The 72,089-nt window shown below is 33.3% G+C and overlaps 5 protein-coding genes across 11 annotated transcripts in view; 2 read left to right on the top strand and 3 right to left on the bottom strand.

The window, feature by feature from the left end:
* Positions 1-16,030: 16,030 nt before the first annotated feature.
* On the top strand, positions 16,031-16,801 carry LOC131618199 (uncharacterized). The gene is made up of 3 exons (XM_058889495.1): positions 16,031-16,213; positions 16,318-16,485; positions 16,619-16,801. The coding sequence occupies exons 1-3, from the start codon at positions 16,031-16,033 to the stop codon at positions 16,799-16,801; spliced, it is 534 nt and encodes a 177-aa protein (XP_058745478.1).
* Positions 16,802-40,426: 23,625 nt separating this feature from the next.
* LOC131634950 (UDP-glucose 6-dehydrogenase 1-like) lies at positions 40,427-42,730 on the bottom strand. The gene is made up of 2 exons (XM_058905579.1): positions 42,475-42,730; positions 40,427-42,037 (listed from the first exon to the last, which is right to left on the bottom strand). The coding sequence occupies exon 2, from the start codon at positions 42,010-42,012 to the stop codon at positions 40,582-40,584; it is 1,431 nt and encodes a 476-aa protein (XP_058761562.1). The 5' UTR covers positions 42,013-42,037; positions 42,475-42,730; the 3' UTR covers positions 40,427-40,581.
* Positions 42,731-51,703: 8,973 nt separating this feature from the next.
* On the bottom strand, positions 51,704-58,380 carry LOC131634939 (diacylglycerol kinase 1). Of its 2 annotated transcripts, XM_058905573.1 has the most exons (9): positions 58,185-58,380; positions 57,817-57,955; positions 56,475-57,713; positions 55,780-56,149; positions 54,952-55,028; positions 53,655-53,774; positions 52,961-53,125; positions 52,382-52,519; positions 51,704-52,035 (listed from the first exon to the last, which is right to left on the bottom strand). In XM_058905573.1, the coding sequence occupies exons 3-9, from the start codon at positions 57,642-57,644 to the stop codon at positions 51,886-51,888; spliced, it is 2,190 nt and encodes a 729-aa protein (XP_058761556.1). In that variant the 5' UTR covers positions 57,645-57,713; positions 57,817-57,955; positions 58,185-58,380; the 3' UTR covers positions 51,704-51,885. The 2 variants fall into 2 exon arrangements, with proteins under 2 accessions (XP_058761556.1, XP_058761550.1); XM_058905567.1 differs by having other exon boundaries at positions 56,475-57,955.
* A 381-nt stretch (positions 58,381-58,761) lies between these two features.
* On the top strand, positions 58,762-62,772 carry LOC131634924 (uncharacterized). Of its 2 annotated transcripts, none has more exons than XM_058905558.1 (9): positions 58,762-58,941; positions 59,035-59,274; positions 59,464-59,548; positions 59,932-59,973; positions 60,243-60,420; positions 61,348-61,400; positions 61,623-61,844; positions 62,252-62,298; positions 62,386-62,772. In XM_058905558.1, exons 2-9 carry the CDS (start codon positions 59,045-59,047, stop codon positions 62,438-62,440), a joined length of 912 nt encoding a protein of 303 aa, XP_058761541.1. In that variant the 5' UTR covers positions 58,762-58,941; positions 59,035-59,044; the 3' UTR covers positions 62,441-62,772. The 2 variants fall into 2 exon arrangements, with proteins under 2 accessions (XP_058761541.1, XP_058761537.1); XM_058905554.1 differs by having other exon boundaries at positions 58,763-58,941; positions 59,005-59,274.
* A 6,896-nt stretch (positions 62,773-69,668) lies between these two features.
* LOC131634897 (uncharacterized) overlaps positions 69,669-72,089 on the bottom strand; it is an 11,967-nt gene continuing 9,546 nt past the window's right edge. For all 5 annotated transcript variants that reach the window (XM_058905530.1, XM_058905537.1, XM_058905522.1 and 2 more), the window contains one exon: positions 69,669-70,213. In XM_058905530.1, coding sequence (XP_058761513.1) covers positions 69,979-70,213 — 235 coding nt within the window. In that variant the 3' untranslated portion in view covers positions 69,669-69,978. The remainder of the gene's footprint in view (positions 70,214-72,089) is intronic.

The raw sequence follows: 72,089 nt of genomic DNA, 5'->3' as shown, positions 1-72,089 counted from the left end.
TAATCAATGTAACTTAGTTGGATTAAATTTTGTGTCTGTCATGAGTTTATTGATGTAATTTAGTTGGGTTAAATTTTGGATCTGTCATGAGTTTATCTATGTAACACTTTTGTTGGTTTAATGCATAATGTTATGATAAATAATGTGTGTTCATTATACTCTACCAATTTGTGTTTATTATATTAGTGTAACATTTCAATAAGCTGTAATAGAATTACAATAAGCAGATAGTGATATTATAAATACAAAATGACATTATAAGTTATATCATTTCAATGAATAGTAACAGAATCACACATCAGCTCAAAATGGCATTATAAACCATATAATTCAAAATGGCGTTATGATTCATAATGCAAAATTACATAGGATTCCCATAATATGGTTATATCCCAAAATAACATAACAAAAGTATCAAACAGAAATCAGAAATCACGGTTGACTTGAAACAACCTCCCCTTTTGAAGCGTTCATTTCTTTTTTTGGGGGTGATTGAGTTGAAGGTGCTTCTACTGTCTGACTGGGAGGTGTTGTTGCTACCTAACTTAGAGTGGCTTATGGTTCCTGACTTTGTGGTGCTTGTGGTGGTGGCATATTACATGTGGCCTTATTGTGACCTTCCTTATGGAAACAATTACACTTTATTTCATATCTTTCTTATTTCAAATGTGACTCATCTCTCACCATTTCTCCAGCTTCTTTGTTCCTTTTTTTTGGACTACTAGATTGTCTATTTTTGGCTGGTGATTGTAGAATAATAACATTAATTCTTATCCACAGAGTTTCCCCATTAACTAGATAAAGAAATGATGCATAACAAGTTTCATAACATTCCTTTTTAAAACAGTCAGGCATAAAATTATCAAGTTCCGAGTGATGATCTATCATGCATGACAATATGGCAGCCCTGTCAGCATCCACATTCTACATGAGCATTCTTTTTTGGAAAGATTAACAACGTATTTTCCCCATTGGATGATATATGCCTAACCTTATAGTCATATTTATCTGCGTGTCTGTAACACATGTAGAGATCATAATATAATCATAAGCCAATTTAATTATCGAGATATTACATGTAGAAAGCACAATATAATCATATTACCTCACAATCCAATAGTTTATTTTTGTGATTCCATTGCCATCCTCTTTTTGATATTTGGTAGAACTGTACCTTCATATTTGACAATCTTTTTTCTATTTGACTCTCATCTCTACATAAGATAAACTCTTAATTCATCAAGCATAGTGACAATTTGCTTGGATCTTCCAGTTACAAATACAGAGTTGAAAGCCTCAGACATATTATTCACCAAAGTGTCACATCCTATACTAGTCCTAAACCTTGATTTACTCCAGAACCTTTGTGAAATTCTGATAAGGTGCTTGAATGTCTCATTATTAACACCCTTGATTTCAATAATTTTTCCCATGCATTGGCATGACTTACAGTTGCAGCCTTCCACATCAGTTTCTTCAGTTTAAGACATGGGAGCTTCATCTTGAAGTTTCTTCTTAGGATGTAGCTTTCCACATTAGTGCCTCTCAGGATGTTCACTCCTTTCCCCTTCACCTTGAAATGGTTGACTTATAATTTTAACAATTGATCTAGGGTATTCCCTTAACATTTCATGCCCATAATCATGAATTCTTCTATATTTCTCCCTAAATGAACTATCCACAATATCAATAACAAGTATCTTTGATCTATATGCAAGTGTCTTGTTGATCCCTACATTCCACTTTTCACGTGTCTTCTCCATAATATCACTCAACTTCAAATTTGAATTCTCTCTAACATTTCTTTGAATCTTTTTGCCTACACATTTGGAATTAAGGAACCTAACCTTATAGTCCCTACAACATGTATGCTTGTCACTTAATTTCATCAATTGTCAAGTCTCTTCATTTTGGATGCTTGCACAGTATGCCTCCCATGGATAACCTTTCTTGCATATCACTCTCATCCTTTTTTTTAATCATTTTTTTGTTAAATTTTAGGTTTCTTCTAGAATGTATAACATAGGTTCTTTTTCCCTCTTTAAATTCATCCCTCGTTACAAAATAAGTACCCATTTTCCACTTGTAGTCTTCCATTTTTTTAGGAAGCTCGAAGGTTACAAAATCATCCTTTAAATTCTCATCATCTTCGCTATCATACTCATTAGGTAACTCGTTAATATCATACTCCTCAATGTCACTTAATCCTCTAAAGTTTTCCTTTAAGAACTCACCTTCATTCAGATCACCAAGTGAACCACTCCCTTCACATGATCCTTCCACTTCCCTTTGTTTATTTGGTCTCCCAACATTGGCTTTCTCCTTCCCTTTGCCTTTTCCTTTCCCCCTTGCCTTTTCCATTTCTTTTCACCGGGTTTTCACATGCTACTTCTTCATCATCAACTTCTATTTGTCCATTAATTCCTATATCATTTTTTATGTCTTCAAAGTTGACTTTCAAAGCACAGTCTTCACTACCCTTATTGACCCCCTCCACTTTCACATCTCCTTGGTTATAGTTAACTCCTTCAACTTCTTCCTAGTTACAGTTTAGTCCCTCATTGTTCCCCTCCATTTCCACATTTCCTTGGTTACAGTTAACTTCCTCAACGTCTTCCTGGTTACAGTTTAGTACCCCAATGGTCCCCTCATCACCCACATTCTATTCCATCACAATGGTCCCCTCATCATCCACATTCACTTCAACCATAATTTTCCCCCCATCACTTGTATTTTCTTCCATCACATTGATCCTCTCATCACCCACATTCACTTCATTTTCACACAAAGTGCCCCCTCATCACCCAGACTCTCTTCCACCAAAATTGTCCCCTTATCCAAGTTGTATCCTTCATCCACAACATTTTAAAACATGGTGGGGGACCTCATTTAAGTTGACTCCTTCATCCACAACACCTTCAAACACAGTGGAAATCAGGTATTCTAGTGAAAGTATAAGTTCCTCAATAATGTCAGGTTGTGAAGGAGGATGAGTAACATATAAATGACATGTCTAATTCATCAGTGCAATAGTTTTCATACTCTTAGTTTCCTTGTCATCTTCCAACGAAACAATGTCATTAACATTCATTTCATTATAATACCAAAGCTTATCTGCAGTTGGATAACCTAACTCTTTTAAATAGCCAAAAAATTCAAAATAACTCCAATAATCAGGATCAACATTCCAAATTTTCTTTAACCCTTTGTAGTCTAACTTGATAAAATTAGAAAACTCACTAGAATGATGCACAATGCATTCAAATCTTTTTTCCATGACCTATTCAAGCTACAAAAGATAGAATAAGTATTAAGGAAGGTGGCTAAAGGATTTTTTTACTTTTTTAGTAACTTACTATTGAGTATTTGTACCTTAGGGTTTCTTCTTCAAATGCTATTTGAATGTAGATCATCTTAGTTTCTTCTTCAACAGAGCTAGGGCCTCAACTTTCATTTTCGTCACACTTCGTTTCGTCTTCAACGAAGCTAGGATTAACTATCGTTTGCATCTTTAGAATGCAAATGATATTTCTCTCATTGAAACTTTTCCCTAATACGTTTCAACTTTGTTTCCTTTTTTATTTCAAAATTTTATTCTAATATAAAATAAACAAATTCTAGGTCAGATTATAAATGTCCAGCAAGGCAAGACTTAACTTTTTTTGATAAAAACTAATTGAATGAACCATTTAAGGTAATGGAATGTTACTTAAAGGACTACTTTGTAAGGTTTTGTTAGTTAAGAGATTAAAGAGAAACGTTAAATTAAGTTAAGGGGCCAAAAGACGCATTAGGCCTAATAATAATAATAATCATTTTGATGTAGAGTATCCACACAAACAATCAAATAAAGACGCATTAAACCCTAATGATGTAACTCTGTATAGTGTTTAGGGTGTTTTTGTGCTTTTGGGGCTGGATCGTGAGCGATCGCCTTGTGTACATAGCTTTTTTGAATTAATATATCTTTTGATTTGATTCAAAAAAGAAATGTACTAATATTAGTTTATCTAGTTAATTATATCCAAATTGAAAAGAAAAAAAACTCTCTAATTTAAAAGTTATTATATTTTCAAAGAAAATTAAAAAACAACTTCTTACGTTCTTCAAGAATAATTTTTAATTTTTGTCTAGTTGAGTTGTAAAATTTAACATCACTAATAGTTGTGATTGCAGTTAATCACTTGGGTTTAATGATTGAAATTTCAAACACTTGGGTTAGTATTTTAGAGAAAGTGAGATGGGTTCTCATATTTAGGGGGAGACCTAAATAGAAAGTTATTGAGTAGTGTTAGGAAAAGGCATAAGATAACATATGGTTTGTTGTTGCTTGTAAGACTGGTTGTACTAAGCTACTAAGAGTGAATTTCCTTTCTTGGGTTGAAAGTCAACCCTCTAGATGTAGGTGCATGTTGCATCGAAATGGGTTACCAATTTATTGTGATATTAATTATTTTTCTTCTCTATCATCTTGTACCAGTTAATTGTGGTTGCTCTAGTTTAACTTGTCGAACCAGGTGCTAACATATCTCGTGCAACATCTGTCCCCCGAGGAAAATAATTTCAATTGTCATTAAAGCAGACACCCTAGCCTGTTGGGTGAGCTCTAGGGGAGATAAAATTTTCTCAAATGGAGACAATGACAAATGGTGGATAAGTCAACAAACTACTAGTTTTGGATGACACCAACTATGATTATTGGAAGTCAATGATGAATGTCTTTCTCAACTCCATGGACAACAAAACATGGAATTTTATGATGAAAGGATGGAAATGTCCATGGTTACTTCCGAAGATGGTACAACAAAATTGAAACCAAAAGCTGATTGAATTGATGTTGAAGATGATCAAGCTCTTGGAAACTCCAAGGCTTTGAATGCTATTTTCAGTGGTGTGGACAATAACATGTTCAGGTTGATCAATACATGTTTAGAGGCTAAATACACATGATAGATTCTTAAGACTACTAATGAAGGCACTTCCAGAGTCCGTATGTCAAGGCTGCAGCTCCTTACCACCAAGTTTGAGAATATGAGGATGAAAGAAGATAAGTCTATCAATGAATTTCACATCAGGTTACATTATATTTCCAACACCTCTTTTTCATTAGGATAAAAGATGTCTAAAGAAAAGTTTGCAAGAAAAATTCTCAGATTATTTCCTAAGAGGTTTGATATGAAAGTAACTGTAATTAAGGAAGCTCGAGACTTTAGCAACATCAAGGCTGATGAATTAATGGTTCCTTACAAACCTTTAAGATATATTTCAATGATTGGGATGAAAAGTAAAACAAAGGAATAGCCTTTGTTTCCAACACTAAGGAGGAAGAAAGTCACGATGATAAAGAGAAGAACGTTTCAGATGTTATAGCTCTTCTTGGGAAATTTTTTGACGATTTCTTGAAGTATCTGGACAGAGAGTGGAGGATAAATGTCCAAGACAAGAGGTCAAACATCAGTCCCCAGAATAAAGGCAGGTGGAAAGACAAATTAAATGATGGCAAGGGTACTTAATGCTTTGAATGTGAAGGTTATGGACACATTAAAGGAGAATGTGCTATCTTTCTGGAGAGACAAAAAAAGGGACTATCCATCACTTGGTCGGATTCTGAGGATGAAAGTGAGGGAGAAACTGCCAACAATGTGATGGCTTATTCTGGTTGACTTGAGTCTAAAGGTGAGTCCAATAATGAAGATCGGACTAAAGTAGAGCTTGGTGCATTCAGGCTAGTGTTCACTAAGTGAGAAGAAGCTCACTTAACTATATACAGTTAGAAGAAAACCATATGTGTACTTCATAAGGAAATAGAAGAGCTTGCCTCAACCTTCACAGGTGCAGAAAAAGAAGTTTCTTCACTAAAATCCAAACTAGAAAACTTGATACGAATTGAAAGTAATTTGAAAAATAGTTTAAATTTACTTGATGGAATAATTGAGTTTGGAACTCTGTTCTTCTAGGGACAAATGTTGGACACAATGTCTGGGTTACCAATTCTCTTATGTTCTTTATTACTTTTATTGTATTTCATAGTTGTTGTTAATATGTCATCACCAAGTTATGCACAAGGGGTGCCTAACACAAAATTTCAATAGATAAGCTTTGTGATGCTTTCCAAATGGGAAAGCAAACACGGTTTTTTTTAAACCTAAAAATGTTGTTTCAACTTCAAAACCTCTCAAGTTTTTCCATTTAAATAATTTTGGCACCTCAAGAACAAGGAGTCTAGGATCTAACCATTACAAATTTGTTATCGTAGATGACATCTAAATTTGCTTGGAAGCTATTTCTAGACAATAAGAAATAAATTGTTAAAGATTTAGTTAAGTTTGCTAAGCTTATTTAGAATCTTTTTAATTTGAAAATCTTCACTCTCCAAAGTGATCATGGTGGTGAGTTTGTAAACCATCAGTTTGAAAACTTTTGCAACAAAAAATGGATAACTCATAACCTTTTCTTGTCTTGTTCTCCATGATAAAATGGTGTTATTGAGTGCAAAAATTGTGTTTTAGAAGAATTGGCCCGGACAATGACAAGTGAAATGAGTTTTTCTAAGTACTTTTGGAATAATGGAATTAACAACTGTATGCCACATCTTAAAGAGAGGTTTCATTTGATCCATCATTTGGAATGATCCCTATGATTGACTTAAAGGTAGGAAACCTAATATTTCATAATTTTACATTTCCGAATGTAAATGCTCTATTTTAAATAATGGTAAGGACATAACTCATAAATTTGATGCAAAGTCTGATGAAGAAATTTTTCTAGGGTACTCATCATCGAGTAAGGCATATAGATTTTTCAGCAATATAATGTTTGTTGTCGAAGAGTCGTTTTATATTGCTTTTGATGAGACAAAATCCCAAAAGACGGGAAAATGTCGTCTTTTTAGTTTTGATGTTTTAGGTATAATAACAGAAGAATTAGTCAAAGACGACACTCCCAAAGAGGAACCTCTAAAATATTAGGATATTAAGAAAGATAAAGAGGATAGTGATCATGAGGAATAAAAACAAGAGACTCTAACTCAACTGCCTCAATAATGGATTGTTGCAAAGGACCACTTGTTAGATCACATACTTGGAGATATCAAAAAGGCGTAAGTACTAGATCTCAGGTTAACAAAATATGCAAGTATTCTACTTTAATTTCTCCAACTGAACGAAAAACAATATTTGATGCTTTACTTGACGAGGGATGGATCCTTTCTATGTAAGAAGAGCACATTCAATTTAAGCGCGCGACATTTGGCACCTTGTTCCACGTTTTAAAGAAAAAATTGTCATTGGCACTAGATGGGTGTTTATTTAGGAATAAGTTGAATGAAAACGACATAATGACAATAAACAAAGCTAGGATAGTGGCAAAAGGTTATCGTCAAGTTGAAGGGATTGTCTATGAGGAGACTTATGCTCCCGTAGTCCATCTTGAGGTGATTCGACTCCTTTGGACATTTTCATGTTGCTTGGATTTTAAGTTATATCATATGAATGTAAAATCCTCTTTCCTTAACGAGTTTATAAACGAAGAAGTCTACGTCTCTCAACCTCATGGTTTTGAGGACCATGAAAATCCTATTTTTGTTTTTAAACTTAAACGAGCACTCTATAACCTCAAACAAGCTCCTTGAGCATGGTATGAGCGCCAAGTGGATTTTTGATTAAGAAAGCATTTAATCGTGGTAAGGTATATATTATTTTTTATAAAGCGTAAAGAAAATCATATCTTATTAGTTCAAATTTATGTTGATGATATTATAATTGGATCCACTAATGAGTTTTTGAGAAAATAACTTGCTACTATTATGCAAGGGGAGTTCGAAATACAATTTATGAGAGAGATAAATTACTTCTTAAGATTGTAGATAAAGCAAACATAAGCTAGCATGTTCATCAGCCAGACAGAACATTGATTAGAGCTCTTAAAGAAATATAATATTAAAGATTCAAAAAGCATCTCTACTCCCATGACTTCAAATTTGCTTATAGATAAAGATGAGCAAGACGTTGAGATCGACAATAACAAAGATGTAGGTATCATAGGATCTTTACTATATTTAATTGTGGGCCCAATATTATGTTTAGTGTGTGCATGTGAACTCAATTTCAAAAGTCACATAAGAAATCTCATATTAAGATCATTAATAGAATTTTGAGGCATCTTAACGGGACCTCGCATCAAGCTCTTTGGTTTCTCAAAGGAAGACAAAGTAGTTTGGTATGATTCTGACTTTGCTAGTTGTAAATCGGATAGGATAGTAGTACTTATAATTTGTTTAGAAATTATTTAGTTTCTTGACATAGTAAGAAGCACCATAGCTTTGCTCTTTCTATCACTCAGGCTAAGAATATGTAGCCGCTGTTAACTTTTGTGCACAAGTCTTATGGATAAAACAAAAATGATTAGATTACAATTTAAAATTCAATTGCTTCTATATTCAAGTGTACATTCAAGTATTTATGATTATTTATCTTTTTCTTGGATTTGTCTTAATCCTTTAAAGTTTGTTTTAGTCAATATTTTAATATTCGTTTTAATTTATATTTTATAGTAAACATTTATATTTTTATTAAAGACAAACAATTATTGAGTAAAAGATGAAGAATAAAACCGTGTCTGTTTTTTATAGATGAATCTTAAATGTGCGCACTGTCAATATGTCCACCACAATATGCATGTTTTAAGTTTATTATACATGTAGTACTTGTCCCTGCGCTAATCATTCACAATGCACACAAAACCAGGTGCAGCCATATGATTAATTAAGAGCTAATCAACTACTTTAAATCTAAAGTATCGTCTTAGATATAGGGCTAGATACACACTAATACAAGCTGTCTAGCGTCGTGACTTGTGTAACTTGCTTCAATGATGTAATCGAAATACTTTTTTCTAAACTTTATTTCTCTCATTTTTACTTAACTTCATATTATCATAACACCTTTAAAAATTTATTATTTAACCTAATTTGCCGGGTTTTTTTTTTTTTTCCTTCTTTTGGTTTGTTGGAAGCCGGCCACGTTCATAGCAGTAATCGTAAACATGAATGTCTTATTAGAAGAAGCTATTGCTATGTGTTTATGTTAATATGTTATCACTCCATTCAGCAACTTCACTAAATCTGTGTCCCTTTTTGCCGGCATTTAGTACATTGCTTACCTGTACCATACATAATACACTATCATTTTTTGTTTTTGTTTCTAGAGAAATAACTAAGTTTCATGTACATATGGATTAGACTTTTTATCATCCGCATTAATTTTTTTATATAAAGAGAATCATGTGCAGGCGCGTAATGTGTGTATGCAGCTACCTACTACCCTTACACTCGATGTGCATTCCACATTTTTTAGCCCATATCTATATTTATTTATCAATTTCAACTAACTAACATCAATTATGTACCTCTATCACACAGCTGGATTTATCGACAAATAAATACATTCTCAACATGCTGGGAGAAACTCTATACACTAGCTAGGTTACTCACAAAATTTACTAATAATTTAAATTTATATGTAAAATTGAATTTTGAGCAATAACACTAGTAGATTTGTTCAGGGGCAAGCTAAATTAGTCTCACATTTGTTTAAAATTGAAATTAAGAATAATTTATATATAACTCTAAAATACAGGTGTTTTTTTAAAGAAAATAGTTGTGATGATACTTGCATTAAAAAAATTCAATACCTTGTATCAGTTTGTGGCGTGGACTGTTGAAGTGTAATATAAATTTAGCAAATTTAATTTCAACATTTACATTTTAATTTAATTTGAGTTTTATTTAATTGTTTCTGGTAGTCAAAATATTTAACTCAAGTTTCAGTTTGAACAAGAAGAATTCACTTTGTAACCGTTTTTAGTTTGAAAGAGAAAGTTGGTGAGAATTCTCTCTCTTCTTCATCTTCATCTTCAATCTTGTGCACCAACAATTAGTATGTAAAGCTCTTGTTAGATTCACATGGAAACACGAATGTACGTGAGGCGTGTGTGATTGATTCCTACTCATTCAATTCACAGTGAGTTAAAGATCAGAATCGGAACATAATCACATTTCTTGATTATGAGGGATTGGGAAACATGAGTGTTGGAGAGATGTGAATTTGCACCATAACGAGATATTGATGATGATGAAGCAAATATAGCCAGAGAAGATTCTGATGATGAACCTGTGATATTGGTTGCTTCTAAATCTGATGATGGATATTTGGTAGGCTGGTGGTATATGAACGCTGACTGCTCAAATTACCTAACTGGAAACAAACAATGGCTAATTGATTTTGACTCTTGAAGAGGGCAAAAATCATATGTGATGATGATAAGTACCTTAATGCTGAAGGAATGAGAAACATCAAAGTCAGAGTGAAGAATGGAAAAACTGTTCTGATCAAGGATGTTTAATATGCTCCCGGTATGAAGAGAAATTTGATGAGTGTAGCTCAGCTAATTGCGAAAGGTTTCTTAGTAACTATGAAGAACAATCTTTTGAAGTTGTATGATTTTGACTAGAAGTTGATTATGCAATCTCAGCAGGGAAGCAACACAATATTCAAGGTGAATGTGAAGAAAGCTGAAACTGAATGCCTTACTGCAGAAGGTGTTGAAGGTGAAAGTGAGTTATGGCACAAGAGATTTGGGCATCTGAACTTCAAAAGATTAGGGAATCTGAGTTCTAAGAAGCTGATACATGGCATTCATAAGATTGTGAAGCCTGAGAAGTTATGTGAGATATGAATGAAAGGCAAGCAACCTAGATTTCCATTTGCATCAAAAGTGGCTCCAAGAGTAAAGCATGCTTTGGGAGTAATGCATTCTCATGTATGTAGGCCATTTGAAGTACCTTCACTTGGAGGAAACAAGTACTTTGTGTCTTTTGGGGACGAGTTCACAAAAATGACAAGGGTAGTTCTCATCAAGTTTAAGCATGAGGTATTTTTTGAGTTTCAAAAGTTCAAAGTGAAACGTGAAAAATAGAGTGGTCAGAAGCTGAAAGTTCTCAGAAGTGATGGGGGAGGTGAGTATAACTCAATATAATTAAAGAAGTATTATGAGTAGAATGAAATTAAGCATGAGGTTATTGCTCTGTATAATCCACAACACGATAGTCTTGCAAAAAGAAGAAATCAGACTTTGCTTGATATGACAAGTAGCATGCTGAAAGAGAAGAAGCTCCCTCATACCTTATGGGGGTGAAATTGTTGCCGCTGCAGCATATATGCTCAACAGGTGTCCAACCAAAAAGCTGAAAGAAATTGTTCCTTTTTGAGAAATAGACTGGAGAAAGAAAAGTGTAAATCATTTCAGAGTATATGGTTCTGTTTGTAACAAACTTGTTCGAGGTGCTACTACAAATAAGCTGGATGGTAAAAGCAAAGTAATGTTGCTGATTGGATACCATAATACATGTGCTTATAAGCTTTATTGTCCAGTCAGTAACAAAGTTAAAGTCAATAGAGATGTCATTATGAAGGAAGCAGAAGTGTGGCATTGGAGAAAGTTTCAATCCAACTCTGGTGCAGTGTTGACACCTGATTTAACTTCTGAAGGAGTATTTGCATCTGAAGAGGATTCTACCTAAAAAGATGAGTCAGAGTCTGAAGGTAACTCTGAAGCTGAAGGAGTCTCTAAAGGCGAGTTTGACACTGATTTTGATCCAGATTCTGACGTTGATCCTAACTCAGGTGGTAATTGTTGCACCCCAATTTTTGACCTCTGAGATCCCATCATTTTTCTAAGTATCATGATCATTATCATTATCATTTATCATCATGCATATTTTTATTTACTTACAAAAAAATAAAAAGAAAAAAAGAGTTTGTTGCTTGTGTGTTAAAAACAGGAGAATGATCAAGAGAAAGCTGAAGAAATTAGGGTTTTGAGGCCCACAAGAGGTTCAACATTATCTCAAGACTCAAAGGTTCCTCCAATCAATATTCAAGTCCAAGGATGGCTCAGTTTAAGGCAGACAACTCTCCAGATCGCCTGAAGCACCAAATTAGGGTTTTGACCTAATTTCACCAGAGGATTGACTTTTAATCAGGAGATGATTCCAAGACTCAAATTATGATTCAAAGGCCTTCAAATCAACATTATAGTCCATTCATGTCACTCAATTGAAGAGAAGACCTTGATTCATTGAAAGATCGCAAAAGTGCGGTTCATTTGAAAAAAGTCAACTGCAGTCAAAAATCAAGATTTTTGGTCAACATCAATTATTTGAAGTAATATTCATCATTTGATCAAGGATTGATCATAATTCATCAAGAAAAGTTCAGAAATCAACAAAACTCAAAATTGCAAAATTAAGGTTTTTGACATAAAAGTCAACTGAACTTTGACCAGCCATAACTCTCTACTCGTTCATCAGAAAAATTACAACCAAAGCTCATTCTCAAGGAAATTCAATTCTCTACAACTTTGATGTTGGTTCCGAGGTCAAGAAATGCTTCCGCCTAAGAGATATAAGCCAAAACATTACAAGTCATTTTCAAAGTCAACAAAAAGCAATTTTTTGTCAAAGCCCATATCATCAAGATAACTTCTCCAAATGCAAAAACGCTTCCAAAGTGGCTTGTAGAGGACATCTTGGGCTTTCCAAAAAGTACAAGAACACTTTCATAGGATCAAAATTGAGGGAGATATGTCTTGATGAAGTTGACCTTTTTTGGAAGAATGCATGAAACAAGTAATGACCAAAATTTGATTTTTTTTCAAAAAGGCCAATTCTTTTGTGATTCAATCTTGATTCTCATATGTTTAAAGATATTCACAACCTATCCATGGTTCATGACATTTTTTATTGAATTTTATTTATTTAAAATTCAATTAAAGTGAGATAATTCAAAGATATTATCAAAGATGCTTATGGTTGCCAATCAAGACTAATTCAAAGATGCTTCAAGATAATATTTGAGATTGGAAAGAATAACACTTGAGTGTTTTAACCATGGTTAAGCAAATGCACTTATTGAAAAAATATTCCATTTTATATTCTTTTCCAAAATCAATCATGAAAATTCCAACTTGCAAGAGTTCAAGATCAAATCATTTGCCTATAAATAGAGATTCATTTTTCTTCATTCAAAGGGAGGAACAAGAGGAGAGCACAACAACAAACACCAAAGCCATAGCATAAGTTTTATATTTTCCAAAAGTTTCAAGAAACTTGTAAAAATCAAGGCTCATTCAAATAGCCACTTTCAATCAATTTCAATCACTCTATTCCACTCTTGGGACATCATAGAGTAAGTACAGTGTAATTTTTAATATGTAGTAGTGTTAGGAGTTCATGAATTAAAAACTCCATATTTATGCATATTTTCAATTTCTCAAAAAAATATTTTAATTTTAGTTTTAAGTTGATAAAATGTTTATTTAATTTTTAACATAAAAATATTTTATTTCTTTTCATAATTAATTTATTTTGCTTAATTAATTAGTAATTATGTAAATATTGCTTTTTTTTAATTATTTTCAACCAATCAAAAAACTCCAAAAATATTTTCCTTTTAGATTTAGGTTTATATTTTTATAATCTAATATTTGACATAAAAATATTTTATTTTTATTCATAGTTAATTTATTTTGCTTAATTAATTAGTAATTATGTATATATTTGCTTTTTTTTTTAATTATTTCTAACCAATCAAAAAATTCGAAAAAAAATATTTTATTTTGTTAAATTAGGTTTATATATCATATACTAATTTTATACATAACTAGATTTATTTTTCTTGTTAATTTTAATCATTTGTATAATTATTTGTTTAATTAGCTTGCTAATTAACTTAAAATCAATTCCAAAAAAAAAATCACAAAAAGAATGAGTTAAATTTAATTTGTTTTATATTTATTTTTGTATATTATTTGATATTATTTCTTATCTTTTTCCTTTGTCCCGAATCAGAATAAAAGATCAAATATGGCAGAGATTGTATGCAGTTGATTTAAGACTTTCGGAAATTTATCGTGTAGTCGCTATGATTCTATCAAGCTTCTGATAAATTTTCATTAACTTTAAATCCGAGATCATCATTCACTCACCATCGATCTTCACTAACATCGTGAATATACTTGACTAGCTTCAAGATGATTCACGTGCTAACATACTAACAATTAACTTTAAATTCCGCATTTTATTATATTGTTCTTTATATTTCTTGCTTTATACTTTATTTTATCATTCATCATATTTGTGTTTATGTTATTTTCTCTTTGTCCATTTGGACATATTATTTATATTTCTGCTATTTTTTCTTTGTCCATTTGGACATATTATTTATATTTCTGCTATTTTTTCTTCCATTCGGACATATTATTTATATTTCTGCTATTTTTTCTTTGTCCATTCGGACATATTATTTATATTTCTGCTATTTTTTCTTTGTCCATTTGGACATATTATTTATATTTCTGCTATTTTTTCTTTGTCCATTTGGACATATTATTTATGTTTCCGCTATTTTTTCTTTGTCCATTTGGACATATTATTTATGTTTCCGCTATTTTCTCTTTGTCCATTTGGACATATTATTTATGCTTCCGCTATTTTTTCTTTGTCCATTTGGACGCATTGTTTATGTTTCCGTCATCTTCCTTTTGTCCACTAGGACCATATTTTTACCTTTGAGCTAAAACATTAATAATCAAGATAAAACTTAAAAAAAAAAACACTTTGCACACTTGCACCTCTATGGTTTTCCCTCTTATTACTTTTTTTTAATCATACCATCATTTAAGAAAAGTATTAAATGCATAGGAAAGATCTTATAAATTGAGAGTAGATAACTCCTAATTGCTTGCTCAAACACTTTCATTTTCAAACAACGTATTTTCAAAACTTGTCATCTATTTTCAAAACTTTCATCTGGTATTTGAAGGGCATTATTCCCGGTGAAACTCTTCAGAGACCTATGTGACTTATTGTCCATCTTCACTTCTTCTATTTTCAAATCAATAAAGCATTTAAAAAAGTGAGCTAAGCAATTAAGAGCCCATGGATAACCATGAATACAAAGGGTGCTTAAAACCTTCCCTTTGTATAACCAACCCCCCGAACCCAAAATATGTCAAAAGGTCTTTCCTGTTCTTTTATGCCTTTCCTAAATGTTGGATAAAATAAAAGTCGGTGACGACTCTTGCAAAAATATAAAATAAAAAAAAAGAGAGCAAGGAGTCAGTTCGCCTCAAAAAAACCGAGTTTACAGTAATCCAACCTCTGATGGTGGTCATACCTCTGAAGCTGGAACTTCTGAAGGTAGTCCAACACTTGATACTGTTCTAGGATCTGAAGAAGAACTTGAAAAACTTCAGAGGTCACAAAGAATTAAACAAATACCAAGAATATTTATAGGGTTTGACATGTTGCAAGATACTGAGATAGACTGTAAAGGAGAATCCAAACAATGTTCCATGTTAGTAGACTATGAACTAGTTAGTACTGAAAAAGCTTACAAGAAAAAGTATGGCTGAAGGCTATGAAAGAATTACTTGATGCTATATAAAGAAACATGACTTGGAAGTTGATGAGCTTCCAAATAACAAGAAAGCATCAGGGTCAGATGGGTTTACAAATTGAAACTAAGCCAGATGGATCAATTGGAAAACACAAAGCAAGGTTAGTAGCTAGAGGATTTTTATAGTAATATGGTTTCGACTACTTTGAAGTGTTTGCTCCTGTAGCTAGATATGAAAAAAACCATATTGGTGATTTCTATAGCTACAAATAGGAATTGGCCTCCAATGCATTTAGATCTGAAATCTTCATTTCAGGATGGTCCTTTACTAAAGGAAGTTTATGTGTCATAACCTCCTGGATTTCTGAAAAAGAATCAGGAAGGGATGGTGTATAGGTTGCATAAAGCCTTGTATGGACTAAAACGAGCTCCTAGAGCTTAAAATCTAAAAATTGATTCATTTTTCAAGCTTCAAGGATTGAGAAAATGTGAGATGAAGTATGAGGTTTATGTTTAACATACCTCTGAAAGAAATATGATTTTGGTGTGTCTATGTTGATGACATATTGCTAACAATGAGTTGTTCAGATGAGATAGTCAAGTTCAAGAAGGCGTCAATGAATGAGTTTGAGATGAATGATCTAGGAAACATGATATACTTTCTATGCATGGAGAATTTTTACTCCGAGAAGGGTATAATTTTGCATCAACTAAAGTATGAACTTGAAATAAATCCCAAGTTAGATTATGATGTTAAGGTTGGTGATGTATATGCTATAATTTGTAAATAGTTGGTTGGCTCATTGAGATATCTTTGTAACACCAGACCTGATATTTTATATGCAGTTGGAATAATGAGTAGGTTTATGAACAAACAAAAGTGGTCACATTACAAGTTGCTATCAAGATACTAAGGTATATTAAGGGAACTCTGAGGTATGGAGTTTTATTCCCTTTTGGTGTTATATCTGATTTAGAGTTGATATACTATTCAAGCTCTGATGGTATGAAGATAGATTTGGCAGAAGAAGTACTTCTAGATATTTCTTCAAGTATCTAGGAAGTCTCATTTCTTGGTGTCCCAAGAAGCAACTTGTGAAGTTGAGTACATTATAGGTGCTTTGTCTACGTGTCAAGTTGTTTGGATTATGAACTTTTTGTAGGATATAAAGATCAAGGTTAGCAATCCTGTGAGGTTGATGATTGACAAAAAATCAGCTATAAGCCTTGCCAAGAATCCAATGTTGCATGGAACGAGCAACCACATTGACACGAAGTTCCATTTTATGCACAATCAAGTTCAGAATGGAGTGCTAGAAGTTGTTCACTTTAACACTCAAAAGTAAGTTGCAGATGTTCTGACTAAATCTATTAAGACTGAACACTTTATCCACTTGAGGGATGAAATTGGTGTTGCTGATTTTAGTCTTGAATATTGATTAAGAGATCGTGTTGAAGTGTAATCTAAATTAACACATTTAGTTTCAACATTTGCATTTCAATTTAATTTGAGTTTCATTTAGTTGTTTCTAGTGGTATAAATACTGAACTTATGTTTCAGTTTGAACAAGAATAATTCACTTTGTAACCGTTTTCGGTTTGAATTCTCTCTTATTCATCTTCATCTTCAACCTTGTGCACCAGCACAGACTTGAGATCGACAGAAACATTGACGCTAAAAGGAGAGGTTAAGTCCACATTCTTGTACATTATCCCTTATTCTCTCGACTGGGGGACAATTATTTTGAGATATCCAAAATAAACCCACATTGCTTGGGAATCGAGGATAAAAGTAGTTTTGAGCTATCCACTCCTCTCACTGTTGTTCTCAAGAATTTGGGCGAAGAGCTCTTTGAGGGAGGCTTGGAGAATTTGATGATAAGGATTATGACTTTTCAAGAGACTTGGTTCTAAGTACCAAGGTTAAATTACTTTCCACGCTAGAATTGTCATCTTTTCTTCTTGCTTGCGGTTTATCAAACTCAAAGTGAAAGGTTTCTTGTTGTTTCTACGGGTTTTTGGCTTGAGGAAGCCATCATGATACTTATAGCAAGAAAAAGAACTTACACAAGAGAAGATGCAAGAAGGAATGAGATGTAAGAAATAGTGAAGAAAGGCATACCTATTTATAGCATGTCATCAGAAGACTTAATCGCATCCTCCTAGAAAGTATTTAATGTATATTGTGTTGATAGAAAATTAGATCAAAATATTTCCAGATTAATTATGCTAATCGATTAGCTAGGGATCTAATCAATTAGTTAGCCAAATTTTTCAAGATTTTATGCAATCTTCATTAATGTTGGGATTTGTTTTGCTTGAGGCATAAGTTTGATCTGAAAATTTGCTCGCCGGGATTTTCTAATTGGTTGTCGTGACGTGCTAACCGATTGGGCTAACGTAATTCATCCTCCTTGGTGCATGTTGGGCCCTGTGCTGAATTTTTCACTTTTCTGCACCACCATTTATCATGATTTCTTTGCTATAAAACACTAAAATACTCATCTTATGGGTTAGAAAAATAATTTATAGAGATGAACAAAACTAAATGCATTATTTTAAGGGTTTAATCAGAGTTTTCCGATTATTTTCACCTTAAAATAATGTATGCATCTTTTATTAAGAACTCTTGATAAATATGTCCCTAAAGAGGGAAACACCAAATATACTATGGTGTGTCATTCTCTATACATTGTTGGATGTGATAGTTGGTATGAACAAAATGAACAAGTCCACGACAGACATGTCCATTTAACTGTTCACTAAGGATCATAAACTTTGAGATATTCTCAAATACTTTTCTTTAATCACGATGGTTGTTGTTTTCCATTATCATTCATCCTCGGATTCGAGACTTCACAAATGTTGTATACTTAAGAAGTATACTATTGATTTGCATAATTTCATCAATAATTGTTCAAATCTCCAAGCACAACTTCATTAATAACTGTTCAAATCTCCAAGTTGCAAAGCATACCTGCAAAACACTAAGGTTTCACCCTTGATTCCCACATCTTCTTGGGCCTAAGTGCATTAGTTCTAGAAAATATAAGGTTGTTACCTTTAGATCTTTTCAATTTATCAAAACAAAAGGTTCTAAATGTCCTATTCTTTTACAATGTGTGCACTTGTACATTGGACGCTTCTTTTCCTTATGATTTATATCTTTCCTAGGTTTTCTGTCTTTTTATATCCTAGACCATTTTTATTTATGGAAAACCTTTGACTTGATAAAATTAGGCCAAGCTTCTCTTTTCCTTGGGTAAAATTTCTTAGGGTTTCACGTAAATCAATTACTTCTTCTATAAAAGAGTCACACTTCTTACATTCTTCTTTAGATTTTTTAAGCTTAGTTATTTCCATCTTGAATGAAACATTGATTTCCTTAAGACCTAAGGTACGTTCTCTCAGTTTATCATTTTCTTCCACTAATTGATCTCTCACTCTAAATAGTTGTGCATAATATGGTTTGATACTTGGAATACTATCTGCCAAGTAGAATGCCTTTAAGCTTACTTTATCTTTTTCATTGGAATATGATTCTTTCATATTTATCCTTGAGGTTAATGTCTATCCTCCTCTTCTCCGTTCGAGTATCAAAGAATCTTCATCTTCTTCTTTGTCATTCTTTGAATAAGAGGGTCCTTTATTTTATGTTAAATCTTCCGAGGAACGTTCAACTACTGGGTATGTATTAGTTCGTTAAACTTCTCTCCAATTTCCTTATTTCTTGATGTTTCATGAAATCCATGAAGACTCCCATATTTTGATTTAAGAGTTGGATTAAACTTCCAATTCTGAATTCTTAGATATTCGTTAGTGATACAATTTCCAACATAATTTCCAATATTTATAAACTTTGAAAGACATCCATGATTGATATATTCACCTTTTTTCCTCGTGTGTTCATCTTCTCTTGTTCGATACTTGGAGAAACTCAATATGTCATTTCGAAAGTATCCCACATTTCCTTGGTTGTATTAAATTGATAAACATAGTAAAATTTACTATCATCTAAAGACATTATTATAAAGTTCTTAGTCTTAAAATCTATCTCAAACTTTCTTTATTCCTCTTAGATCCAAAGGGAATCATGTTTATCTACTACTTCGTCATTTACTTGATGAGTAGGGATGAATGCAGCATTGAATCTTGTTTCCCACAATTCACCATTTATTATTTGAAAATATATCTTGTCAGAAGTCATCTTCCATAATTCACATACAATAAGGGAGCGGGTGAATTGTGTGGTTCAGAAAAGTGATTTTGAAAAACTTTGCGGATAGAAATCATAGTTTAAAAATATTTTGAATATTAAGCAGTGGAAAAAAATTTGCGAAATATAAATTGCAGAAACTAAAGAGTATAAGGAAGAGAAAGAACACCGAGAATTATATAGGTTCGGTCAAAAACAAAAGGACGTATTCCTCTCCCCAATAATTAATTTTGAGAGTATCCAGTAAATGTTGAGAGATTTTAGTAGGAAATAATCACGAACCCCCTAAAACAAGGAAACTGGTTGACTTCCAACCAAACAATAAGATAATGAATATAACAATTGAGTCTTCTCCTTCAAATGGTAAATCGAAGCGATTAGTCCTGTAACGCCCCGAATTTAATTAATTATTTAATTAAATTATTAAAGGAATTAATTATTGGATTTAGAAGAAGTTGAGAATTTATCAGAGTAGTTGGATTTGTCGGTATTATTTTTAAGAGGCGTGTTTGGTTTATTAAGTTAAGTTCAGATTTTAGTCGATAGTCAGAAGATTAATAAGATTGGTTATGTTGAAGAAATAATATTGAGAATAATATTATTTAGTTATGGGACTATTTTATTTAAGTGAATTGGATTGAATTGAATTGTTGTGTGGTGAATAGCAATTTGGTGGTGTGGATTAATTGGCCCGTTAAGGAGTTATGAGAATTAGTATTATTTGATTTATTAGAATATAAACAAATATTAGATTATTGGTTTAAGTAATATTTGGAAAATATCAGGAGAGCAAACATAAGCATACGTAGCCGTCAAGAGAAATAGGGTTTTGGAGAAAGAGGCAAGAGCAAAGAGAAGCAGTTCCGGAATTTGACAGACGAGGAAAAAGTTAGAAGCTGCGGAGAAACTTGGAATTCGACCGGAAAGATTATAGAGAGACCATAAATCCAGGTAAGGGGTGGGGTTCTAACTCTATAACCAGACTCATGATGAATGATATGTGGGATTAAATTCGTAGAAAATTATCTCTGTTTGTTGTGTGTGATTTATGTTGCAAAACGGTTAATTTCTATGCGTTGATGTGTTATTGACGATATTTGATAAATAAATCAAAAATTGAAACGGAATACGTAAAATTAAGTGTGCCGATCAGCACCACTGTGAGGATGAAAAGGTGTTACGATCGTAACACCATGGTGACGGCGTTCACCCACTGTTTCTTTTTATATTTTTTTTTCTTGTTGTTTGCTGTAGCATTGTTTTCTTTGACTTCTAAAGTATTAAGTAGGCATTAGTTTAGTTAATATACTATATGTGTTATATTAGTAAAATAACATTAGGACTATTAGAATTAAAAATAGTTTTATTTATTTATATAAGATAGTGTGTTATAGAATTAGCAGACTGGAAAAAGATCAGTAGAGTTGTACAATTGGTAAACTGACAGTATATTAATTATGAGATCTTGGTTAGAAATATATTATTATAATTGGATCAATTAGTTTGATTGGATTTGATATATATATATATATATATGCAGGTTAGTAGAAACAAAATACTCTCTTAGTGTCAAATTAGTTCTAATTAATTTAATTGATTTGATGAACTTATATATGTAGCAGGATTAAAAGTTGTAGCATGTTTAGTTAATTGACGGCGTGGCTCCTATGACAGTGTAAAATAGCAAGAAGCAGTCTTAGTAAAATAAAATAGCAGGAATTAGTAAATGAATATATAAGGGACTAATATATAGTAATTTTAATAGCCAGAGTTGTAATAATTAATAATTATGTCATTTCATTGTGAAGTATTTGCGAAGTTGTGATTATGTTGTTGCTATTTTATGTCGACTATCGTGAAGTTGTAGGAAGTTTTGTGACGAGAAATACCCCTATCTAATGGTATAGTAACGATATAGGCTTGTGCCTAGTGACGATGATTTTGTTTGTTGTATGTAATTGTTGCATTCATATACATATGCATTTTTTGGCGACGGCCTGGATTGGCAAAGTAGCGACGAAGGCTTATGCCTTGATGCCTCAGTTTAACTGGCAATTGGCGATGGGGGCTGAAGCCCCGGGTACCACATGCATATGCACCGTTGTGTCTCATTTGAAGTGGCATGAGGTGGTTTTGTGAAGTGAAGTGATTCATAATTTTTTGTGACTGTGAACTGATAATTTTGTATGATTTAATTCTAATATATTGTTTATCATGCGTTTGTTTATATTGGTAGATATCTCACCCTTTCTGAATGATGTTTCCCTACCATGGGAAATGGACAGGTACTCAAGTGTAGCTGTGGATGCGAAGTATCTTTATGAAGTTTTAGTTGCTGTTATTCGAGTCGGTTGTCGCTCTGATACGTAGCACTCGGGGGGATAAACGATTGCTTTATTATTTGTTATGTTTGCTGAATTTTAGTGATGTTTTACTTTGGTTGTGACTCAAAGTTATTTGTGAAGATGCTATGATGATTAAACTGAAAATAGAGAAGTTTTGTGAATTCCGCTGCGAGTTAAAAATGTTTAATTTGATAAAATGATTTCGAAGATTAATTAAATTATCATTTTAAATTCCTGTGCTATGTATCTATACGAAGGTAAATAAGTCGTAATTGTTTTTGAATGACGAATATGTGATACCTCAAATGAATTTGTTTGAAATTTATACTCTGATTTTTCGTATAATTTATCGGGTAGATTTGGGGTGTTACATTAGTGGTATCAGAGCAGGTCGGTCCGTCCGACCAGAGTCGTCTAATTGTTGTTTATCCCTTAGTATGCGACTAGTGTGTACAACACTGTCGGTACTTGTTGTTTTCAGATTTCTTGTTGCAGGAGTTGGTTTGAAACTAAGTGGGGGAGAAGCCGCTTCTTGGTTATGTTACGGTTGTTGATGTTTACTTCTTAAAGGATGAGGAGTAGTGTAGCAGTTGTTGATCTGTAAGTCTGGTGCAAATACCTGATGTTTCTGAAAGTAACCGTTAAGGATAATTGTCATAAGATGGAGTTTAGAAAGTTATTATGATCAGTGTTATTGATGGACTAAGAAGTTGCTGTTTGAGTAGCTATGGTGTAAGCTGTTGACGCAGGAACAATGAGTGAGTGACGAATTGTTGTAGATCTTGTTTTGGATTATTAGTAAGTAATTATAAGAGTTGTTGAAGTTGTTGGAAATGCGAAGAATAGGATTTCAAGGATAAGAAGTGTTGATGAAAGCATAAAGGAATTTTGATTAGATATTATTACAAGATGTGTAGTAGTATGTAGCTGCAAAACGTTGGTGTTACCGTGTTCGGATGATTTTGGAAATTGTTGAAGTATGGTACTTTTAGTAAGTACAAGTTTAGAGGAACACTGTTGTAGTTAATAATGATGTTATACTCCATTATGATTGTCGGATATCTATTGGCAAATTAAGGACTTGATCACCCTTAATCTCTTGTTAATATTAGACGGAATTGTATTGAATGTTATGTACGTATCTTGCTATCTTAATGATGTTCAAAGTGATGGATGCTAAAGAAAATCTGAAACTTGGTTGAAGCTTGAGAACCGTATAAATTGATAGGAACTTTGATAAGGACGGTGAATTAAGATGGGTGATCAGAGGGGCGCAGCTGAAGCGGGATGTGACGTTGAGAGTGGTTGTGTTGCATAGATTTTCGAGGACGAAAATATTCTAAGTGGGGGAGAGTTGTAACGCCCCGAATTTAATTAATTATTTAATTAAATTATTAAAGGAATTAATTATTGGATTTAGAAGAAGTTGAGAATTTATCAGAGTAGTTGGATTTGTCGGTATTATTTTTAAGAGGCGTGTTTGGTTTATTAAGTTAAGTTCAGATTTTAGTCGATAGTCAGAAGATTAATAAGATTGGTTATGTTGAAGAAATAATATTGAGAATAATATTATTTAGTTATGGGACTATTTTATTTAAGTGAATTGGATTGAATTGAATTGTTGTGTGGTGAATAGCAATTTGGTGGTGTGGATTAATTGGCCCGTTAAGGAGTTATGAGAATTAGTATTATTTGATTTATTAGAATATAAACAAATATTAGATTATTGGTTTAAGTAATATTTGGAAAATATCAGGAGAGCAAACATAAGCATACGTAGCCGTCAAGAGAAATAGGGTTTTGGAGAAAGAGGCAAGAGCAAAGAGAAGCAGTTCCGGAATTTGACAGACGAGGAAAAAGTTAGAAGCTGCGGAGAAACTTGGAATTCGACCGGAAAGATTATAGAGAGACCATAAATCCAGGTAAGGGGTGGGGTTCTAACTCTATAACCAGACTCATGATGAATGATATGTGGGATTAAATTCGTAGAAAATTATCTCTGTTTGTTGTGTGTGATTTATGTTGCAAAACGGTTAATTTCTATGCGTTGATGTGTTATTGACGATATTTGATAAATAAATCAAAAATTGAAACGGAATACGTAAAATTAAGTGTGCCGATCAGCACCACTGTGAGGATGAAAAGGTGTTACGATCGTAACACCATGGTGACGGCGTTCACCCACTGTTTCTTTTTATATTTTTTTTTCTTGTTGTTTGCTGTAGCATTGTTTTCTTTGACTTCTAAAGTATTAAGTAGGCATTAGTTTAGTTAATATACTATATGTGTTATATTAGTAAAATAACATTAGGACTATTAGAATTAAAAATAGTTTTATTTATTTATATAAGATAGTGTGTTATAGAATTAGCAGACTGGAAAAAGATCAGTAGAGTTGTACAATTGGTAAACTGACAGTATATTAATTATGAGATCTTGGTTAGAAATATATTATTATAATTGGATCAATTAGTTTGATTGGATTTGATATATATATATATATATATGCAGGTTAGTAGAAACAAAATACTCTCTTAGTGTCAAATTAGTTCTAATTAATTTAATTGATTTGATGAACTTATATATGTAGCAGGATTAAAAGTTGTAGCATGTTTAGTTAATTGACGGCGTGGCTCCTATGACAGTGTAAAATAGCAAGAAGCAGTCTTAGTAAAATAAAATAGCAGGAATTAGTAAATGAATATATAAGGGACTAATATATAGTAATTTTAATAGCCAGAGTTGTAATAATTAATAATTATGTCATTTCATTGTGAAGTATTTGCGAAGTTGTGATTATGTTGTTGCTATTTTATGTCGACTATCGTGAAGTTGTAGGAAGTTTTGTGACGAGAAATACCCCTATCTAATGGTATAGTAACGATATAGGCTTGTGCCTAGTGACGATGATTTTGTTTGTTGTATGTAATTGTTGCATTCATATACATATGCATTTTTTGGCGACGGCCTGGATTGGCAAAGTAGCGACGAAGGCTTATGCCTTGATGCCTCAGTTTAACTGGCAATTGGCGATGGGGGCTGAAGCCCCGGGTACCACATGCATATGCACCGTTGTGTCTCATTTGAAGTGGCATGAGGTGGTTTTGTGAAGTGAAGTGATTCATAATTTTTTGTGACTGTGAACTGATAATTTTGTATGATTTAATTCTAATATATTGTTTATCATGCGTTTGTTTATATTGGTAGATATCTCACCCTTTCTGAATGATGTTTCCCTACCATGGGAAATGGACAGGTACTCAAGTGTAGCTGTGGATGCGAAGTATCTTTATGAAGTTTTAGTTGCTGTTATTCGAGTCGGTTGTCGCTCTGATACGTAGCACTCGGGGGGATAAACGATTGCTTTATTATTTGTTATGTTTGCTGAATTTTAGTGATGTTTTACTTTGGTTGTGACTCAAAGTTATTTGTGAAGATGCTATGATGATTAAACTGAAAATAGAGAAGTTTTGTGAATTCCGCTGCGAGTTAAAAATGTTTAATTTGATAAAATGATTTCGAAGATTAATTAAATTATCATTTTAAATTCCTGTGCTATGTATCTATACGAAGGTAAATAAGTCGTAATTGTTTTTGAATGACGAATATGTGATACCTCAAATGAATTTGTTTGAAATTTATACTCTGATTTTTCGTATAATTTATCGGGTAGATTTGGGGTGTTACAAGTCCTATTTCCACAAACAGGTGATCGAATCAGTTAGTCTTTTTTCCATAAGAATCGTGTGTAGTTAGTCTTAAGCTTCTAAATAACCTTAGCAAGCTCTTACCCCGGGCTGAACTCACGAACGTCAAACCTTAGTTTTACACAAGCTAACCAATAACCTAGGAGATTTTAATATCGGGCTAATACCAAACCTTATCCAAACTATTACTTTGAAATAAGCTTTAACCTAATCTTGGTTTTACCATGGGCTTAGCAAGAACCTAAAGAATTTTTACCATGGGTTGATCTTAAACCTAAACTAGGGCTTGATCACACAATCCCCAAACCAAAGATTTTTACGGATTTAGCTTCTAACCCAAAAATAATCCCTAGATAGATAATATTCAACTAAGGTGTATACAAAAGATTCCCTTGGTGAAATTTTCAATTCTACCATCCTAGAGTTACAACTTATCTTCACTCACAAAATAACTTTTTTGCATAAGCACTTCAAATATAATATCAGTGAGAGAAAGTAAAAGAAAAAGTTTAGAGAGAGTGAGAAGTGTCAAAACACGTTTCAGGATAATTTATAATGAGGGAAGGGACCTCTACTTAACAGCTAGAGGTTGGATCAAAAAGGAATTTAAAATTAATGCTTTTTAAGAGCTTCTAATCGATTAGCACCTGATGACAATCGATTAGATATTAAAAATATAGTCGATTTTACGTTTAAAATAGGAAAGAAAATATATCTAGTTGTTGCACATCATTAAGGTGATGTCTTAATTTTGAACTGAGTTAATCAATTAGGTCAATATGCTAATCAATTAGAAAAGTCAAAAGTTTGCCCACAACAATTGTGACAGCTCCCAATTCATCTGGCACAACTTTAAGAAAATTTACAAGATATTTTTTTTGATAAAAATCAGTTCAAAAAGATATTTTAGTGTGTGTGTGTGTGTATGCTTTAACCATGTACTTTTGCGAGAACTCCATTATGCTTTACAAAATAGTCACTCATATTAATTAGGGTAGGGCTTTTTAGTACTTCAAGACTTTGTCAAATACTTCCTTTTATGGACACTTGCTTGAGTTTACTTGAAATGAAGCTTGAGTTATATTTCATTTTGTTGCCATCATCGAATAGTCAAGTCCATCGAACCCTAATACTTAGGTTTGCATCTTTATCTGCTTAACCGCTTATGCTTGACTTTTCTGAAGATATTTGTCATCTTTAATTTGTTGTCATCATCAAAAGTTATAGACCCTATTAAAAGCATATCACCTGCAAAATAAGGTTCCTCATCTATTACATTGCTTAATTACATATTTTTTGTTTCCTTACGGAACAAGATTGAATATACGAATCTACTCATTTATATGTTGTTCATATGAATGAAATAAATGTGTCATTCCATTGTTTGAGTACTTCATGATGGAATAAAACATTTTGTAATTTCGTCCAAATTGGAGGTAAAAAATGACAAAAAGTGATGGAATGCATTTCTTTCTATTACGTGCTATTCCGTCCTTTTTAATCAATCCAAACGATGAAACATAACTTTTTCTATTTCATTCTGCTCCATTCCATCAATTCAAACATAATCTAAGACATTAATTATAAAAGTTACTTCACTTAAAAACTCAATTTTTTACGCATTCATTATTGATTTAAGATTTAATCATTCACAATAAAACTTAGTAAGAGCTCAAGATTCATTTTAATAAACTCATTTTGTAACTTTTATTCACATCCCATACTGACAAAAAAATTGTATTGCTGATAAAAAGTTGACTTATAAGTCGCAAGGATGTTGATTCAACTTTAATTGTCGGATTGGTGATAACTTTTCATATTCTTACTTTAATAAGATTCAAATTCTATAACACCTACACTTTTTATCGAAAATATGTCTAACATCTAATATTGTCGGTGTCTAACACTGATACATATAATTATATTTAATTTATTTATTTTTGTATCGATATCGATGTTTTCATACCAATATCTAATATCTGTATGGGTGCTTCATAGAGTTTTAAGTGACTTCGACTTTTTTATAGTAAAAACATGCACTAAATGAATGGTACTAGTAGCTGTTTATACTATATGTGCAATAATTTTAAGCATACAAATACATATGTAACAAAACTAATAGGTGCAAATTAAAAATTTGGGGTCTACCAAATAGTTCCAAATCCAAAATAAAAGAGAATAAAGGTGAGCATATAATTTACATAGTAGTGAGTGGTTGAGCTATACTAAGTGGTACATACTAGAGTACCCTATACAGAACAAAAGCTTCACTTGAGAGGTAAGATTGTCACCTATCCAAATTTAACACAAATATACACAACCATAAAAACAAGAAAAATAAATAAAAATAATATGAACACTCATTATTAGTATTGTGTTCTACTCTATAATGTATTAAGCATAAGATACTTTCCTTAAGGTTTATGCTTTGCTTAATTATCATTTCAAATGCTACCAATCTAATCCGTGATTAAGTTCCCTAACCCTGTCGGTGGCAGATAATAGAGATTAATTACCCTTACACGTGCTTTAAGTGTTTACACATTATAATTTATATTCATCTCTTTAACAAGCTCTATCTAGCTTTTAATTATTATTATTTTTAATCATATCATATATCTAGATTCATAGTATAATTGCTGTCATGCACCCTCTCTTTACCATAAATTTTTCCCATTATTATCAACATTTATTAAGGGTTTTAAATTTAATTAGCTTCTTTTTTGAGATACCTTTTGATGTAATTATCATAAGGGACCAAAATAAAAAACTATAACTAAACGTTAGGTTAAGATGTAATAGATATGTTAGCCACTCTACTAAGGTTTCAAGTTTCTATTAGTCATAGTTTAGATGTAGCTGAAATATCAGTGGTTGAAGTTCTTAAAATGGTTAGAAAGTAACACTTTCCTTTTCTTTGGTGGGTGATTAGATAGATGCAAATACTATAATTTGTTATAATTTGCATGACAATTACTTTAATCAAATCACAAGCTAGTGTTTTCTAGCAGTTGGAACTTATACCTTTACTTTTTTTAAAAAGTTCAATTAATTAAAAAATAATTATATAATTGATGGTGGAAAATGTGATCCCATATACTTGTAAAACAGAACCTTTTTTTTTTTTTTTGGTAACAACATATAAAGAATGTGTTGCTAAAAGGTGCATGAGTTGCTTGATACAAGTAATAATGGTCCATGTGTTAGGAGGGAAGTTCTCACCAGAAATGCTTTAGAGATACTCAAAAAGAATTACTAAAATTTTCATGTTAGAAAAAGGGAATTTAGTTTGAGAAATAAAATAAATTTTGTATGAAAAGTGTTGTTTGGTATAGAAATTAGAAACCTTCCATTATGGTGTTTTACCTTTGTATTTTGGTGCATTTGGTTTAACTACTAAGTGCTAAAAAAACCTAATTTAAATAATTAATTTTACCTAATTGATGGGTATTTTGGTCATTTTATGTGAAATAACTTCTTCACACAAGTTTTATGTCCTTGGAGTGGGCTACCACTTCAGACATGGCCCCTACCAAGATCTTCCATTTACTTTTTTTCTTCCTTTTTTTGGTATAATTGATCTTTAATTTTATGGTACAGAGTAGTATAAAAATTGAATTTACTTATGTCAGATATGAACAAATATTATTATTGATGTGAAACTGAAAATAGTTAATTCGCTTTCAGACCTCAATTTTGATAAAAATTACTATCAATATGAACTTCCAGTAATTTATGAGCATGTTTTTAAATTTTTATAAGGATATTGAGACTAAAATAAATATGATCAATGAATGCAGTTCAAGTCATTGATGGAGAGATTCTACCGAATAAAAAATGGGTTGGGCTCCTTTAAGGCAGTAAACTACTAGTATGAGTTATGAGTTATTGATATATCAACTTTTAAGAGCTAGTTGGATCAACGACAAAGGCGGCAGGAGCGACGCCAACGGTTCAGGCAGTGGCGGCTACTACCATTCCGGTGGGGGAGGTCATGGATAACAATGGCATCATGTCCCGTCCAACCGACATAAAAACAACTCTTCATCTATGAAGCACAGACACTTCTAAAACTACCCCGACACTGACACGGCGACACCGTTAATAATTTGAAAAAATGAATAAATTAAATGTAATTGCAAGTGTCGGTGCAGGTGTCCGGCATCGATACGGACACGGACACGCCTGATTTCAGAGGTGTCGGTGCTTCATAGCTCTTCATACTCTCAACCTCGCTCAGTCCAAACCTTCGTGGTACATGAACAACGGAGCAATATCTCATATGACTTCCACGCAAGATAACCTCTCATCTTATTTTAATTGGAGCAAACAAAACTGATAATTGTTGGAAATGATCATTCTATTTCAATTCAAGGTTTTGATAGTACTAAATTAAATTTCTCTCATTCTCCATTGGTGTTAAAAAGTGTTTGCATGCCCCAAACCTAATTAAATATTTTGATTGTGTTTCTAAATTTACTACAGATAACTAAGTTACTATAATTGGATCCATTTGATTTTCTATGAAGAATTTTTAAACGGGGTCACACTAAATAGATATGAGCTCACACCACCAGCAATAACAAGTTTATCTTGACGAAATGGGCAGAATGGCTATCTGATAAGTGCCAAAATGTTGTTATTTTGAGTATATAATTGTGGCACTTATCGATTCTATTCATTCCGTTTTTGTAATAAAATCCCCACTTTTGTGTATATATTCACATTATTTAGTTTTCATATGTTTTATATACCGTTTAATAGTTTTTCCTTTGTTTTTATAGGTATTCATGCTTATTGGAGCCTCGAGGAATAAAGTGTCGAAGGCACGGCTCCGATTGCGCGATTTTGGATCAAATAAGCAAGTTTTGTGCAGAGAGCGCCGCTGAGCGGCGTGTAAGCGCGCTTCCCAGGGGAGAACCAAATTTTTCTGGCCGCTAAGCGGCAGCTCTGGCCGCTAAGCGGAGCCCTGTTTACTGTTCTTGATATTTTTGTAATACGTGTAGTCCGCTAAGCGAGATTTGGCCGCTAAGCGGCCGTAGCAGAAATTATGTTTATATTCTTTCATTTGAACCATTTTAGGGTTATGGTTTTGGGAAAGTTTTAGTTCCAACTCCATCATTTTCCTTCTTAGAGTAGGATTAGCTTAGAAAACAACACCGGGTCATGCACTTGGAAGATCGGAGGTGGATTTCTCATCAACCGGAGCTGACAACCCGCGAGATGTTTGGTTTATCTTCTCTATTCTCTGTGTATTTCTTTTGTGTTGGGTTTGTTTGTATAGTTACTCGAATCTTATGTATATTTACCGATTATAATGTTATGTTTAACTTGCTTTACAAATCTGTGTTGATATTATCCTGGATTTTTGCTCTATGCTGGGGATTTAGGGTGCTTTAGAGATAAACTTCTTAAATCCTTATCTAGGATGATAATCTGTTGGTTCTGAACTCTAGAGATAGATTTAGAGCTAGCATTCACCGTTTGTATCTGTACGTAATGCTTTCGTGTTTGAGCGGCGCGCGAGAGATCGCCGACGCGAGAATACGGATGTTCTCGCGACTTCGCGTTAGAGATAACCTTAGTTGTGAGATGATCTCGTTTGTGCTCCAGAGATGGACGCTTATGTGAGAGATACGTGATGACATAGATGAGTATCGTAGGTTGAGTATAACGGGTTGGTAAGTGTATGTTTGTGAAGAGTGAATATATTTACATTCCTGATAAGTTATTTCTCTTCTAAGAATGTGTTTATTCTTTTCCTGTCTATATTTTTGTTTACTTTTTGCTCATTCAAACCCAAGCTCGAAACCATAGAAACTATTGAATGGCATCTCTCCATCTCTGTGGACGATAATTCCCGGATCAATATTTCCAAATCTTTCTTTTGTTGCTTGCCCTATACTGCATTCAACACTATCCCCATGCCAAAAATATTCACTATTTTCACTATCTTATCAATGGCTTCTCTTGCATTGCCTGGCATGACCTCTTGCCAATTGATTTTGCGTAGCTTTTGCAGCTTTGTCGTCTTTCCTTTGGCATGACAGTTTAGGTAACTCGGGAGCATCCGTTTTAGACATCCTCGTTAAAAATAAATTGATTGAATGTTCTAGAACTAAACCTATCAATTCATATTGTTCACTCTTGTCCTCTTGGTAGACATGTAAAATTGTCATGTATTGATTCTCATGACGGTACTTATATGTCATTTGATATTTTACATAGTGATGATGTATGAACGTCTTCCTTAGACCGCAAGTATTAAGTGCTTTTTTATATGACTATTCAAATTATTTGTGTACTTTTCCAATCTCAAACAAATAAGTTTATTCCTCTTTTCAAAAATTAAAAGCATGTATCAATACTTAATTTTAAGAAAAAGTTAAAAACATTCGATGTGACATTAATAGAGAATTTGTCAATGGTTAAATTCAAAAATATTGTGAAGCAAACAAAATTTTATTTCGCCTCCCTTGTCCTTACACGTCCTCTAAAATAGTATCACAAGAAGAAAAAACTATTCCATTAATAATATCATCAGGACCGGCCCTAGGCCAGAGCAAGCAGACCCATAGCCTAAGGCCTCACAAAAAATAGGGCTTCAAAATTGTTTATGGGCTTTGAGAATTTAACGGTAATATATTAATTGTAATATATTGCAAAGTTATTAACTTGCTATAGCAGATGGCAGTATCATTTAAGGTAACGAATTACTACTAATAAGTAGTGGGTTCGATACCAGTTCTACCATGATCAATCAGGTTAATCAAATTATTTGCTCGTATGTGCTTTTATATTTATAAATAATCTTTAACATTTAATTTAAAAATAGAATTCAAAAAATGAAAATAAAAATTGAAGAGTAGTTGCTCAGTTTTTTATCAAGGGTCCATTTTTTTTATTTGCTCGGGCCTCTAAAAAGTCAGGACAGGCCCTGAATATCATATGCACCTTATCAATTCATGTTTCACTACCATCGTTTTGTTGGCACCATACTTTACATATGACAACATATTTCTTAAATAATTTACCAAACAAATTTAGAATTTTTCAATCACATATTCAAATATTATATCAGAAAAATCTATCATACTTTTACCTATGAGTCTTTGGTTATCCTTTATACTCCCCCTCCCCCCAAATTACGATACATAAGCGCCAACATCACTCCACGTCTAGTGTCTTGTTATATTTTTCATCATGTCGTCGTGATTACAAATGTTATATTTATCATCCAATAGAACCATTATTTATCTCCATGTAATCTTTGATGAAATCTAATTTCCCTTCTCCAAACTACATACTCCAAATTCACAATATAAAATTGTTTAGATAATAGTTTCTCACCTTACTAGATGACTTCGACTCACAAAATTACCTACCACCACAAACATGATCTCATAGGCCTCTCTCTCTCTCTCCATTATAAAAAGTGAATCTCTCACCATCTAAATCAACGTAGAACCATTTTTTACATGTCACTTAAAGAAATAATAAAAGGAGCTCTTGATAACGTGTTTTTTATTATGACAGCAAAAAATGAGCTTTTGATGATGCAACATGTATGATAACTTGCATAACAATTTTTAAAACCTATGAGAATTCAGGTATGAAAAGCAATTAAAGATGCAAGCAGAAAAATCGGGGTTTGGTGATCACTATAAACATCCTCAAATGATGGCACCTAACTTAAATAAATCTCAAGCCTCATTTGCAAAAATATTTAAGCAAGTGTCTATATGATTGGTTTACTTGACAAGTCTTGAAGTTTTAAAGTGTGAAAGAGAGGAAATCTGAAAGTTCGCCCTGTCGCGTTTGAGTGAACATTGTTCTATAAAAAAAATAAGGGTTTGTTTGTAAAGGTATATGACTTAATCACACAGTCACTTGAATAAGTTATTAATGCTTTATTTCTTAAGAAAATATCCCTAAAATATTTTTGGCGTCGTACCAGTTGAATCGGAAACTGTCATAATAGTTTTAGGATGCGTTTGATTTGTAAAAGAGTAAGTATTGGACAGAACTGTACAGTACAACCTTTAAAAGTACAGGACAATTATTTGTCTTGTACGATGTTTGATGAACAATGGACAGGACAAATAAAATTTACTACAATACCCTTTATATATATATATATATAATGTAAATATATATATATATATATATATATATATATATATAATGTTATATAATTATATATATATATATATATATATAATTATATAACATTATATATATATATATATATATATATATATATATATATATATATATATATATATATATTAATAGAAAATAAAAGAATATTGATATCATTTAATAAATTGTACTAGGGATAAAAGAGTATTTTCACATTGTAATTATTGTTAGAGGAGAATGTTAGAGAGAATATATATTTTTAGTGTAAAATAAAATGGTATTTTTGTATTTAAATAACTTGTCCTAATAGAAGATAAAAAGGGCATTTTTGTCTTTTAAATAACTTATACTAAGGACAAAAGAGTATTTTCATATTATAAATATTAATAGAGGATAATGAGAGAGAATATTTATTTTTTAGTAGAAAATAAAAGGATAGTGTTGTATTTTAAATTATTTGTACCAGGGACAAAAAGTTGTCCCATGGTTTAGTGAGGGACAAAAATTTGCGTTTTTGTTCAGTCCCTAATTCTGATTTTTGTCCTGTTCCATAAATAAGTTTTAAATCAAGCGCAGGACAACTAGAGTTGTACTGTCCAGTTCCTTGTTTTTTAGCAAATCAAACGCAACCTTAGACAAAATATTGTATTGTCCAATAGAATAGCACTCATACCCAAATGACTGAGTTAGAACAAAATTTGTCCTAAAACGTCTATGACAACGTCTTAATAAAGGGAAACGACTTTGTATCTTTTTTTTCCTTTTTAAACATTAATAATTTATTTTTTGGGCTCTCAATCGATTGGGACAAGATGTCAATGAATTAACTCATTAATTTTGGCTTACGGGTCTTTCCTTTTTTTGTGTCAATCTCTAACCTATAAATAAAGGCCTCTCCCTTCATACTTTCATATCTAGAAATGTGAGATTTATATCTCAATCCTCACACTCTCTCTAAAATATTTTCAACTTTCGCTCACATAAATTTAGCTGTAGCACTTCGAGAAAGTCTTTTTGTTAAGTGAGAAATTTTGTATTATGTAAAGACATTGTTGTAAATTTATTAAGGAGTGTTTTATCTTAGTTAAATAATTTATCCTTAAGGGAGTGTTTTTTTGGGTTAAAAGCTTTGGAATCTCAACTCGAGATCAGCTCGGTTCGATTCGAGATCAGCCCAGTTCAAAATCTCAATTCAATTCGAGATCATCCTAGTTTAAAATCTCAATTCAGGTTGTGAGTTAATTCCATTTAAAAAGCTCACATTGGTTTGAGATAATCTTGGTTTAAAATCTCATCTTGGATCATGATTATCCTAATTAAAACCCTAGTTTGGTTCATGAGTTTAGCTCGATTAAAAGTTCACCTTGGTTCAAGATAAGTCCGTAGAAAATCTTGTTTTACCTTGAGGAATAACAACTTTAAGTTTGAGTTTGCAAGGAAGACTAATTGACTTTCTCCACAAGTTCATGATTGGAAGGAATAACAAGTTCAAGTTTGCAAGGAAGACTAATAACAATTTATCATCGTTGTTCGTTGTTTGGCTAGAAGTTAGCCTAAAACTTCATTTTTCAATATATAAGAGGGTTCGAGAGTTTAACATACTAAAAAATCTTAAATATTACTGGATACTCTTGAGGTTAAATCTTGGGGACAAAATTTAATCTTTTTGACCAACATGTATAAATTTTTAGTTTTATTTCTCTTACCTTTAACTCTTTACTTTCTGCATATTTAAATTTCGCTGATATTAATTTTAAAAAAATTAAAAATAGTTTTAAACTTTGGGAAAATTAATGAAATATTTTCAAACTAAAATTATGTTTCTCAGGGGACGGATGTCGAATGCGATGTCCTGGACAACTAGTACAACTTGTTAAACTAGAATTCACACAATTATACCAGTTTAACTTATGCAATATGATGGAGTAGAAAAGTATTAAAGAACACAATAATTGGTAACCCAGATCGATATAACAACACCTACGTCTGAAGGATTGACTTCCAACCCAAGAAAGAAAATTCACTATTAGTAGTTTAGTACACTTGGTCTTTTAATAACAACAAGCTCATGTTATTTAATGTATCTTCCTAACACTACCTAACAAACTTCTATTTAAGACTCTTATTAAATATCAGAACTCCTATTAGTTTCTCTCAATCACTAAACCCTAGTGATCAACCTCAATCAATGTGAATGAACATTAAACTACAACTCAACTAGGCAACAAACACAATATGCCAAGTTAATGAAACATAGTGTGGTAGCATAAAACACTTATAAGGACTGAAATAAACCCTAAAACCCCAAAGATCGTCAATGTATTGCTTTCTTTCTAATGTATTTTTGAGCTCCTTATATAACAAAGTATTTTGGGCCTTTTCTCCTAAGATATTTGATTTGATTTCGTGTAAAATAATTTCATAATTAGTTGGATATGATTTGTTCCATAAATCTCTCCAACAAAATAATATGATTTGTTACAATTCAAATTAAAATTTAAATATCTATTTAAATATGATTTGATCTCCACAACTGTCAAACAAATTACCTAATCATATTGCTCAATAAAATAAATAAAATCTGATCAAGTCTTCATTAGAAAATCTTTACAAAATGCGGCACTTTGGCCTGTTGAGTAAGACCCAGATATCATACCCACAAGCTGGGACATCGTGTCCAACATGTGTCCCTTTTATACCTGAAACACAACTTGACCAAGCTAGAGAAATCCTAAACACTTAAATACTTCTTCATGTTGTTGTTTTGCATAATGAAGCCAATCAAAAAAAGGAGCAATAATCTCCCCCCTTTGAAAATATTTGGCAAAACAACTCTTCAAGATAAATAGCACTCATTCAATCAGAATAAGTAACATACAACAAAAGACTACCAGATCATACAATTCATTAGCAGAAGCATTCGTCATAGTTGTAGCATAACAGCAGAAAGTCAGTAGCATCGGAACAGATGCCACACAATAACAATGCTCCAACACCAATTAGTCATTAAATTGATAAGTCATCATGCAATCATTCACAATCTTAGTCATGCATTGAACTCATTAAGCACATAGTTAGTAGCATACAATCCTACCAAAAAACAGTTATCAGCATGCAATCACTCACACTCTTAGTCATGCATAACAAAAACATTTGGTAGTTAGTATCAAAATATGCATAATACTACTAACACAAAAGGATAACACACGCATAAGAGACTAGATTTCATGCCTGATACTCCAACATATGAGCACATCATTAGCACTTACCCAGGTATTCAATACTAAATGATTTCCTGTTATTTGTTAGTTATACATAGTTACTAATCAGGATCACACACCACTACCACTACTCCCTTTTTTTTTCATAATTTGGTAAAGGGTTAGCACTCCAAACAATGAGATGTAGAGGTTAGTATGTTAGTACATACACACCAGAAAATGAGTAGACAAACTAAAACATAATCAAATTATGCACCAGCATATATTAGTTATTTAAAACAGTCTTAAGAGGCTATGAAGCTCTTACCAATTAAAAAAAACTTGCCTAGAATACAAGGGCCTCTAAACTGAACTTAAAAAAAATAAACCTTCAAACTTCTGGATCAGAAGTTCCCTTCACCATTTAAGCCTTCGGTCTTCATGCCTAACTGAATCCATGAATATTGGTAGGATTGTATGCTATTAACTATGTGCTGATTGAGAGCCATGCATGACTAAGATTGTGAAAGATTACATGCATGTCTGATTGATTTTGGAGCATTGCTATATTATGGAGGAATTTGACACACAATAGCAATGCTCAAAAACCAATCAGTCATGCATGTAATCATTCATAATCTTAGTCATGCATGGCACTCAGTCAGCACATAGTTATTAGCATACAATCCTACCAACTAAAAATTATTAGTAAGCAGTCATTCACATAATTAGTCATGCATAACACAAATAGTTATTAGTTAGTATCAGGATATGCGTAAAACTACTAACAAAAAGAACGCGCCAAAAGGGTCAAAGGTCTTGCCTGATGCTCTAGTATGTGAGCACATACAAGGACTTGAATAATATCTTCAATGGCGTGGACAAGAACATGTTCAGGTTGATCAACATATGTTCAGAAGCTAAAGAATCATAGGAGACTCTGAAAACTTCTCATGAAGGCACATTCAAAGTTTGTATGTCAAGGTTGCTTCTTCTTGATACAAAATTTGAGAATCTAATAATGAATGAAGATGAGTCTATCTTTGTTTTCCACGTAAAATTGTGTGATATTTCCATCACCTCTTTTTCCTCAGGTAAAAAGATTTCTGAGGAAAATCTTGCTGAAAAAAATCTCAAATCATTGCCATAGACACTTGATATGAAAGTGACTGCTATTGAAGAAGCTCGGGACTTGAGAAATATTAAGGTTGATGAATTCATAGGTTCCTTAGAAACCTTTGAGATGGCCATCAATGACAGGACTGGAAAAAAGAACATAAGATAGCCTTTGTTTCTAACACTGAAAGAGATGGAAGTCAAGATGATAAAGAAAAAAGATTGTTAGATTGTTATAGCTCTTGGGAAAAATTTCAACCAATTCTTGAAGAACCTAGATAGAAAGTGAAGGTCAAATGTCTAGGATAAGAGGTCTGACATCAGTCCCCGGGATAAAGGCAAGAGTGAAGAAAACCCAATAGTATCAAGGGTACACAGCTCCTTGAATGCGAAGGCTATGGACACATTAAAATAGAATGCCCTACCTTTCTAAAGAAAAAAAAAGGATTATCCATCACCTGATCTATTTATGATGATGAAAGTGAGGGAGATAATATAAATAATGTGATGGCTTACTCTGGAAAATATGAGAAATAAAGTGAGTCCAATGATGTAGACATGATGAATAAGGAGCTAGTAGTCTCCACTAATATTTCTTCTTCATTCAAAGAATTTGTTTCAAATAAATGTTCATCATTGGTATTAACCTCATTCTTTGCTTGAATAACCACAACAAATTCAACTCCCTTTATGTCATTATCGGGAGTAAGATTTTTTGTCTTATTCAAAGTTACAGAGTCATCGGTCACTATATCGTTCACTATTTATTTACAGATTCATCATTCTCTATCTTTCATATTATTATTAACTAGTATAGCCTATTTAGCCGAATTCAATTTTACGTAAAAAAAAAATATAATTGCACTCATTAAGATGAAAATTAAAAAATTAATTGGCAAGAGTCTTTTTGAGACATCTAGTTATACTTAGTTAAGATGAAACTTGAAAATTTATTATATTAAGTTAAGAAGAACCACACAAAGAAAAGTTGATATCAATTTTTTATCCAAAAGTCTTAAAACTTTAGCGCTCTTTCAAAGTGATTATGAGTTTTTGGTTTTGAAAGTTAATTTCAAAAGCAAAACATGTTCAATAAATATAGAGTTGATTTATTTTTTATATATTTCAAAAAAAAAATTTATTAAAACTAACGAAAAATATATTTTTAAAATTTTATTTTATAGCTAAGAAAGAATCAGAATTGACTACCATTCTAACCATCGTTGATAACCATTTCATCCACATCTAATCACCAGCCAGACCACCAACGACTACTTTAACTACCATTGATCATGACCACCAACCACCACTTTGACTATTGTCATTGTGATCCACAATCACCACTTTGACATACATTAGTTGATAATAATCTATTTTAATCATTATTTTAAAAATATGGACTTAGATAAATTTTTTGAACCTAAAAAGCGATGATGTATAATAAAAATTGGTCCCATCAAGGGCAAACTAGGTGCAGAAAGAATGGGGTAAACACTCGAAGTAGTCTTAATCATCAACATAGGTTTAGCCGCCCAAAAAGATATAGGCCGCCCGACTAGATTCATCTCACCCATTGGTGATCTTTGCCTGTTCCACTTATCGTGTGTGGTCAGGCCCATTAGGGAACCACTCCCTAACTTTTTAGCTCTGACCCAAGAGATTTTCTATAAATAGCTTAGTATCATAATTGTAGAGAGATTCAAAAATTTCAGAGAGAAATACACATAATATCTCACAACCATTACGTGAGCAGATTCTCTTTCTCTCATAGCACTTTAGCGAATACAAAATTACTTTACTAATTTAATTATATAAATTGCTTAAATTAAGATATGTTTATCATGATATTTAATTTCATATTTAAGTTTGCAAGTGATTTTGATTTTTGAAGCTTTCATAACAATAGTTTTTGTTTTTTGAGAATTTAAAACTCAAAATAAATTTTAATTTTAATTTTTAAATTTTCAAAACAGAAAACCATCTCAAACCTAACCTTAGGTATATGAATCCTATTATTTATTACTCAATAGTCCCCTTTCCATTTAATATTGGATCTATAACTCACAGTTCCCACACCAAACCTTGTAATAAAGACAATCATGTAGAGATATATTGACCATGTATTTCCCATTTAACTATTTGGTTGTCAATGATTCACCTGAATTTTCATTGTCTTTATGAAGATGTGAAATGCATAATCAACATGAACTAAAAGGTGCAAACAACTAGCAACATATTCAATTGGAATTGGAATCAAATTTCTTATCAATAAACATAAAGTATTTATTCCTTTACATATGAACTTTCACTCTCAATGAAACATAAGAATGATCTTAATTGTCTCATACAATATATATAACCTCAAAGCAATGCCATTTTTATTTCATCATAACACACAATCTAGCAACTCTGCCACTGCTTCAATGGTTTCCCAATTGAGTATACAATAAACCCAATCTCCCTCAACTTATCAACATCCAAAACATTTCTACCATCAAAAACAAATGCTGGTTTCTCCATACTATCAAACACTCTTTGATAATCAATTTCCTTGAACTCATCCCATTCTGTCAGAACACATATCCCATGAGCATTTTTAGTCGCCTCATAAACATCCTCAAACACACTAACCTGCCTCGTATAATCGAACCTCATTGGCTCCGCCATGACTGAATTGTCCCATGGAATTTCATTCATAGACAAATCCCTTCGAATCTGTTCTTCGCTAACACGTGGATCGTAAATGCTCAAACAAGCGTTATCCGCCAAAAGACCTTTGCAAACATCGATCGCGGGAGTTTTTCTAGTATCACTAGTATCTTTCTTAAAGGAAAATCCTAGAACAGCAACCTTCTTACCTGAAACTGTATTAAACATGGATGTTATAACTTTTTTCACAAACCTACTCTTCTGATAGTCGTTCACCTTAATCACCTCTTTCCAATAATTAGCGACTTCGAGAAGTCCATTACACTCGCATATATAAACCAAATTAAGTATATCTTTTTGAAAACAGGAACCACCAAACCCAACACTAGCATTTAAGTATCTAGAACCAAGTTTAGTGTTTTTACTTAAAACGCAAGAAACCTGTGAAATATCTGCACCAGTAGACTCGCATAAAGCCGACATAGCATTAATCGACGAAATCCTTTGAGCCAAAAAAGCGTTATCAGCTAACTTAGAGAGTTCAGCAGACCAAACATTTGTAGTTATAATTCTCTCTTCAGGCACCCAGTTAGCATATATAGCTTTCAGTTTCTGAATTGCTTCTAGACCTTCAAGATTATCTTTTCCTCCGATTAGAACCCGATCAGGATTTAGTAGATCCTGAATAGAAGTTCCTTCGGAAAGAAACTCAGGATTCGACAAAATTTGATACTCGACCTTGCCATTGCTATTGTGGACTAGAATTTTCTCAATCACTTCAGCTGTTCTAACGGGAACAGTCGATTTCTCAACGACAATCTTGTTTGATCTTGAAACATCGGCGATCATCCTCGCCGCACTTTCCCAATAAGTTAAATCTGCAGCTTTGCCAGCTCCACGGCCTCCTGTTTTTGTTGGCGTGTTAACATTAACAAAGATTATATCAGCTTCGTAAACATGTTTCTCTACTTCGGTGCTGAAGAGGAGATTCTTTCCTCTGCATTGTTGTATAATCTGTTCTAAGCCGGGCTCGTAGATTGGGAGTTTGTCGCTGTTCCAAGCTGCTATCCTAGGGTGAGAGATGTCGACAACAGCTACTTCAATCGAAGGACATTTGAGGGCTATAACCGCCATCGTTGGACCCCCTACATATCCAGCTCCGATTCCACAGATCTTCACCATTTTTTCTTTAGTTACAACTTACAACCTGCAAAACATGTGTTAAAATGTTTAGGTGGGATGAATTTCAGAAATTCATCTGAACGTACGCACGGGTTTTTTTACTAGTTATATTTATAAAAAGGTACGGAGGAAATCTCTGTAAGGAGATCCTCACATCAAATGCGGGGTTTGGGATCAGATCATTGTTAGATCCGAAGAGAATTTTACCAACTGAACCCATGTTATATTCTACCACTACCTGGAAAACCCAGGTTAAATTTCAAGTATACCCTATACTTACATGTCGCAAGCAATGTGTCATATACATATTAATTTGAAAATAAAACTAATGAATTGAGGAATACCCTATAATGATGAAGGATGAAAAAAATAAAATAGAATTTAGATCAATAATTAAACAATAAACTATGATGATATACGTAGGCAAAGTTAGAGAGAATAAGAGAATAAAACAAGAAGTACCTTATATTAAAATTGTACTACGTTGATGTGCAAAGGAAAGGGATACAAGAAATAAAAAGGGGTAGGGTTGTATAAAGATAGGGTTTCTAATTTATTAAGGATACAGCTTGTGTGAGATGGAAAAGCTATTAATTGCATAGATAGATAAGATCATATAACAAAAGAGGTTAAGCCAACTCAATTGATATTATTCACCTCTGTTTTATACTAGTACTCTCAACTTTTATTTTTTCTTCCCCAAATTTAATGCCCCTATCATATATTTCCAACATTGTTATTCCATTCATTGATTCTAAACAGTAAATGCAGGAGAAAAAGGAACCCAGATTTTGTTCCATTTTATTTTATTTTTACAATTTATAATTACGCCAAATTGTGTTTTAGAAATAGAAATTTATTATTGAATATTAGAATATTTTGATTTAAATAAAAAATAAAGGTACAACTTTCAAAACAAATATTTTATTTTTAGTTTATTAACTTATGTCAATATGATCTAATAATACATATGATGGCAATTTGACCCATCCCTAGTGGGTACCCATAAAAATACCCACATCGGGTAGGGTAAAAACCCGCAAAAATGGGTATAGGCACGGGCACGGGTAATTACCCATTAAAATATGTGGATATGGGTACGGGCACGGGTACCTTACTACCCACCCCGCCTCATACCCACACTACATATTTCTATAATACCATTTATATTATTATATAAAAAATGCATGTTCCTAAATTTTAAAAAAAAATATATCACTATTAAATCATTACACATTTTAATAAAAGTGTTTATTTGTTTCTTAACTCAACAATAACATGCATAATTTTTTTAATATTGTTAAAAAGACTTAAATTATATGATATTTTGTAATTAAATGATTTACTTTTACTATAAATGCGGGTAAACGGGTTCGGGTATGGACATTGAGGTACCCACAGAGTATGGGTACGAGTATGAATATTGATACCCACGCGGGTTTGAGCTCGGGTACGGGGATTTTTTTAAACTGCGGATATGGGGACAGGTACTATAGTACCCTGCCCATTGTCATCTCTATATTAATCTTAGGTTGAGAGGATCAACAAAACTCAACTCTCTATTTGGAATTATGTAAAAAAACAAAATTATATTTATGAACGAAATATTTTTTTGTACGAGATTATATTAAAAAAAAAAGGAAAAGATGAAGAAAAAAAGATTACACCAAGACCTTCTCCAAATAATCGTCAAAAATCAATTTAAGAAGAATTAGAAAATCTATAAGAAGATATTCAAAGTTTGTTTTGTACAAAATGTTTCATAATGTCCATAAACTCAATCGATATTAGTCAAAAAGTCAGAAGAAGAGTTTCCTTCCCTATAAATATGGGAAACGAAAATGCTTCTAGACGTAAAAAAAAAAAAAAAAAAAAAAGAAAGACAAGCATTCCACCTGTTACAAATTTGTCAAGGCACTAAAAAAAATTTGCGGAAAGCTTGGACAACATTGAGAAAATTCGATTCAATCTATAATTTATTCCTTAATAAAACAATGTATTTTAACCTTTTAACTTCAAAATGTAGTATGTTGATATTTTAACTCTTCAAAATATATCATATTAATTTTTTCATCTAATTAACAACAGAAAAATTCAAAAATTAATTATTAAATTCGTCGAAAGATTAATGATCTTGGAGGCAATTCGAGGGGGTCAACGAGGAAGCATTTTAACTTGGGACACACCTTTGTAGGAGACACGCCACATATCGATCCAAAATCTTTCATCACATGATTCTCAACACTCCCCTAGTGTGGGTCTATACACAATGCTCTCCCTCATGTGGAAGCTCTCTTGGAGGCAATTCGAGGGGGTCAATGAGGGAACATCTTAACTTGGGACACACATTTGTGAGAGACACATCACATATCCACCCAAAACCCTAAGGTAATAGGTGTGTGAGTTCTCTCACTTATAAAGTGTACATTCTTCTCTTTTCTAATCAATATGGAACTTCTTCCTCACACTTGAGATAGTTAAAAAATCAATGTGGTATTTTTTAAATTAAAATGCCAAAATAAATCTTAAATTAACCTACGCTAAAAAAAAACTATTAACCCATATTTATTTTATCGATTTCTATTATGATCCGTTCTAGTTAATGGTATAATTGGTATTGTAATTTATTTTTTTTCTCAATATCTTTTTGGTACTGTATCTTAAAGTCAGGTTCATTTTGATCTTTTAACTTAAAAAAGTTTCATATTGCTACGTTAACTCTTCAAAATGTTTCATATTAATCCTTTTCGTCTTATTAGTGACAGAAAAATTTAAAAATTGATCGCTAAATTCATCGCTAATTAGACGAAAAGGATTAAAATGGTATTTTTTTTGAAGAGTTTAGGGACCAATATGACATTTTTTTAGGTTAAAGGGTTAAAATAAACTCTGATGTTAAGATACAGGACTAAAAAGGATATTAAACCCTTATTTTTGAAAAAGGATATTAAACCCTTATTTTTTTTAAAAGGATATTAAACCCTTAGTTTCTAAATGCAATTTTAGATTTTATCTCTCAATTAATACTTTTTCACCTGCAGTATCCAGCTCAAAGGACCAACTAATCCAATCCATGAGTCAATTCTGATATCAAGTGTTTTTAGCTTCCTTCCGATCACAGTTATGGGAGATCGGACTGTGGTTCTCTCTATCAAATTCAATGTCAATCACCACAAAACCAACTAACAATTGATAATATTTCTAATTTACTATTTCTCTCAGCAATACATTAAAAATAATTAATTTATATCAAGATAATTTAGTAAAATTATTATTCTCTTTCTTTCAATTATTATTTTTTTTCTTAATTTTTGTGTGTGAAAGAGTCAAATATTATACTTATTTTAAAAGAGAGAGGATATTGAATACTATCACCCTTTACAATGATATTAGAATATATGGATACATGTCAGTTTATGACGTCAAAAGGAAAAATCTATCAAGCACTCCCATAAGATGAATTTGGCATCCCAATGCATTTTGATTTTTGACAAATCTATCAAGCACTCCCATAAGATGAATTTGGCATCCCAATGTATTTTGATAATATTAATAATACTTCTATAATTTACTTTTCTCAATTTTATTATTTTAAAAAAATAAATACTTGTAAAAAAGGAAAAGGTTTATTTTTTTATTAGATATTTTAAAAAATATGGTAAAAAACTAAAAAAATAAAGTACCGATTTTTTAAAAATCCATTAAAATGCATAAAATGTATCCATTCCAATATCGACAGAAAAATCGGCACGTAGCGTATTTTATGCACAAATTTTGTGAAATACACACAACACTTAATCGGTATATAAAATTGAAAGTAGATTAAACAAGTAGCCAAAGCAATTGATATGGTTTATTGAACTACAATCGTTTTACACGAGTTGTGTAAGCAAATAATTTCAATACAATGAAAAATCTAGAATTTGTTTAAAATCCCAATCTAACAAAACACACTCGTATGAATGAAATCGCTATTAATGCAATAAATGTAACCACGTGTGATTCTAAGAAAGCAATAAACCTAACATGTAACCATACATAAAATTAAAGAGATATAGATAGAGAAGATTACACCATAATTTATATTGGTTCAGTGCTTTTGTCCTCGCTTGCGTCTAATCCAGTCTCCAAGGGTTGCTCATAAAAAAGTTGTTGTTCTTCCACTATGATTTTGACAAATTTTATAGAGATCTTTAGTACAATCACAATCCGAACAATGCCGAAAATATATATTTTTTAATCGAATCCTCGTTGACTTGTACAAAGTATCTAATACTAAGCTCTTGCAAAATTTTCACTCGAAATCGACTTAAATATTCCATCTTTGAAAATGTTGCTCCAAGTCTTTGTTCTACATCAATCTTTACTCAATCATACTGGTATCTTGAACCATGGTCTGTCTAAAGATGAGAAAATTTTCAACTTTGTTTATAGGCTTCCACACAGCTCTACCAAAGTAATTATGGAGAGAAGAACCTTTTTCTTTTCTGCTGGATTTTTCAATCTCAGCCACAACCACGCACACAGTTGCGAACCCCTGAAATCGTCAACATAATCTTCAAACAAAACGTTAATCACAATGATGATCTTCCTCGCATGTCTCACACCCTAATATGAGAGGTAGATCCAAACTACAATGGATGAGTAAGAGGCTAAAGATTGAAAGATTTCATTTGCAAAGCTCAAATCCGAATTCAAAATTCTTTTGAAAATTGAGAGAACAAGTGCGTTGTGAATTCTAAATCAAAAGTGGATGTGTATGTTTTTCAATATTGTGAATGGTTTTTGAGTAAAATGGTTTATATAGGTGATGGAAATATAATACAAAAATGAGAGAGAAATGTTGTTTGATTCGAGTCATAAGCAAAGAGTATGAGACGAGTCAAGATATCAAGTGATTTGAATCAAGACCTAAGAACCTGGAAAACCAGACTATGTGATTCGAGTCAAGCTTTCTATGATTCAAGTCAATAAACTCCCTTATTCAAATCACATTCATAGAACCAAAATCTAAAAACTACTACTTGCAATTGATTTGAGTCTAGTTCTTTGCAATTCTAATCAAACCTCTCAGATTCGAGTCATGGATTAATATGATTCAAATCACATTAACAAAACTAAATTATATGTTTCAAAATTGTGGTAAATTCGAGTCATGATATCTCTTATCTGAATCGCGATAACATAGAAGCAATTCTTGGCCATTGTGTAACTCTGATTTGAATCATGTAAGCAAGTGATTCGAATCACCCTTCCATAACCTTAATTTTTGCAAAACATGAAGAGTTTTTTAGAATCCAAACTTTTCATGACTTGAACCATTCTCAAATGAGATTCTTGGTACAAAACATCGACAAATAGACTAGAAGCATATTGCTCAGGCTAAAATTAAACAATTTGATTTATGCATACGTAAAAATGAATTAAGAACCCATCCCTAAGATGCACAATCATATGAGGAGACTCAATAACAATAGAAACAAAACCAAAAGATAAATGACAAGCAACAAACAAAATAAACTCTTAGGAGGAAAAGGCAACTTCATAGATGACTTGTTTGATTTGGATCATGATTTGATACATGTGATTTGAATAAAGTAATTACATGACTCGAACCATAGTTGATTTTTAAAAGGTTGTTTAATCATGATTCAAGTCATCCTATGTTATGATTCGCATCAATGGGATATTTAATTCAAATCACATACATCCTTGATTTAAATCACTATTACAATGCCAAACTCCATATTTGATTCAAATTAGATAGAGACTTGATGCAAATTAAATTTTAAAAACTCCTTATTTTAAGATTTCTAACTTGTCATTAAAAGCACGCATATTTTTGACTTTTATCAACTTGCTTTTTCTAAAAACAAATTGCAGTGGATTCAATCTTAAATAGTGAAGATCTATGGAATTGGAGCTGGATATGTAGGGGGTCCAATAATGGCGGTTATAGCCCTCAAAAGTTTTTCAATTGAAGTAGATGTTATTGATGTCTCTCTCCCTCAGGATATCAGCTTGGAACAGGGACAAACTCCTAATCTACAAACCCGACTTATAACAAAATATTCAACAATGTCGAGGAAAGAATCTCCTCTTCAGCACCGATGTAGAAAAACATATTTATGAAGCTGCTATAATACACATATTTATGAAGCTGCTATAATCTGTGGGAAATGTGGGATAGGAAATGTGGGACAATTGAATCCTTGTTTTTCTATCGCACTGGCATAGGAAATGTGGGATAAGATGCTTCTTGATCAAAAAGAAAGTCAAGGTCATTAACTGACCCACGACCCCTAGAAAACAAGGATTCAATTGTCCATCATTGATTGAGTGGACGGTGACCTTTTCCAAGAAAATCATAGGCCCTAAAGGCCTTTATGAATACATCTTCCCTCAAGGAGAAAATGACAGATCTTAAGCCATACACATTCTTTACACCTCAAAGAGCACAGCTCTCACCATACTCTTCATATACGACTGACCATAACCATATGCTTGCTCCCAAGCCTCAACGATCACTAGCAAAGCCTTTCACCCCACTTGAAAAGGACTCTTAAAATACCTCAAAATACCACCTTACAGGCCTTATCGCTGTCGTGGGCAAGCTCTAACCACCATATCGTGTTATAAACCTACTAAGGCCTCTAAGTCTCCTACCCTTGCATGGAGAACACATACACATGTACTTTTTGACCATTACACAATTTAAGAAGCCTATATCTCATCAACTACTCAAGCACATACTTAGGCGTTATCACCTCATTCAAGAGATGATAGATAAAGGATATACGAAGATATGCAAAGTACCATCACTTGAAAATGTCGTCGACCATTGACAGAGCTTCTTTAGCATGAGAACAATGATTAACATACTAAATATACGGGTATTAAGTATATGTCTGATTGATTCTAATATTGGTGGGAGGTTGTTGATGTAATAACTAGAGGGCAACAATTTTATTAGAACTCGATACGTGTATCGAATTATCTATTAACAATAATAAGGTATTTTTTTATTATTCTTTTTTTTCTTTCAAATTAACGAAGTCTCTAGAATAGTTTGTTTGATGAAACACTAAGTATGACTTAATTGTGAGACCCCATTAAACATAAGGATAATATATTCTTAAAGTATTTGTAGTCAAGCTTTAGTGTAAATTGAAATAATATTAAAGTGTATAGACCATTATTTGGATAGACTGAGGATCACAACTCATAAATCATGGATAAGAGTTATGAAGTCTTCACATATGCATAAATATTAGGAGTAATATTTATAATGAATTGACCTTCCATGAAAATATTACATAAAGTATTATATAAGTGTTCGTAAGTTATTTCCATAATAATAGTGGTGTATATCGCCCTTTTATTTGAAATTAATATAGACTTTATACGTGAATTCAAGTACTTTTTCGAAGCCACCTTTTTCGAAGCTACTTGATTTGGACTCACCCTCTCTCGTCCAAGACTCGAGGTCTGGAGCATGGATAAATGGTAGATGACTCGATAGAGAAAATCTAATAGCAGGTGATCCAACGGTTCTTAAACTAAGCTCTGATATCATATTAAGAAATGTGGTTAGGTCCGATTCATTCCTACAAAAACGACTTATGGGGTGAAGATTGTCCAAACTTATAAACACGTGTTCAGACCATATATTGTCTGATGTGAAACTCTTAATACAGATTCAATTCTTCGTAATTTTATAGACTAAATTCATTAATAAAAAATATTTAATGACTTAAATAAATTAAAAAGCATATTTAAAGCCTAAAATAGCAAATAAAAGTGTTATTTAAAGATGTATTTGTAATTTCAATGCATTCAAGAACTACAATGAGAAAGTCTCACATATTCAATCATCATAATTATTATTATTATTATTATTATTATTATTATTATTATTATTATTATTGTTGTTGTTATTATTATTATTATTATTATTATTATTATTATTATTATTATTATTATTATTATTTCTGATAAGAATAATAATACAATTATTTTTAAAAATAGATCGAGTCAAAAGCATTGTAAAAGTAAAAGTAACTATTGCTAAAGCTCTAGTCAAATTATCCACACCAGAGATTAGGGGCATCTTAAAGTCCATAAAGTTAAACAACGTGTTTGGCGGGCTTGAATATAACATGGAACATATGATGGCAGTATGATACTTAATTGATTGAATAATGCTAGAAAGTGTTGCAGAACAACTAGTTAAATAAGACAAGTCAAAATCAAGTTGGCTTCTTGGATACTTCAAATATTGCTACTAATTCAACACCGAAAAATGATTGATGCAGTTGTGAAAGTAAGCTTTACCAAAGTGTGACTGAAGAATAAACTACAACAGTGATGATATCATGATAGATACGACTCCCATTGAAGTGTACCTGCAAAAATATGCTTCTTGTCCCAATGCTTTTGAACTGTTGTTGCATAGTGGAATTCACTAATTTTCACATAAACCAAGTTGCTTCGATACAAATAAAATAGGCATATAAGATAAACGTAGAAAACAATATAATCACCTTGCTAAAAACATACTCCATCAACGATACTTTCAAGGCAAGGCAACTAGCTTCCACTTCTTTTGAACAGTGCACATTTTATGTTTTTAATCTCAAAATACAGTGATGTCTGGCAAGTAAAAGTGCAGTTCAACTGCATCTCGAATGAAAAATCAAGAGAAAGAGAATGATATGGTGGAACCTACAAGGAGACACAACTTTCAGTACAATGGCAGCGACTTGTACGACTCGTTTGAGTTCAAACAGATGACCATACAACTCAACAAGGCCTTTGAGAACTCAAGTGCATCTTCACCAGCTTGCCATGAAATGAAGCACAAACTCAACAAGACCATTTATGGCTCTGGTGCCTCGTTGCCAGACTTGTACGACTCGTTTGAGTTCGAACAGATGACCATACAACTCAACAAGGCCATTGAGAACTCAACTGCATCTACACCAGCTTGCCAAGAAATGAAGCATAAACTCAACAAGACCATTCATGGCTCTGGTGCCTCATTGCCAGACTTGTACGACTCGTTTGAGTTCAAACAGACGACCATACAACTCAACAAGGCCATTGAGAACTCAAGTGCATCTACACCAGCTCGCCAAGAGATGAAGCACAAACTCAACAAGACCATTCATGGCTCTGGTGCCTCATCACCAGCTTATGTCTTCCACCTAAATTCTCCCTTTTTTCGGCATCACCTGAACCGTGTCTATAAAGAAAGTAATAAGACACCAAGAATGATTTCATGTCCACGAGTCGCAGACAAACAAGCAGGTGGAAGAGGAATAAGAGAAAAGGGTTTCGTCACTCGTCTATGGTTGAAGGTTAAAAAAGGTTTGCTATGGAAAAAACATGAAAGTGAAGAAGGGAGAAATCGACCTTCAAAAGAATATTGACAAGGTCTTCCTGTAAATAGTAAACTTCCAGAGCCAATTGTAATGTAAAGGTAATACCAAAACCTTGTATCGAGAAAGTTCTCAAGAGCTATATATAACAGGTCGTACTCTTTTCCTTCAAAAAAAGGTGTAAAAGTAAAATCATAATCCTCTTCTCACAGTGGAATCCATAAAAAATAGATATTCCAGACATTGTTGAATATGTCATGTTACAGTTGAAAAATATTGCACATGTATTTCAACCCCAATGACCAATCAACTTAGAAGCTATATGATTTCATTCTTTCTATTGATGTGTAGTATTCATAATATACAAGCCTACTTCAGGAGCGGCGAGCAGTTTAGACACAATTTTTGAAAAGGAAAATACATGAAGTGTGCAAAACGTACTCTAAATAACTGCTACAAAATCTGTAATCACAAGGTGTAAAGGAGAAAATTTCTAGGACAGCCTGAGTGCCATTTCATGAAGAAGAGCTCGCTTTTGTGAAGCATTAATTACATTATTGGTTTCAGCATTCTCAAGCACATCAGTGATCATTGCAGCTGCATGACCAAGAGGTTCCTCAGCCGCCCTCTTCAACATGAAGGCCTGAACAGCCACAAAAATTAATAAACAAAACTGTTCACAGTAAGAAAGAAGATGATACAAACTTATATCCTATCACACTTAAATTTTCTTGGCAGCACTAAGCATTTCCTGAGATGTAGGAAGTGTCAAATTTCAGTAGAAGGCAACATTTTCACTGCAGAAAACATTAAAATGGGCAAATATATCCCCACCAACTTGTGCAGGATTGCAGACACGTTGAAATTCAGTTATATAGTAAGAAAAAAGACTTGAGGGCATGAAATGTAAAGCAGGGAATAGGTAACAAAGTAGGAGGTTGTACTGCCAGTAATGTACAATGGGGATGGGGAAGTTTGAAAATGATAACCTGGCCATGATGAGCTATGGAAACTGTACAGGGTTCCTGAAACCAAGGTTCTCCATCAATTTGAACAGGAAACTTAGCAAACAATTGTATCTTAATTGACTGTCCTTGTGCAAGTCTTCGAGCTCGAGAGAGCCCAACCTATATTGACAAAACAATAGACAGGATTTGAGTATCCACGGTTTCATAATTTGAATTCCATAAAACTTAAGCTAGACAAACATATCATGTCTCAGTCGTAATCAAAACTCAAGCATGCCATTTTAAAACTAAAGAGAGGTTAAAGACTGAAAATATGAAATAAGGTAGAAGTAACAGAGGTCACCGACTAAATACAATTATACAACTGAGATGGATGGGGAGATTGCTCCATTAAAAAAATTATTAAAAAATGAACATTCAAGCTCTAGTTCTATAATCCAGAGCATTCTTGAAAATAGTTCAAGTAAGGTTTTTTAAAAAGGTTAGTCAGCTGCATACTTTTTAAATCAGTGTTAAATCCCAAGTAAGACCCTTCCATTATAAGGCAATGTGAATCCTAAAATTGTACATCACTAGAATGGGGATGATATTCATTTTTACCTGAAGCTTCCCTAGGTGCCATGTTCCAGATATGCTCACAACTTCAAGTATCTTGTCGTGCATAGATTGTGGATCAAAATTATCATAATTCTCATCTTCATTTTGCCACAAATCTACACCTCCCATGTAGCTTCCAATATTTGCAACAAGGACCCCTTCAGCATCCTGGATCGAATTGAAAACCAAATTGAACAATTCAGAAAAGGGTCTAGCTCTTATATTTGGTGGAGGTAGGTAGCTTATAATACATAGGAAACTAAAACAAATTCTAGTACAAAAGTTTGAGTCTCCAAACATGAGTCTGAATCCCCCCTCTGTTGAAAAAGACAAAAACTTAGCAAACACACCCGCTGAATTGAATTTTAACATGATAAGATATAGCCCCTTGGATTATCTATTTATCAAAAGGTCAACCCCATGCTATCATAAGAAAGGTAAACACAATGCAAGATTTACACTTTTGGTTACCCTTATGCTAAACATAGAAAGGAGTAAAAGTGTAAGTAAATGACTCAGAAAATTTACCGGCTTGCTAATATCATATAATTAGAGTCAGTCACACAAATTAAAGCAATTTATTATTATACTCTCAACAGCTACACATGAAAACAGAGAAATGTTAAATAAATAACTATATAAAATAACTATATAAATAAATAAATAAATAAAGACCTATTATTCTTAAAAAACTCACCTCAGGGACCTCAATTTCAACTCCATCCACCACAACACGAATCTGCCAAGGGAAATCCTCAAATGTCCTATCCATTATGCTTTTAGCACCTTCTCTTGCATATAGAACTTTATTCATAAACTGCATATGTTAAGAGTAAATTCAGCATTGAACCTAAAAGTTCCAATACACTGAATATCATCGTAGGCTTGTTAAGATAACCGATGGAACAGTACAGTTAACAGCAAGTGTGAAATTGAAGCATGTACTTCAAGTTTGACGACAAGATTTAGGAAGTACAAGTTGGAGTTCTAATCAAATGGGAGGACCTGCAAGATTTGAAAATTCATGGAAATGGACCAAAAGATTGCAAGAAGAGTGGCCTTCCTTTCATCTTGAAAAAAATGTAAAGGCTGTGGGGGAGTTACCAGTATTATTTGAGGAATAACTCAGTAGATTTATCCAATTAAAGGGTATGCTCCGGTTATCTTATTCTATTTGGTGGCCTCTTCAAACAGTTAACTGAAGGTTAGATCAGCCATTGTTTTTCTAGGTGGCCACTGCTCTCTTTTATATGTCTGGTTCAATTTACTTCTGGCTCAGCTCCAGGAGCTGGTTCGAATAAGGTTTTACATGATGAAGGTCTGGAGGAGGTGGTTCAACGTGATTCTGGGCACTGGTTCAGCTTCTTCTCCTTTCTTATGAAAAATGGTTATGGTAATCTGGCTTGAATGATTTGAAAAGATGATTATATTTTGGCTTGGATAATTTCCTAGATTAAATATCAATAGTTGTACTATTCCCTTTCATGTTCTAGGTTGTTGTTTTGACAACACCTTTTGATTCTTTTCTATTTGGAGTTGTTAATTTGTTACTATAGCTTAAGTTGTGAATGGTCACTCGTCACATCACATGTGGCTTTCTTATGCATTTGCAAAAATAATAGAGGATGTGGTTTTATACAACACACCAAAAATAATAACAAATACTTTTATACCAGTACCATTCAATCAGCCCAGCTGCCTATTTCAATAAACTTTCCATTTTCTTGAATTGAAGCTTCACAGTAATAATAAGATGCATCACATTAAAGAAGGTACACTAGTGATTCCCTTACATCATCCTTTGATTTATTTTTTTTAAATGGATGATAGAGATCAAATTTGCTAATTTCTAATCATTATTATCCATTATTTTTATTATAATCTGATGGCCATGAGGAAAACACTGGTGACCCTATTTTTGTTGGGATCGTGTTAGATGCTAACCTTAATACGCCAAGCAACTCAAAATCCATTACAAATTAGATATATAATACCTGGTTATAAAACTTCTCTGGATTTTCCTCCCGCAGATTATGGATGTCCAAAGCAACCTTTGCATCACAACCAATTCCTAAAACCAAATACTTGTTAGATACAAAACTAGTAATGATAAGGCAAATGTAGCTATAACTTGAAAATCAGCAGATGATTTAGTCTAATAAAAATCAAGATGAATGCGTCTAACATCTAATTCAGTATTCAAAATAAAGGCTGATGATAACTGATAGAGAATAATAACTTATATTGATTCAAGTACATTCATGAGAATACAGTCGAAATGGTGCCTGAGTTGAATGCTCAAATCTACATAAGCTAAACCTTTGATTCGGCTCCTCTGAAATTCAAATGAGGGATGCTCTTTAGAGGATAAAGGGCAGAATCAAGGCATTCATAATGCCTTACATTCGCAAGTATTCCATAATAATTTTCAAAATTCCAGACAATAATCACAACTAACGCATTTAAAGCATTAAAGGTACCGAATCCCTGAACCTCATTTCAACTATCCAACACAGTCAGAGTAGAATCGAAGTTGACAAAATAAAAATGTAACTCGTCCGGTTCAATGCGCAATTCAAAACAAATAAACAGACACTTCAATTTGTACCAACCATACTCAGATACAAACTAGAGTACCAGACCGTGACATAAAGCTCTAAAGGCATCTCTCCCATCATGTATAATATAATCAACCCAACCCTACCCACCACCCAAAAGGAACTAGCTCTTTGGTGAAGTTTATGAACCTGACTTACCAAATGTTTCAAACCAATACAATTAAATGTAATTCATAGTAACCTTGAGAAAATGCATTCACGTACCAAGATAATTATTCATAAACTTTGGTGGTTGGAGCTGTTGCTTTCCTTGTGGACTACTGATTGTTACCTTCCACCGGTCAAGAATAGTAACCGCAGCTTGTTCTATATGATGCAAAACTGTGGTAAGGCCCCCTTGCCTCTCCACTGGACCCAAGCTACCTCCCCAAGAGAGAACTCTAGCGAGATCATTTCCAGTACCGGCGGGAAGAATGGCAACTGGGGGAGGGGAATCAAAATTTTGTTTTTCTATTGCATTCAGAACCCAACCAACAGTACCATCTCCACCACATACAAGGACTCTGAAGTGAGGCACCTTTCTAAATAAGTAAAGTCCCATCTCTGGCCCCTGAGATGAGCTCAATTCAAATACCTAGACAAAACGAAGGAAACTCAATAATCACATCATATTGTATAAGTTTTCACAAAAAGTGTGAGAATTATTTTCTTCTTTTTTAGGAGTCTTTCATGTGTGCCACTAGAAGATGTCAACATTGTAGTAATTTTGTTATGCATACATAATTTCATTAAAAAATGGATGAGTACTTGATGGACATTTGTGGCCTATTAGCCCCAATGCATAATTCAAGAGAACAGAAAAATAAAAGCCTACAAAAATTGCAGCGAAGAACACTGAAAGCAACAAACAAAAATCCAAATGATAACCAGATGTTGTAATATGTAGCAGAGTAACAAACCTGAACAGGATTTAAAAGAATATTCAGACGCAGCCTAAGTGAGTCTCCTCGCTGGGCCCCGCTCTTTTTGTTGATAAAAACTAGCAACGGTCTTGCATCTGGAGGCAAACCAGTCAACTCATAATTCTGTTTCACTCCTGACACCTGGGAATCCTCCTTCTGATTTATAGATGAATTGCGCCTAAAACTGGGTTTTCTGTCCATCTTATTATCTACTTCACTATCTTGTTGTTGAACCTCTTCATTTGATGCAACACTATTTTTTTCCTCTGTTATATGATGACCATTAACTATTTGATGAGAATCAGCAGTGCTTTCTGTGGATATTTCACCAGTGCTCTCACTATTCCCAGATTCAACCTGTGTTTCACTTCCGTGTTTGTACTTTTTGCTCTGGCTCCTAATACTTGCTCGAACTGAAGATGCTATCTCATTTGCACCATGGGTAATTGAGCTAAGAAAACTACCTGGCAAGTTCCGGTTGAATTCCTTCACATGCAGAGGAGACAGTATTAATCTTTTAAAAGGGCCCAGATCACATATATCACCCGTTTCATTAGACATTGAACCATGACAATCAACGTGTACTAAACGTTGACACCACAAGCAGTACCATATAGGTGAACCACTGAGGAAGGTCCCACCACACGTCTCTTCACAGTAACTACAGAAAGTAGGTTCATCGGGCTGGTCAGCTACATCTGTCCAACGAACAGCCCACTGGTGTGAGACATGCTCAAATCCAATCATAGAAACACACTTACAGTCCTTATGTGCACTAGAAGAACAACTTAAATGAGCTACAGCACCACAAATACCGCACCGGTGGATAAAACTGTCTGAAGCTACTATAGGACCTAGAGTTTGAGAAGGTGATATGGATTTAAAACATACACAACAGTTCGAATTCTTAGCACGAGATACAGATTCTAGATCCCAAGTATGAGGGGCCACCGGAACTTTATGCTTTGCCTTTGGGTTTTTCTTAGATCTAGCTATAGCTTTCATCCAACTTAGATTAATATTTCTCCTCCACTGAAAAGTCGTATAGAAGATCGTCAAAATTCCAACCATGGCAGCAACTAAGCATGATATAATGAAAATACGGTCCGTTGGATTCTTCGCACTCCATGTGTTGAGAAACATCTCAAAATCTATATCGTCATCCATTCCGTAACTATATCGTTCCAAATTTTTTACCAGTATTGGACAATCAAGTTAACTATATTAAGCTCCTAACTGAACAAACAAGAATATGATATTACACCTCATGTATCATTCCTCACCAAAACTCATATGTAGGCAATGAAATGCTGTGCAATATATAACCACTGAACCTTACTTGTCTAAGAAAACGTATTGAATAAGAAACCCATTCCTCATCCCCAAATTTACTCCAAAACATCTTCTGCTAAATCTCTGTTTGATAACTTCAAATTTCCAATTCCCGTAAGGGTATAAACAACAATCATACAAAATACCTGTACCAAAACAAAATTAAAAAAAAAAAAAAGGAAAGTTCAATTTTCTAACCAATTGACGCAACTAAGCTTTCTTAATCTTCATCAATCAGTATATTTGAAATAGAAAGTTCCATTTTAAAAAAATATATATATATCAACAAAGCAAGGAAAGCACATAATTGGCACAAAATTTAGAAAACCAGATTTGATCAATTGGTATATTGTGAAATGAACAAAAGTAGCTTACAGTGGCGGTTGCGGTTGCGGTAGCGAGATCGAGATGGATATAATGGATTGGAAGAAACCCTAGTTGATCGATCGAGAGAGTTATAGTTTGGGAATGATCAAGCGAAACTGCAAAAGAAGAGAATGCGTGCAAATCTCACAGCACAACGTTGCTTTTTCTTAACAGGGGAGGAAAGAAAATATTTATATTTAATTTATTTGTTTATATTTTTAAGAAAAAACGGAAAACAAAAAACTAGATTGATTTATTTCTTCTATATTTTGTTCGTTCAGAAAGAAAAGAAAAATATGAATTTAATTGTGTACCAAAAAAAATAATAATTAAATGACACTATATATTATATTATATTATATATTATTATTGCGGAGATTCCATAGAGGAAGTGTGACCCACAAGAATTTATAAAAAAGAAAAAAGAAAAGTGCCCCACAAGAATCAAGACCGAATCCGATTCTTAGACCTTCGAGTGGGTGGTATATTATACTTATATTTAAGATTAAGACTGATCATAAAACCGGTGTGAACCGGTTCTCCAAACCGGCCAGTAAAAACCGCCTTGTTTTGTAATTTAAAAAAAAAATACAAATACATAAAAATTACTAGCCCTTTTGCACGATCCAACTCAGCAACGCTTTCCCTCTCTCGCGCCGTCGGTCTCTTCCACTTCCTCACCTTCCGCCGCAACACAACCGTACTCCCACCCTCGCGTCGCTCCTCACGGCTCCATCGTTCTCAGTTTACAGAATTTCAGTCACAGGTAACAACGATTCTCTGTTGTTTCAGTAGTATGCATTCTAATACTTTTTATGCACTTTCATAGGAAATAAACTGTGAGCGCGTATTGTTTCATTTCTACTACAATGGAAACCCTAGAATCAGAACCATCGTCTCCTTCAACAACCATTCATTCCAAACCTCTAATCTCTTCTCCACTTCCCTCCTCAATGCTCAGACTCTGGAGACAAGCTGCCCAGCGCAATCTGAGGAACCAGTGGTCACAATTGGCATTGCTTAAGGATCAATGGTCCGATATTTCTACCACCGCAAGATCTTATGCTTCATCTCTCGTCAATGCTCATCTTTCTCAAAGGTATATAAATCCGTCTTATTCGTATCATATTGCCGATTTCATATTCCAAGCGAAAATTGATTTTGCATTCTGTAACGGAGTTCATTTTGCTTTCCAATTAAGCTTGATTCGTGCTCGAGCGTGTTCTTTTTTCTGTTTTATGTGTTTGGTGTGTAAGTTGCTTGTGGTTATGCTTTGTGATTGATGTAGGTACTTGCCTGATATGAAGTTGGGTGTTTTGAGCAATATGTCTGGTATAAGAAAGAGAGCTTGTTTTAAACTATTCAACCAGCAGGTATGCTTGATTTATGTATTGCTTCTCCTTTTTCATGTAGTTTTGCAAATCATGGTTAACAGTTTTAATTGAATTTGGAATTGATTTTAAGTGAAATCTTTGCGTTTAGATTTTAAGCTATTCTGAATACCACTTGATGACCTCAAGATGCATTTCATAGTACCCTTTGTTAGGGGAAAAAGAAAGTAGCTTTTTGTAATTAAAAGTGAAATCAGGAAACAAAATCAATAGCATTTTCATAAACAGAACAAACTCTTATCCTCCCTATAGAAATGTTTATTATATTTACCGACTCTAATCAAATTTATTCTTTTGTCAAAAAAGAATAACCTTAAAATGTGTGGCACCGTTATATAGTGATGTGTTTGTTTCACCTGTTCCAGAAACTTCAGAGGAGCCAATTATTGCAGTCTTATAAGGACATGGTATGCTCTAGTCTACATCTTATTGTATTTCAACTTGATATATGCAAAGAAATGGAGTAAACATACAAAATTTGGTATGTGTAATCATTTAAACTGCTCATTTATCAAAAAAACACTAGTATTACAGATTCCATTCAATTATATTTCCAATGATTTCCACATTTTTTCAAGGAAGGTGAAAAAACAGACATGTAATGAAAAATGGAACTTTGCAATTTAATAATCATTTCTAGAGTGGATATATTCGTGCATTTTCACTGTGACTTTAGGTGGGCGTTGTAAGTAAAATGGTCAATGTTAGCAGATCAATGAAGTGTTTTTTCAGAAGATCAAACAATAGTTCACTGTTACAATTTTCCCATTACTATAAAGACCAGAGTGACTCTGGAGATAGTGGAGATGGTGGTGGAGTTCCAGTATTCGCATTCTTCTCAATCTCTTCGCATGGTATGATAACACTAACAATTTTAAAATTTTGCATCAATTATTTTAATGATAATAGGTATATGTTCTTGTAACTGAAGACCACTGTTAACTTTTTTTGTATGTTTTCAAATTTTCTGTTTATTTATGGATATATCTTCATTAAATGACGACTGATTAGATCTAGCTTGGAATAGATATATATTGTATAAACATTTAACCCCTTAAAAGAAATATTTTTTTCATTTTGAATAGGGTGGGATCAACTACATTGATCAAACAATATTATAATGTCCTCTCAAGAATCTTGTTAATGATAGACTGTTTCCAAATCCTTCATAATGCTTCAATGCTTAGTTTTTCCCCGAGCAAATAGAGATTACTTGAAAATTTCTCACGAGTTAGAATTCACATGCCTTCTGCTAAACTGACATTCCTTATTCATTTAAATAGAAGTCACATGCTTCCAAATCTCGTCTCCACAGTGCTAACTTTCAATTTAAGTCTTCTTTCGACTTCATAATTAAGACTGTATAATGTGGAAAAAAAACATTGAGACTGTTTCACTTCCTCTCCCTTCCATTAAGTTGGGCAGAAAAATGTAAATATAATCCAAGTTGGACTACATGCTTGTTTTGTCTTTATGATAGAATTGCCAATTACTAAATGCACCATGCATGGTTAACAATTATTGAGGTTTTGGCTAGTCCAGATGAAGTAGATTGTGAAACTACTAATGAGAAAAGCATAAATGAAAGCTAGAAAACACTTGAATTGTGGTTAGAAGTTCCACCATTTTAGTTATCTCATAAAGGAATATTGAATAATAAAGTTTCTTTGTCTTCCTTAAATTTGTTTCCATATGACAGACAGATAAACATAAGGAGCTGAGTTTCCTGGCATATTATTTTCACATGAGTTATCTTAAATTTACTACTTTTGAAATATCAGAGAAATTGGTGGAGGAGCTGGTTCAGATGTTCAGATTGGAACTGTGTTTGAAGGTGAATTACAAATTCTGCAAGAATTTTACTTTGTTAAATTTTTTACACAGTCAATCAATCATAATAATTGATGATTTATTGTTTGACCGTGTAAAAGAATTTACACTGATGGTGCATCAAAACTAACTAACCTCTTTTTTCAATTGTTCTTTGTTTTCATTTTACATTGATTCCTGACTTTTTTTTTAAATTATTATTGGGGAACATATTTCACATGGGAAGCGCCTACTTGTTCTTGAATTTATGTTCATTGGTGATGATGCTTCACAAGTAAACCAGCTGCATTGGTCGTCTCAGATTTATGTTGATGAATTCAAAGATTTGAATGACTGCAATATGTTTTGTGAGGTGACTTGTGGACCAGTTCCACCAAGATTGAGGGAGGGGAAATCTGACATGGGTACTTTAAGATTCAGCAGCCAACCTAACCCGGAGGTCTTACAGGTTTTTTTCATACCCTATGTATATGCCCTTATATAGTAAAATATTGAGGTTTAAAATTTTCAGTTTGATATGAAGTTATCGATTTGATGAACCTTAATTGCCCTTCCATTCGAAGTGTAGATGAACCTTCTCAGGCATCTGCAAATTGCATGGACGGAACATTTTTAGTGTTAAAATGGAAAATTATCTTATGCCATTTTCTCTGGTATACAGTTTTTTGTAAACGTTTGGAAATGGGTTACTTTGCGGTTTGTCATTGACTCCTTGCTTTCAAGTGAAGAACAATAATAACCCCCCTAATAAAATGCACATAAAATAGTCTTTGTTTCTTTTTCTAGTATACGTTGTAGTTTATAATTTCCTCTGTTATGAGATTTATCTAATAGTAAATACAAATTATATCATAGGTTTATTTAACAACGTGGCTTGCAGGGGTGAACATAAACACTTCCAGGTAAAATTGTAATGATATTACTTATAATATATATAGTCTAAAATGCATCTCGTTTCTCACGAGTTCCTTCCCTCTCTTATTTCACAGGGTGAATGAAATATTTGAAGTTATTGGGGAGGAAATGCACGTTAGCATAGGTTAAATGATCTTATGAGCATGTTATTGGAGTTAGATTAAGTGGTTACACCTCAATGGCTCTTTTCAAACATTGTCGAGATTTAGAAAGAAGTCAAAGAAATGGAAAGAGATGTTCTTTGGTTGCTGTTGCAGAGTTGTTGTAAAAGGATTACCAACTCATGGAGATAGGTAGGTTTAGTGTGCTAAGTTTAGGGTTTTTGCTATGTGAATAAATTTTGTTCAAAGGTAAACTTAGCACGATGGGTGTCTGCATGGATACAAAACTGATTTCTTATATGCCGTGTCTGTCATGACCTTGAGGAAAGATTAGAATTTTATTTTTCATGAGAAATCAAACTATAACTGTCTGATTTGTAGCTAGTTCCAATGAGACTGACTACTTCCACTGTCAAGGCAGAATTGGCCAATTTTATGGCATGTTTGGATAAGATTCTAGGCAACAAAACGCACCTCTGTAACACATTCCAATGCACCTGCACCGTGGAAATGAGAAGCTCCAGTTTGTACCTTCTAGCAAACGCACGTCTATCAACATTTCTACCGCGTTTCCAAATAGGCACTTAATCCATTGAATAACGTCTGGGTTTGCATTTTTGCTTAATTACTCTAAAATCCAATGAATGGTTCAAGACATAGTTGTCAATAGAGACGGAGGTTGTCAGTAGGGGTGGGAATAGGCCAGGCCAACTAACAGGGGCCTACGGCCTAGTCTACACAGGCCCATGTCAGCCCAGACTTTTTTTATAAATAGAAAAGGCTTGGGCTTTTTTATAAGCCTATTTAGTTAAAAAGGCTAGGCCTCAGGCCATGAAAAAAGCCTTTTAAACCTACCAGACCGGTATCTTTAAATAAATATGAATAAGTTTAATATTATTATTATATTTTATTTGTACTTTGAATTAAAATACAAAAAATAAGTTTATTTATCTAGAAGAACTTGTGAAAATAAGTTGAAAAAAATTTATGAACAATGTCATCAGTCGTTTTCATAAGTTCTCTCAAACAAATAGTATCACATAACTTATGTTAATAGGTAAATTTGAATAAGTCAATGAAATAAGCATTTAGTCTCGTTGATCTTGTAATTTGCTAGTCTATTTAAACATTAGTTAAATTTCTTATTCACAAATGTTCAAATAAAACAGGCTTTTATATAGGCTAATAGGCCAAACAATCATTCGAAAAGGCCAGGCTTAGGCCTAAAATTAAGCCTATGATAGGCAACAGGCCAGGCTTAGGCTTTGAAATATTTAGCAGGCCAGGCTCAGGCTTGGTAAAACCTAACTCGGCCCAGCCTATTTCCACCCCTAGTTGTCAGCCCCTAGATGGGAGTAGATTGCAGAACGAGAGGCGTAAAACAGTGGCTGGAGGCTGCTAGGATGAATTTTTAGGATCTAATTTTCACATACAATAACCAAAATTTAGCCAAATTTTATCCCATTAAATAAATGGGCCGGGGTCGGCTTTATGGGATTTTGTCATAGCTCTCACGTATTTTATAAAAATCTGAAATGCAATGAGAATCCTCTTAATTACGTTGTAAAATGTCTTTCTTATGTTGTACTAGTATATTTCTTTTTATCAAAAATAAATAATATTTAAAAAAGATCATTTTTCTATTCACACAGTAGACATGAGTTTCTTAGATTAGCATATGACCAACTTATTTTGACCTATTAGCAACCATTGGGGATTTTTTTAATGCAACATTATCGGCATATTACATGAAAATACAACAATATTTTTTCAAATTTTGGAAATACATCTCATACACATCCAAACTCAATACATTTCTGAATTAGGCTTTCAGTCCATGAAAAAAAATGTTACAAAGAAACATTTTCGTATATATTATGGAGATGCATATTTCCTCACTTTTCTCACTTCTAAAAAAAATAACTCTAAACCTCTTCATTTCTCAAACTCTCTCAAATCACATTCTCTCAATCATTCAAGCAACTTCAAAACTTCCTCCATCAACATCAAGTCCATCAAAGAGTTCATCCAACACTGTTTTGTAAGATTGATTTTTCTAAACTTTATTGAGTTTTTGAATAAATTTGTAGAAATTGATGATTAGGTTATGAAATAGATAGTTTATACATGTTTGGTAGCTTATACATAATAAGAAACGAGTTTGATAGGTAGTTTTGGTAGCTTATACATAATCAGAAACGAATTTCATAAGTAGTTCTGGTAGCTTATACATAATGGAAGTAGAGGTACTCGAGCCATCGGAGGTACCTCAAACACTATAGGCACCTCAGGCCCAGAAGACAGCAGTGGTACCTGAGGCACCCCAAGCCTAGGAGACAACTGAGGCACCCTAGGCCCAGGAGGCACCACAGGGGTTTAGGCATGTCAAATCCGTCACTTTGGCCTTTTTACCCGGACCATACTGTTAGACATGTCTAGGACGGATAGACAAAATTTAGTTGGATTCATTCTTTATATTTTTAAATTATGTTTGTTGTAATATTAAAAGTTTTTTACGATGATTTATTTTTCTATAGGATCGTGATTCGCTAAAATTCATCAACCATGGGCGGAAGATTACTGGCTTGTATCAGCCTAATCAGCAGTGGTTTCAGGATGTTTTACAACTATTTGGGATGAGATATTTGTGCAAAATCAATTATGTTACGGTTAACCATGGGATGCTTAATGCTTTTGTAGAGAGATGTCAAACGGAGACGTCATCATTTCATATACCACATGGTGAGATGTCTATCACAGTAGACAATGTGTTGTGTCTGCTGCATCTTGCCATTAGGGAGAAACTTTTAGATCATGTAAAGATTAATAGAGATGAGGCACTAGAATTAATGGTAGGTTATCTTGGAGTTAACCTAGAGGCTACCATGAGGGAGTTTGAAGTCATCTGAGGATCTCATGCTAGGTTTTACGTCTTGGAGAAGATGTATACATATGAGCTAGTTAGAGCAGAGCAGATTACTGGTGATGATGAGCAGGTAGTGCAGCATATAGCGTATGCTATGAGAGCATACCTGTTGTATTTGGTTGGCACTACCATTTTTGTGGACAAGAGTGCCACTAATGTGGATGTCATATACATGTGGTACTTCGACGACTTTGAGCAAATCCATAAGTACAACTGGGGAGCCGATTGTTTAGTCTACTTGTATTCTAAATTATCTAAACTCTGTATGTGGAAGACGAAACATGTGACAGAGAGTATCACACTATTGACGGTAATATCTCTTTGTTTTTTAGTGTTTGTATGTCATTTTCATTACACTATTACAATTTCATTACTGACTATTGATTCATGTGTTACAACATTTTTCAAGCTTGGATCCTCTAGCACTTCCCATGTATCTCCGACTGGTCATGTGTACAGACTTATACTGAGGATATGCCACGTGCTTCTGCATTCACCCTGCTCAGAGGGAACTAGGCAACAGTGTCGTTTAGAGTGTATCTTGACCGCTTGGTAGCAGGAAGATATACATTTTCATTCTTACGTCGATCACCGTGAAACGCGTCCCTTTGACGATGTAGTCTTATACTCGGGATGGTTGGCTTGCGATTTACATCTAACATTTCCTCATCTGCCTAAGCGCGTCATGCGTCAGTTCGGCTACATGAAGTACGTTCCCATAGACCCTTATGTGTCTGCTCCTCCCACTTTGACACGCAAAGATATGGATGCTATACTTTATTATTATCTTAATCAGCTTGTACTAGAGGAGGTACGAAATACCATAGTTGAGAGCGACTGTAGCTACGTAGACGGTTACATCTGGTGGTTCTTCAGGGTGTCACATCCTTATATGGTACATGATGCTCCAAAAGATCCACTGAGGCTAATTCATCAGGAGATATTAGAGAAGGAACAGGCTATGGAAGATCATGTTATTGATGTGTTGTCTAGATGTCATCATATCGTGGAGATTTTGTAGGCATATATTGACAGAGGACTTTTTCCAGATGGCTCTGAGGCGAGGGGCGTTGTAAATTCCATGATGGCGGAGGCACTGTGTAACACCCGAGACCGAAGAGGGCAAGGAGTGGTCCCGAATTCATAACAAAATGAGAGGGATCTTGAGGTTGTGTAGGGATGAGACTGCATGGTTGAAGGAAGACTTATAAGAATTGATTGGTATAATCTATACCAACAAGATGCATCTTCTTTTCGGTAGCCTAACAAATAAGAACTCCATAGTTAATCGTGCTTAACTTGGAGTAGTATTTGGAAGGGTTGCCTTCTGGGAAGTTTCCTGAAAAGCGCGTGAGTAAGAATAAAGCATGCTAAAAAGATTTTTGTTGGCTTGTGGGATCAATCGGTAATCCTAAAAGCAGTTTGAGACGTTACAAATGATGTCAGAGCCAGACCTATCCTAGTAAGATGTGGTTTTGGATGGGCCAAGCGGATCCTGGTGAGAATGTAACACCCGAGACCGAAGAGGACGAGAAGTGGTCGTTGAATTCACATCAGAATTGGAGGGATCTTAAGGCTATGCAGAGATGAGACTGCATGGTTGAATTTGAAAGAAGACTTATAAGAATTGATTGGTACTACCTATACTAACAAGATGCATCTTCTTTTTGGTAGTCTAACAAATAAGAACTTCATAGTTAAGTGTGTTTAACTAAGACTAGTATTTGGATGGGTGACCTTTTAGAAAGTTTTCCAAAAAGCGTGTGATTGAGGACTAAGCATGTTGAAAAGACTCGTGTTAGTTTGTGGGGTCAGTCAGTAATCCTGAAAGCAGTCTGGGGCATTACACACTGCAGTATAGGAGACAACGTAGAAATAAGGGATCCCGAGGCCGAGTCCATCATACGCAGTTAACTTAAAGTATTTGTACTTGGATTTATTTTCCGTGGTATTTTATTTTCACTTACTTCGACTTCGTTGTGTACACTGGATTTATTGCTTTATAGATGTCATTTTCTGCATATTGGTTGTATTGTCTAATTCATCATAATATGCATTTACTATATCGTCAATTTCGTCTGGGCTTCACTAAAACAAACTTAAAATTTACTTTCTGATTTGGTTACGGAGATGCATTTGCGGATTCTATCTGGTGTGAACACGGAGATGCATCTCTGAAATCATCTATGGTAAAAGGGTGTTTTAGATAGTGATGAATGGGGTATATATTAAATTATTCTGGAGATGCATCTTCGGAATAAATTTTGAAAAATATATTAGGTGTGACTCAGTTTTACCGTTTTGGCTGAAGAAAGAAAATGTATTCGAAGATGTATCTCTGAAATCTGAAAGACAATTTGGGATTTACTTAAGGTACTTTTCAATCATATAGGGTGTATTAAGAAACCTATAACCATTTTTGTTTCTTTAAACCAGTTTAGGTTAGGTTGTAGATGTGTGTCCTTTTTGCTGAAAACTCATGATAAAAAATAATTATATTTTTTTAGTAAATACTATATAATTTTGTATTGGTGAAAGTTTTTATAGACATAGTTTATATTATAGATGGCGAAACGGACCCGGTCAATTGAACATGTATGTTTTGCTCGCACTTTTTTGCAGAACATCGAAAGATTTTAGGTCTGCACTATCTAATATATTCGTCTCGCCTAGATCCCTTTTTCTGCAAACATTAATGAAAATTTATAATTTTTAAACTTAAAAGGTGTAATGGTGCAATTTCTGCGGACTTGCTCCGCTCCACACTAATTTTTTTCAGGGCATGGCAAAATTTTAGACTCACACTAGACAAAGCCCCACTGCCCCACCCCACCCTAGTTTTTACAAACTTTTGTAGGACGAACACTAGACAAAGCCCTACTGCCCCGCCCCACCCCACCCTAGTTTTTACAAACTTTTGTAGGACGAATCTAAACCACGGGATACTGATTTGATTTTTGTAAGACGAATCTAAACAGCAGGATACCCGTTTAATTTTTGTAAGACGAATCTAAACAGCAGGATACCCGTTTGCCAACTCTAATTTATATGAGTAGTTTTATTATATTTTTGGTAACAAAATTCTCAAACGTGTAATATAAAACTTAATACTCTTTGATGCATTCCTATGAGACTAAACTTGTGTGGTTAAGCTTAAAGAAATCATGCAAACTGTGATGTATTCCTATTGAGACTAAACTTGTGTGCTTATGCTTAATAAAATCATGCAAACTCTTGAATGTATATTATTATCGAAGTATTATAATTATCTAGAACTAACAGCTATGGTTCATGGGCTGTTAATAAATGAAGAAAGTAGTATAAATATTAGTTTGCCTTGTCTGACGTTGATGTTTATTTAATTTTATTATCTTGAATCCTAACTCAAATGATGAAGTCGATATAGCTAAATTGAATGCGATACTTATTATGTATTTGTGTATGTGTGTCTCTAATGATTATTACTCGTCTCCAAACAAAAAATTATTTGTAAATATAAGTTTTGGTTGCCTTTAAGTATACATCTGCAAAATGATGATAAAAATGACAAGCAGCCAGGTTTAATTGTTGCTATCTTAAATTTATCGTCCTATTTTTCTGGATAACATTTTCTATCATGAAGTGTTTTTACTCGATAATATAAATTATATTAAGGTGGGTGGTTAGCAGTAAAAATAAATTCCTCAACACTTCTGACCGACATGATTCTCATTGATGGTGTTCCAATGTGCAAAAGTATTAGTTACATACTTGCTACAGATTTATCAACATGGCAAATGACGATTTATGTCAGGCAGTAGTCGATTGTTAGATATTAGGAATTTACAATGACACAATGGCTTGCTTATACAAATGCATCCTCAACAAAGAGGAGCCGAAGGGCATTGAAAAGATCAGCAGCAAGAAAACCCACATTTGGGAAATGGTTTATTGTAAAAATTATTAAATGATTTGAGTGAAGCAGAGCAGAGCATATATGCTTATTAATCAGACAAAAGTAGGCCAGATAGTATGGTTTAAATCAAGTAAAAGGCATATACTTTTACCTTATTACATATCAATACAGGAAAAAGCTTTAAAGTTGAAAAAACTGGAAATTATAAAGTAAAACTAAGCAGCTTATGCTAGTTAATCAGACAACCTAGCCAAAAGGTATGCTGTTGAAAATAGCTATTCTACATGTATTATCTTACTATATACAGATACAGGAAAATGATTTGGAATTGAGAGAAAAGAAATGATTGAGTTAACACTGAACATCTTATATTCGATCCAAAGAAAAACAATGACCAGCTTATGGTAACTAATCAGATAACCCAGCAAAATGGTATGGTTAAACTAAGTAAACTGCATATATTATCTTACTATATACAAAAGGGTTGGAACCTGGAAACCAAAAGTTAAAGATAACTAGATTGCGAAGATCTAGACAGACATACATACATACAAAATATAGATGGGAAAGATCTAACAGCCTCCATTGGTTGAGGAGGCAATCTAGTATCATTCTTCTCCTACATTGCCAATTGTACGGTTCTATGGCGATGAAGTCCAATAATATAACTTGAAAGAAAAGGACCAAAAACAGGAGATTGCGAAGACAACTGACCAAGAAAGATAGCAAATGAATTAATTAATTATCAAAGTGCAAGACATTGTACCCTGTCTGGGATATTTTCAGGCATTGGAAGTCCAGTAACATATCTCTGGACAAATGATTTCGGAGCATTCGCCGTTGCTTCTGAGGATGATGAAGTCTCTGCCCCATCGTTCTGCCCCCGTCCATGAAATTTGGCAAATCGATTGATGACAGAAAACCTTTCCAAATCATGACACTCAAGTCTTAAGTCCAAAACTGAGGCTCTGCTTTCCAATCTGCATCATCAAGATAAAAAATGGGAAAATGAGGAAGAGTAAGAAAATTCAAAGCTAGTATATAACGATAACCAAAAGTGACAGGGTGAAATAACAAAACATTTTTGCTAATGACTAGTTAGTAGTTATCTAGCATTGCTACAATTAGGTCGACTGTAGTCACAAACCTATGCGATTGAGGTAGAAACTTTTGAGTCATGACTTAAGCACCCACTCTCTCCATTCTCTTTTATAAGTAAATTTTGACATTTAGATTCATTGAGTAAATAATGTATTTGGACTATATATAAGTTAGATACATTAATTATTTACTGAATCTAAAAAGTTAAAATTTGCTTATAAATAGGAATGGAGGGAATATGATTTCAGTTTAATATTGTGATTTGGAGGTTAATTTCTTTGTATGAGATATGTTGTATGCACACGAGTGTGCAAGTAGTATACTTTGGCATTTAAGGTGGGATATTAAGATTCTACAAGTTATGATCTTTCACCCCCTCCGGATCCAGGTAAGTTTTAAATTTCGACGACATTGATTGTCATGCAAAATTTAAACCAAGCCATTCTTAATAGCATGTGCAGACCATCCAGATCTACAACATAAGCCTCCAATATAATATGCAAGGTGGCCAATCAAACCAACTAGTCTCTTCATATATTGGTTGTAGAAGTAATTAGGTGCCTAAACCTCACGGACAATCCCAATGCTCTGGTGACCTATGGGGAAATAACATCATGGCCCCTATCAACTATTAGAATTCAGTCCAAATATGCTCATTGCATTACATTCCAATTCCAACTTTTCTTCTTTCTCTTCAGCAGTTTCCAAAAATGAGATTTCTCTGTCCTTGATTCCCTCACCACTTCCCAAAAATGCCTCCAAACTTGCATAATGATGATGAAATTTCTCACTGCACCTAAAGCAGAGTCCATCAGTTTTCCTTTCCAACGTAGTTAATGGTAATGTGGAAGATCCTCGGCAATATCATCAAGGACATTTTTGTTCTAGTCAGCATTGACAAATTTGAGTTGTGTTTTGTGACCCACTCGACAGAGCCTGGCCTACAATGTGATAGATACAGACTTTTCTCTGAAAACTGGTTCAATACTAGATGGACTACGGCTTAGGGTCTGTTTGGTTCAACCGAGGGGAGGGGAGGAATTTTTATCAAGGGGAGGGATTTTAATTACATATATGTTTGGTTTAAAATATGAAAGGGAATGGGAGGAATTTTATTTACAAATATGTTTGGTTCACAAGGGTAGAGGAGGTATTTTAAAACTAATTTACTTTTTTATCCTTGTAATTTTAACGTAAGACTCATGATATTTACCGTTTTATAATTCAAATACAAATTCGTTGACGAAATATAAGTATTCAATCAGAGAACATAATGAAAGATTTTATAAAAACGTAACTATAATTTAAAAAAAAGTATCGAATACAATAAATCTAACAAAAATGATTATAAACAAAAACATTACCATAATTAAAAAAAGTAACATTAAAATATAAAAATTAAAATAATTTTAAACACATAATGATAATAAGATGAAGATACAAAAATACAAGAAAAGAAATATAAAAGGAAGATAAAATTTGTTCAAAATATAATTTTAACATTTTAATATGTTAAATTTCTATTTAAATAAATAAATAAATAAAGGTAAATATGTAAATATTAATTATAATTAAAATGAAACACCTCCCCTCCCCTCCAAATTCCCGCAAACCGGGGGGAAGCAAAAGTGGTTCAGAAGGGATTTTGGTCCCCCTCTCCTCCCCTTCTTAAAATTTGAACCAAACTCACAAACTATTAAATATTCCCTCCCCTCCACTTACCCCCAACCAAACAGACCCTAAGGGTTAGAGCTA

The sequence above is a fragment of the Vicia villosa genome, linkage group LG1, assembly GCF_029867415.1.
Source record: "Vicia villosa cultivar HV-30 ecotype Madison, WI linkage group LG1, Vvil1.0, whole genome shotgun sequence".
Taxonomy (NCBI): Eukaryota; Viridiplantae; Streptophyta; class Magnoliopsida; order Fabales; family Fabaceae; genus Vicia; species Vicia villosa.
Note: the sequence above shows the minus strand (reverse complement) of the source record. Positions and strands in the feature narration are given on the sequence as shown.

What these genes read in the sequence shown, in the direction of transcription:
- LOC131618199 (XM_058889495.1), top strand. Translation starts at nt 16,031, where the DNA reads ATGAGTTGTTCAGATGAGATAGTCAAGTTCAAGAAGGCGTCAATGAAT. An exon ending in AGTTAGATTATGATGTTAAG is followed by an intron (nt 16,214 to 16,317) that starts GTTGGTGATGTA and finishes AATAATGAGTAG; the next exon opens with GTTTATGAACAAACAAAAGT. An exon ending in AGATAGATTTGGCAGAAGAA is followed by an intron (nt 16,486 to 16,618) that starts GTACTTCTAGAT and finishes AACTTTTTGTAG; the next exon opens with GATATAAAGATCAAGGTTAG.
- LOC131634950 (XM_058905579.1), bottom strand. Translation starts at nt 42,012, where the DNA reads ATGGTGAAGATCTGTGGAATCGGAGCTGGATATGTAGGGGGTCCAACG.
- LOC131634939 (XM_058905567.1), bottom strand. Translation starts at nt 57,644, where the DNA reads ATGGATGACGATATAGATTTTGAGATGTTTCTCAACACATGGAGTGCG. An exon ending in GTTTATGAATAATTATCTTG is followed by an intron (nt 55,029 to 55,779) that starts GTACGTGAATGC and finishes ATTTGGTTTTAG; the next exon opens with GAATTGGTTGTGATGCAAAG. An exon ending in TTGAAATTGAGGTCCCTGAG is followed by an intron (nt 53,126 to 53,654) that starts GTGAGTTTTTTA and finishes AATTCGATCCAG; the next exon opens with GATGCTGAAGGGGTCCTTGT.
- LOC131634924 (XM_058905558.1), top strand. Translation starts at nt 59,045, where the DNA reads ATGGAAACCCTAGAATCAGAACCATCGTCTCCTTCAACAACCATTCAT. An exon ending in TGCAGTCTTATAAGGACATG is followed by an intron (nt 59,974 to 60,242) that starts GTATGCTCTAGT and finishes CTGTGACTTTAG; the next exon opens with GTGGGCGTTGTAAGTAAAAT. An exon ending in GTGAACATAAACACTTCCAG is followed by an intron (nt 62,299 to 62,385) that starts GTAAAATTGTAA and finishes CTTATTTCACAG; the next exon opens with GGTGAATGAAATATTTGAAG.